The sequence below is a fragment of the Dreissena polymorpha genome, chromosome 1, assembly GCF_020536995.1.
Source record: "Dreissena polymorpha isolate Duluth1 chromosome 1, UMN_Dpol_1.0, whole genome shotgun sequence".
Taxonomy (NCBI): domain Eukaryota; kingdom Metazoa; phylum Mollusca; class Bivalvia; order Myida; family Dreissenidae; genus Dreissena; species Dreissena polymorpha.
Window position 1 is genome coordinate 29,847,197 of NC_068355.1, and position 60,948 is coordinate 29,908,144.

The 60,948-nt window shown below is 35.7% G+C and overlaps 6 protein-coding genes and 1 long non-coding RNA gene across 10 annotated transcripts; 3 read left to right on the plus strand and 4 right to left on the minus strand.

Annotated features, from left to right (window-relative positions):
• Window positions 1-1,726: 1,726 nt before the first annotated feature.
• LOC127874934 (uncharacterized) lies at window positions 1,727-5,556 on the minus strand. Its single transcript, XR_008047189.1, has 4 exons — window positions 5,013-5,556; window positions 4,336-4,476; window positions 3,714-3,887; window positions 1,727-2,719 (listed from the first exon to the last, which is right to left on the minus strand). It is a non-coding gene; the product is annotated as an uncharacterized LOC127874934 (long non-coding RNA).
• A 29,305-nt stretch (window positions 5,557-34,861) lies between these two features.
• Window positions 34,862-36,895, plus strand: LOC127874833 (uncharacterized). Of its 2 annotated transcripts, none has more exons than XM_052419479.1 (4): window positions 34,862-34,942; window positions 35,394-35,585; window positions 35,960-36,116; window positions 36,444-36,891. In XM_052419479.1, the coding sequence occupies exons 1-4, from the start codon at window positions 34,910-34,912 to the stop codon at window positions 36,635-36,637; spliced, it is 576 nt and encodes a 191-aa protein (XP_052275439.1). In that variant the 5' UTR covers window positions 34,862-34,909; the 3' UTR covers window positions 36,638-36,891. The 2 variants fall into 2 exon arrangements, with proteins under 2 accessions (XP_052275439.1, XP_052275431.1); XM_052419471.1 differs by lacking the exon at window positions 34,862-34,942 and adding an exon at window positions 34,947-35,064 and having other exon boundaries at window positions 36,444-36,895.
• A 102-nt stretch (window positions 36,896-36,997) lies between these two features.
• LOC127864386 (uncharacterized) lies at window positions 36,998-38,890 on the plus strand. The gene has a single exon (XM_052404057.1). The coding sequence runs from the start codon at window positions 36,998-37,000 to the stop codon at window positions 38,351-38,353; it is 1,356 nt and encodes a 451-aa protein (XP_052260017.1). The 3' UTR covers window positions 38,354-38,890.
• Window positions 38,891-38,911: 21 nt separating this feature from the next.
• Window positions 38,912-42,865, minus strand: LOC127874814 (putative ATP-dependent DNA helicase Q1). The gene is made up of 4 exons (XM_052419451.1): window positions 42,798-42,865; window positions 41,525-42,415; window positions 41,116-41,257; window positions 38,912-40,236 (listed from the first exon to the last, which is right to left on the minus strand). The coding sequence occupies exons 1-4, from the start codon at window positions 42,816-42,818 to the stop codon at window positions 39,971-39,973; spliced, it is 1,320 nt and encodes a 439-aa protein (XP_052275411.1). The 5' UTR covers window positions 42,819-42,865; the 3' UTR covers window positions 38,912-39,970.
• A 1,566-nt stretch (window positions 42,866-44,431) lies between these two features.
• LOC127874843 (uncharacterized) lies at window positions 44,432-51,624 on the plus strand. Of its 3 annotated transcripts, none has more exons than XR_008047131.1 (4): window positions 44,432-44,479; window positions 47,346-47,548; window positions 48,508-48,802; window positions 50,705-51,623. XR_008047131.1 is itself a non-coding variant. In XM_052419491.1 (4 exons), exons 3-4 carry the CDS (start codon window positions 48,554-48,556, stop codon window positions 51,074-51,076), a joined length of 603 nt encoding a protein of 200 aa, XP_052275451.1. In that variant the 5' UTR covers window positions 44,432-44,479; window positions 47,346-47,548; window positions 48,508-48,553; the 3' UTR covers window positions 51,077-51,624. The 3 variants fall into 3 exon arrangements, 1 of the variants encoding a protein (XP_052275451.1); XM_052419491.1 differs by having other exon boundaries at window positions 50,723-51,624; XR_008047132.1 differs by lacking the exon at window positions 44,432-44,479 and adding an exon at window positions 45,190-45,309.
• Window positions 51,625-52,333: 709 nt separating this feature from the next.
• LOC127864456 (uncharacterized) lies at window positions 52,334-52,972 on the minus strand. Its single transcript, XM_052404098.1, has one exon. It carries the CDS (start codon window positions 52,970-52,972, stop codon window positions 52,334-52,336), a length of 639 nt encoding a protein of 212 aa, XP_052260058.1.
• A 303-nt stretch (window positions 52,973-53,275) lies between these two features.
• On the minus strand, window positions 53,276-57,593 carry LOC127864522 (uncharacterized). The gene is made up of 3 exons (XM_052404221.1): window positions 57,158-57,593; window positions 53,776-56,363; window positions 53,276-53,464 (listed from the first exon to the last, which is right to left on the minus strand). Exons 1-3 carry the CDS (start codon window positions 57,591-57,593, stop codon window positions 53,276-53,278), a joined length of 3,213 nt encoding a protein of 1,070 aa, XP_052260181.1.
• Window positions 57,594-60,948: the final 3,355 nt, after the last annotated feature.

The window sequence follows — 60,948 nt, forward strand, 5'->3', positions numbered from 1 at the left end:
TTAAAACCAAAAATTATGGAAATCGTAAAAAATAATGAGAAATAAGTATGACTAGTTTTTTGTTTGTTTTGAATTTTTTATTGCACAGTTCAAAATAGATAACATGCAACACAGATACATATTTCTGTTGATGTAATATTCATATTCATTTGAAGTTCTCAATAATTAAAGTCAACTAGCTAAGCATTAAAATGAAGTAAAGAAATTGATAGGTCACCGTGGATTTTTTTTTGCTATAGACATTTTAATATGGACGTAATTTCAAAAATACAATGACTAACATTGTAATAGTAATTAAAACATATCTATATAATAACTGCTCCATAACAATCAAATTATCAACTGAAGTGTGATACACGTAGAAATATTTATAATGTATATTGTTATGAAAATATTTCAGATGTAACAACTGTAAAAACAATGTTGATGTTCAAATAAACATCTTAAATTACCCCACCCACCTGTTACCCATGTTGTTGGTTGTAAATTGAGCATATGTATTAGGTATTTTAAAATTATTTTTAAAACTGTGTGATGTGTATTTAAAGACAAGAGGCCATGATGGCCCTGTATCGCTCCACTGCTGAAAAAAAGACTGAAACAAATATTCTCCGCATGTGCAGATACTTAAATATAGGCCCTATTTAAGCACATGTACAATTTTGTGACCACCTGGGCTGGGTCAAATTTAACCCCAGGGGCATAATTTTAGCAAACTTTGTAGAGGGCTACTATATCTCACTCCATACAAAATGTGGTGGCCCTAAGTCTTAGATGTAGAGTTAAGGACAAGAATATTTTTAAAGTTTTCATAAAATAAGCAAGATACAAGCGTATATAATGTTCAATTTTGTGACCTGCGGGTCAGGGTCAAATTTGACCCAAAGTAACAAACTTGGTAGATGACTATAAGATGTTCCTGAATACCAAATTTGGTAGCCATAGTCAGAATGGTTTTCGACAAGATTTTTAAAGATTTCACAAAATAGGCGCTTTATAAGCGTTTATTAAATTTTGTGACCCCCCGCGGCAGGGTCAAAGTTGACCCCAGAGGCATTATTTGAACAAATTTGGTAGAGGTTTATAAGATGTCACTACATACCAAATTTGGTAGCCCTAGGCCCAATAGATATGGACAATTTTTTTTCACCAATAAAGCACTTTATAAGCATATGTTCAGTTTTGTGACCCCCGGGGCAGTTTCAAATTTAACCCAAGGGGCATAATTTGAACAAACTTGGTAGAGAACTATTACATGTCATTACATACCAAATTTGGTAGCCCTATGCCATACTAATATGAACAAGAAGATTTTTAAAGTTTTCACAAAAAATGCCTAATATAAGCATATGTTCAATTTTGTGACCCTCAGGGCAGGGTCAAACTTGACCCTAGGGGCATAATTTGAACAAACTTGGTAGAGGACTATAAGATGCCACTACATACCAAATTTGGAAGCCCAAGGCCCAATGGTTATGGACGAAAAAATATGTGAAGTTTTCACAAAATAGACCCTATATAAGCATACGTTAAATTTTGTGACCCCGGGGCAGGGTCAAATTTGACCCCAGGGGCATAATTTGAACAACGTTGAAAGAGGAACATTCCTGAGAAATTTCATCACAATTGGACCAGTAGTTTAGGAGAAGAAGATGTTTAAAGGAAACGTTCAGGCACGCACGCACAACGGACACAGAATCATAACATAAGCCCCGCTGGCCTTTGGCCAGTGAAGCATAAAACAACAAAGAATACAATAAGCTGGGCAATTATGTTTCACACACCATCTGTGGTTTAATGCACTGCCAAAAATATCTTACAACTTAGGTGAAACATGAGAAATACAACTGACATAAGAATCACAACTATGTTCGTCATCGAGAAGGAAAAACAATGATGTAACAGCTTTTAGATTTCATAGCTTATCTATATACAAGATGCAAATTACAATTGGTTAGATGTCAGGCAACAAATAACTCGCTATTGTACATATTATTTTCTCTGATTTTGTTACTCTGATTTGTCCGTTTGTAACCTCTGAAAGGGGGCTCCTCAAACCACTCAGTCCGTTTCTTTTTGATACAGGACTCAAATGTTTAAGTTGAAATCCACTTCCTGCAACTTTCCTTGCAACACCTTGACTTATAACTTTTGTATCAATTATGGTTTGTAAAGATTTGATGTTGGAAGCAACATTTAGTTACACATTGTATGTTAACACTGCTCGGTAAAAGCTGAATGAATATTTGTTAACAATTTTTGGTCAAAAGGAACAGAGTTCACTAACTTTTGTAAAGCTAAAATATCCTGTATAGAGCCATGTGCCATGTATAATTCACCAATGACGTCTTTAACTAAATGTTCCCGCTAATATGATTTCATATTTGGTAATATTTCCTTTAACATTTTTAAGTATCTAAAAAGCCACAAATATTTTGCTGAAACTCAAACATTTTTCAACAAGTATGGATAGCACGGAGCAACACTTTACAATCAAAAGACTCTATATTATGCCCAACTAAAATAATTGGTGAACATTTCTGTAAGAATGTTATAAAACTTGTCAATGCAGATTTGATGGGGACAGCTGTTACTGTTTGTCTCTTGACAAGCATAGAGTCGCTAACAACTGTCACTCCAGTTATTTCTGACGCTTGCAAGGAAATCTTCTGACCAGTTGAATGCACTGCAGCTATCTGAATTATGTGAGAAGTGTGCTCTGAAAAAACAAAACAAAAATTTTGAATAGAAATTGCACAAAATCCATTTTAGCCCCGTTAATCACAGAGCCCTGGGTCGCTCCCCCAAGTACAATGTAAACTTCTTAAAATACATTTGAAGTGTTTACAATAAATATAAAAGGGAAAAACATTGCCCCCCACCAGGACAGGACTTTTTTTGAAGCTTAATGTGAACAATCGTAGAAGAGGTTCCTTCACATTCATTCTCTATGCATTGTGGTTTAAGAGAATTTTCAGTTGAAGGGTTATTGATCGGAAACAATTTTCACACTTATTGTGACCTTTGACTAAGTGACCATAATTTAAATGGGGGTTATATACTGTCCAATCCCTATGCACATGGAGAGTAAAAAGCCAATCAGTGAAAAAGTTGACAAATTATTGATCGGAAACTTAATGATCTACCCACAGACAAACATCCAGCAAAACAATATTATCTCTCTCTTCCAAGGGGGGCATAATAACTGTTATTATGAAAATTGAAACGCTCTTTTCTTCCATTCATGGATATATCAAAGTAAGTTGTAGGCATCTAATGATCTTATGTATTCATAAATCTGAAGAAGCGAAGAGAATAGTGTTTAAATTCTTAAACGATGCACAATAATATACTAAAGCCAGTTGTGGGTAATGTAACATTGCATCATCTAAGTGGTATTTACTATCATTTTATCAATAAAGATTAAGAATGATGTATTATATGAAAGCAAAATGAGAAATTAGTCTGAACATAACTCTTGTTGCAATTCAATCATATGCTAGGTTGACCAACAATTCACACGATATCTCTGACACATTGAGTTACTCAGCAGTAGCAGGTTGAATTATGTTATACATGTAAGTAAATATGTATATTTTTTAATAGAAGTTCAACTTTGGAGATTTATAGTACCTAAATACCTGAATTTGACCAAGATAAACTTCTGTATGTGCAACACTGTGAATAAGGAATATGTTAAAAATAAACTTTACCTAACCCTCTTGTTTCCAAATCAAAGAAAACAAATTCCTTCCCAGTAGTGTCTAGCCCTGCTGGACCAGGCTTGGGTATAGGTGGGGGTATAGTTGTAACTTCAACGTCTTGGTCCTCTATGTTTGAACTGTATGTTGGTCCCGCTTGTACTTCTTGCACTGTCCTTTGAATGCCTGAACAGAAAAACAGAATTTCAAATTGGAAAATTTGCTTGCACCTTCATGGGTTATCTCCGATTTTTATTTAAAGAAATGATTACACAGCACATTAATGCTTTTACAATAATCAATTTACAAACATTAGCATATGCTTTTAAATGATACTACTACTTTGCATATATAATTGATGGATCTATTGATACAATCTACAACAAGAAATGTGTCCACACGACACGGATGCCCCAAACTCCAACTTTGTAACTATATAAAAAAATAATCCATACAATTGTAAGAAACCCAGTTTGGTGAAGATCGGATGAAAACTACTTGAATTAGAGAGCAGGCACGAAAAGTGTGAGGGACTGACCGACCCACGGACAGTGCGAAAACTATGTCGCCAATTGGGGGCATACAAATGAAGAATACTGTGTTTTAAATATAAAATGCCCATAATTAAAAATACCGTTCGAGTTTTAAGTCTTATGCGTCACTGTTTTGCTGCACGAGTAACAGTTATAGCCTTTCTTTTTTTGTGCTGAAGGTCATGGAGAAGGGCCAGTTTCGATGTGAAAGTCCCAGGTGAAACACCCAGTTTTTGATTTACCTGAAACAGATTGCAGTAAATGACAGAACAGTTGACAATGCACAATGCTAGAATATGCTTATGCGGAATAAAATAATATGAAATAATGTCACTAATTTACAAAAGTTACAACATTTTATAAGACCTAGTGATCTACATACACACAAATAATAATTAATTCAAGCCCTTTATTTTCAAAACCAATACGTATTTGACAAATTGAGAATATTTATGTTTTGTAAACTTGTAAAATTTCATATTTATTACCGGTATTAATAACTAGGACTGCAGGAAGAAAATAAACTTATGTCACTTTAAAATATACATGTTTAACTAAGGACAACCATTCACATTCTACTGTAATTGTGTTTACTGGCAGTAAATCAGACAAAATATGAAGGAAAAATATAGCAAGTACAATATAAAAAATGTATGCATGTAGACTACACGCGAATTACTTAGAGATAACTATCTGAATGTATTCAAAAGTATCAGTAATTTAGACAATAAATCATGATATAATGCACCAATGTACCAAAAAGACAAAGAAGTCTTACCCAAATGCAAGCTTTGTGATCATGTCATAAACTCTGCCATGTTTCCGTCCAGTAGCCACATTATTTACTGCACCACAATTGCTAAACTGTATGTCCAAAACACATGCCTGTCCGAAATCCCTGCTTTCTACAGTGTTAAGTAAATTCATGGGCACTTGACAAGCACTGCATGCTAAAAGCGATTCGGTCAATGTGTCGAGTTCAACGACACGTCTACCAATTTTATATCCAACTAGCATCGCTGTTGTCACATGTGGTCACGCTTACCGACGAACCGATAGAAAAATCGTCAAAATAACAGTGGTCATTCCGGAAATCCTGATTGTCGGTGGAAATAGTCTTTCTATTGAAATCCACATTGTTCTTTTGAACGTTGTTGTTTTCAATACCTTTTAAGTTTCGTTTTGTATTCCGAATTATATCCAAATTAGACATTTTAAATGAAAATTATTAAGCCAAGTATCTGATTCTCATTGTTGACAAATTATCGTTTCGTTATCAATAGACGCTTGTATTTGCACAGAAAATAACATCTACAGCGTAAGCAAGCGTTTCATCGATGTCGATCACCAAGTGACGTCAAGCAATCGAACGCTTGGTTTCAATGCAGTAAATCTCGAAAATATGTAAATGCCGAAAATTTAAAGGCGCATAATCAAAACAGTAAAACTAGAATTTACACTCGTTTATTCCAACCTAATATTTTGAAACCGTGAAAATATATAAAGGTTTTTAATTTTTACGATATAGTGAATCAATTACCGTAAAGTGGAAACGATCGAACATCCTTAAGCATATGTTCATTTTTGCGACCCCTGGGGCAAGGTCAAATTTGTTCCCAGGGGCATAATTTGAACAAACTAAGTAGAGAACTATTATATGTCACTGCCTTCCGAATTTGGTAGAAATAGGCCCAATGGTTATGGACAAGAGAATTTTTTTAGTTTGCACAAAATGGGCCCAATATAAGCACATGTTCAATTTTGTGACCCCTGGGGAACGGTCAAATTTGATCCCAGGGGCTTAATTTGAACAAACTTTGTAGAGGACTATAAGATGTCATTACATATCGAATTTGGTAGCCCTATGCCATAGGGTTATGGACAAGAAGATTTTTAAAGTTTGCACAAAAAAGGCCTTATATAAGCAAATTTTCGATTTTTTGACCCCCCAGGGCAGGGTCAAATTTGACCCCAGGGGCATAATTTGAACAAACTTGGTAGAGGACTATTAGATGTCACTACATACCAAATTTGGTAGCCCTAAGCCCAATGGTTATGGACGTAAAGATTTTTAAAGTTTTCACAAAATAGGCCTTATATAAGCAAATTTTCAATTTTTTGACCCCCCGAGGCAGGGTCAAATTTGACCCCAGGGGCATAATTTGAACAAACTTGGTAGAGGACTATAAGATGTCACTACATACCAAATTTGGTAGCCCTTGGCCCAATGGTTATGGACAGTTAGATTTTTTAAGTTTTCACAAAATAGGCCTTATATAAGCAAATTTTCAATTTCTTGACCCCCCGGGGCAGGGTCAAATTTGACCCCAGGAGCATAATTTGAACAAACTTGGTAGAGGACTATAAGAAGTCACTACATAGCAAATTTGGTAGCCCTAGGCCCAATGGTTATGGAAAAGAAGATTTTTAAAGTTTGCACAAAATAGGCCTTATATAAGCAAATTTTCTATTTTTTGACCCCCCGGGCCAGGGTCAAATTTGACCCCAGGGGCATAATTTGAACTAATTTGAAAGAGGTTCACCACATGAACATTCCTGAGAAATTTCATCAGAAATGGACCAGTAGTTTAGGAGAAGAAGATGTTTAAAGAAAAAGTTAACGCACGCACGCACGCAGGGACGCACACACGACGGACACAGGACCATGACATAAGCCCCGCTGGCCTGTGGCCAGTGGAGCTAAAAATCATCCGTTAACCGCCATTTTGAACACAGTTACTTTTTTAATCACTTACGTCACGCCAGTTACTTGCGTACGATCCACCCCCTGATACTGTTCAAGGCAGGCTAGCTACCTTGGTAGGTCATGAAATTAATTCTACTGCTACCCCAACCCTCAAATGCATACTTCTGCTTGAAGTGATGATGACTGGAGTACTGTTTGAAAACAGCAAATAAGATAAAAGGAAAAAAAATTGAATCAAACAAGCATTAAGTGCAGATTTGTTTATATAGCAAGGGCCACATTGGCCCTGAATCGCTCACCTGAACAAATTTAATAGCCTAAGGCCCAATGGTAATTGACAAGAAACAAATTTTCTTAAACAAATTTTTAGGGGAGCCTTTAAGGATCATCCTTGTAAAAAAAATTGAAAATCTGACGAGCCGTTTCTGACGAGAAGATTTTTTAAGGTTTTGACCATATATGGGCATGGCGGCCAGCTGGGTTATGTGACCAAATTTTTTTAACAATATTTTTTTCCCGTGACGTAAGGATGCTCCACATGAAATTTGGTTGAAATTGGCTCAATGGTTTAGGAGGAAAATATGATCTGCTCAGGTACGCTAAAAAGTGGACTTAAACATTGAGATAAAAGGAATTTTTGCTTGTTTTGAAGAGATTCCTCTTTTTTCTCAAAATTGACAAGATATCATCCACTAAACAGGCAACCCATGTTCGCATAAGGAAAAGGGTAACTTGGAAAAAAATGGTATCCATTTAACCCTTTACCAATCAACATATTTTGGACTGAACAATTTCTCAATTTCCCAAAATGATCCAACCCTACCAGAGCAATTTCCTAAGCAATAATCACCTCCCATTTTAAAAATGGTATCCATTTAACCCTTTACCAATCAACATATTTTGGACTGAACAATTTCTCAATTTCCCACAATGATTCAACCCTACCAGAGCAATTTCCTAAGCAATAATCACCTCCCATTTTAAAGAAAAAATAACTTCTCATCAACAAAACTACAGCATTAATTGATTTCTGGTAGTTAACCCTTTTCCAAATTGAAAGAGGTTGCAGACAACAAATTAAATTATAATGGAATAAGAAGAAAATGATTTAATAGGGTAGGAAGCATTGTGATGAAAGGAGAAAATGCTAATTTCAGCAATTTCTCCTTTTATTTCAATGATTTCCACAGTCACAAACATTTGCAGAAAGAATTAACTGTTCTGGGTTAAGGGTTTATGTGGTCTGCAGCAAAGCCATCAGAAGAGAATCTTGTCAGAGAAACCTGGCCTGTAGCCAGCAAATCCTTTATTCTAATAGCACTCTTAATTGGAAAAAAGAGTACACTATAATTATTTCTAAATCTGCCATCTCAAGGAGATAATTCTGGACTTAATGGTCCGATGTTGCTCATTTTCGACAGGGCTCGAGTTTTCATTGATATGAAGACACTGTGCAAGTTTGGAAAGAATTGGATGAGAAATTTGGACTTTATTGCATAAACACCATTTTCTCAATTCAAGGGGAGGTAATTCTGTACTTCATGGACCAATAATGCTCATTTTTTGTAGGGTTCGTGTCCTCATTGATATAAAGACACTGTGCAAATTTGGAAAGGATCGGACAAAAAATGTGGAAGATTTTCGAAAGTTTTCACAAAATAGGCAAAAACGAATAAACATGCAAAGTTCAACGAGCTCCTGCGGCCATGTTTTTTGACGAATCAAATTTCTTTGAACAACTTTTTCAGGGGAGCCTTCAAAGGTCATCCCTGTGAAATTTTTTGAAAATCTGATGAGCGGTTTCTGACAAGAAGATTTTTTAAGGTTTTTACCATATATGGTCATGGCGGCCATCTTGGTTATGTGATCAAATTTTTTTTAACAATTCTTTTGTCCCATGACCTAGGGATGCTCCACATGAAATTTAGTTGAAAATGGTTTAGTAGAAGAAGATGTTTACAAATTGTTTACAGACAGACAGACAGACGGACGGTGAGTCCGGACGGTGAGTGATCACAATAGCTCACCCCGAGCTATCGCTCAGGTAAGATAAAAACAGCCAAGGTTAAAATTACATCAAACATTTGTGTAAATAATTATCACAGCATGATTTAATTTGTTCAGTTAATATTTTTCTAAATAACCTAAGTGGAGTACAACTAATTGATTGTGTCCAAAATTCCGTCAGAAGCAATAATTCTTTGATCCACCTGGGAGCTTTACAAAATTCCCAAGATTTAACTGTAACCCAAACATTAACATCATGTATTACCCTAAGAAAGGTACTGACTGTATTATCATTTAACTTCAATAATTTTTTTCATGGGAATTTTTTTTCTGCAGAAAGCAGTTGCTTTGTAGACAGCATTATTGTATGATGGATACAATGTTTTTGATTTAAATCTGCCCATCCACTGGAGTGGGTACATGTATATTGGAGTCACCATGTAAGTCAGTCTGTTCATTGCTGCTCAGTCTATCTACCAATGTTTATGGAATACAATTCTTAAACATCCAATAATTGATTATGTTGAAAAGTAAAGATGTCATTTCCATGAAGTATATTAAATGTATGCAAGACACTTGTTCATGCCCACACATTCCAAGTTCCTAACGGACAGAGCAGTTATAATTGAGTCTTTGACAATCTCAAGTACCGTATTTATATTACTTCTCATTCATATATAGTTAGGCATTTCCCGTAACAATAAATTTGGTATAAACCTGGCACAATTTGTGAAGGTAAATTGCTGCAATTTCAAAATTGAACATAGTCCTGATTAATGTAAATCAAAGGAAAGTTGGAACATCAGCCAAGATCAGTCTGTTTCTATTACCTACAGACATATCTTACATTAATATCAAGAATCAGTTGCAGAACCAGTAGAAACAAAACCAGATAAGACAGCTTACGTAATATTCCACATCTTGATAGATTTTATACTGGTGAAGTATTTTTTTGAAGACACATTTCATCCCAGAGGCAGTAAGCGTGGGATTGGTAAGTCTTCGGCTGTTTCCTAAACAATCCCTTTAATCCTGACCTGTTTCTTCGTAGTGAGAAAAAGCATATGTTTGTTGCTGTAATATAAATAAGAAAATGATGGAAAGTTCTTTAATAACAAATCTCCGAAAGCTGTGGTTTTAATGCACCATAATTAGGTGCATAACAGTTATTGACAACCTATCCTGAAGTGAATTAGTGCACTGTAGCCCATACACGGATGTGAATTAGTTCCATGCAGCAGTAAGGATTCTTGGTCTGTGTGTAACTGGTGACAAATTAAAACTGTTGTGTTCAAAGTTCTTATGAAAATAATATTTTTTTATCTCACTAATATTTTAAACTTCACTTCTAACCTTGGGGTACCTGAGGTTCAATCCCTGCTCCAGGCGCATGTGACTGAAGTTGGTGGTCACAATACCAGACAGGGGGAGTTTCTTCTGTAACCAAGTTTCCCAATGCAGCAAAATACCACATGAACGTGGAATATATTTTACTTAGTAAAAAATAGCTGGAAATTGCAGCTTTGATTCAAATTTTGCCCATGAACTTTCTTGGGTTTAGTTAGTAAATTAGGAAGGAGTGCTGGCAGTCACCCTTGATGTCCTCACATAATGCACCATGAGGCACTAATGGATCTCATACACTTTGAAATACACACAAACACACCCACTTAAGGGTAAATCTACAAGCTGTATTGAAAATAGATCATACAAATGTCAATACAGTGGGTGCAACTGTGTTATAATAGACTTAAAGAGTAATAAATGATATGCCATTAATGAAGCATTTCTTGTTTACTTTCCATTTTTTCCTTCATTTCTATTTATTGCATTATAGTTATAGGAAGTAAAAGCACAATACTTTTATTTTTTAATGCTAATACTTCATTCATGATTGCAAAAATACTCATGTCAAATGATACATTACATAGAAAGCATCACAAAATGATACATTTATTTCAATGCGTAAAAAATATGGAAAATGGTGGATAATGTTTCTTAACTAGTGTTAGAGAAAAAAATAAACGATTTGTTACTTGGCATTTTGACGCTCTCTCTTTGATTTCCCAGAAATCTTTGTATCCATGAAAACTTCATGAAATAATGGATCCTTGCTTACGTTTTATCTATAGTTGTATACATAGAAGGATTACTATTATTAAATTTTAGATTCTGTAAAGTGATCCACACATTCCTCAGTTGTTTGCCCTTGAACATAGCCAACAAAACGGTGCTTGGGTGTAATGGTCACTTATGTGGCAAAGCTTTAGTTATTAAAGCGACAGTTGTCTTTAATGTCAAGGTCAAAAAATTAAAGTAAATATCATGCTTTTAAGTGGAAGGTATAATTTATGGTCAAGGGCACATGTAAGGTCAAGTGCATTCTTCTAAGGTTAACTACATGTATCACAATAAAGCCCTACATGTATTCCAAATCCTATGGGGGGGTCATTCATCACTTCAAGTGTTAACTCTCAATGCAGGAACCGAATTTTGAAGGCCTTTGCAAACAGTTTGGATCCAGATGAGACACCACAGAATGTGGCGTCTCATCAGGATCCAAACTGTTTGCTATTATGATAGTATTCTTTGAAAAAAATCGAAGAAAATGCTAATTTTAGAAATTCAGCAGACGACATTTTAGCAGACGACAAATTTCCCAGCATGCAAAGGGTTAAAGCTCTTGTGTGTTTCATTACGTATTAAGATATCCAATTTGTCAATAAACAGCTAGATTCAAAAATAACCTTTGAATTTTGTTTGATTGATAAAGAATAATTTTTTTTTTTTGCTAAACAAGATCTGTTGAAAAGATTTATGTGATGTGAAATGTCCAATGATTACGAAAATTACCGATTGTCGTTTTTCCGAAAAACAGCATGTCGCGGTTTACAAAAAACAAATGACCGCACCCAAATATTTTAATGTTACTGACTATAACGGGTTGATACATGTATGATTTTGCTTCTCATTTAATAAAGTGACAATATCAAGGCCGACACACTTGAAATATGAAGGATATTCTGTCCTTTGACCTATGTCTATCAATACAGTGTATATAAATACGATCGGCAACTTCCGAAACCAATCGGAAAATGTTGACAGGTACAAAATGTTTTTAAAATTCTTATTTCTGCAAATATTCTACCACATAATGACATTTCTTGTGTATACCAATAAATAAATGATTTTCAAGCAATAGCACGTTGATTTCAATCAGGAACACTGTCTATAACCGTGAAAACAAATATTCCAATCTTTTTAGTTTACAATTTTTGTGATGTAAATAGGGTTAGCATGAAATTGAATGTTCTGTCAGATAAGTGTTTCGACTTTCCAGGCATGGCGAAATTAGAAAAAATCTGCCGGTCATCCGGACAGGCATTTCAGAAAATGTGCCGGTCCGGAGAAAAATTAGCCGGACCGTAAAGCAACAACAACTTAACTAGAAAATTCAAAAATGGCAGCGATCACATCTTGATCTCTTTATTCAACCGGCCGTTAAATTGATTTTAATCGCTTAGAGGTTACACTGGCAGCTAATTGGTGTTAATCGGTTGTGTAATGTCAATCATGTTGTGAAAAATTCGCGTGTCAGTTTTTATTACATGTATTCCCTATTAGAACGGTTCGGTGCGATAATTTCAATAACGTATGTGCAAGCCGAATAATTATCAAATTAAAGTTATTCGAAACGATTTAAACATTCTTACTTTAATATGATTGCAGTTTGGAGCGGCTGTTAAAATATACTGCGCACAGTACAAAACACGTTACCTGACATTTAATGATTAAGGCATTTCATTTTTCAGAACGTTTACTAGTAATTAATTAAATAAAAAAGACGATTTATTTACATGCTAACGCAGTGTAATTGTTAACAGAGATTCATTTTCATTTTTGACCAGTATCAGAAAGTCCCCGGGAAGCACGTTTTTTTACATGGCACTGCATATGATGCAATAAAAACATTTCTTTGTACATGTATCGTATTGCATTCAATCTAAATTTAAATTCGCTCGTCCAATGAAAGCTCTGCCCCATAATGCCCTGTACTCTTTACACTTATGAAAAATGGCGTATGCATATGGTTGTGTTTATCACGATACCATATTTTATTGTCCTTATCCTACTCGAAAAATATGTCAAAGCTATCAAGATCTTTTTTGTTAGAACGCAGTTGGCGATTTTGCAAACGAGTTTAAAGTAGGTGTTGTGTAACAAGTTGGATTTGCTAATTGTACGTAACAAACCTACAGCAAACATCAAAACAACGAGCGATTTCATTTTCATGACGTAGTAAGCGATTTGCTCTTCGAATTTTCAACTTGAAAAAAAAAAGATTTGTTTGCAATCATTTCACATTTTGCCGGTCACCAGGACCGACATTCTTGTTAAACCTGCCGGACCAAATTGAAATCTGCCGGTCAGGACCGGCGGACCGGCAATTTCGCCAAGCCTGCTTTCTGGAGTGGGTGATTTCAGACTGTTTAATCCAACTAGAAAAGAGCTCTTAAAAGTTAGTTAGACTCATGTAAAGTGAAGTAATAAAGAACCACTTTTGGTAAACAACCCAAATGTGACCTCCCTTGTTGGATCATGCTACATTTGGTAATGGACATATATGAGTAATGTCGGTCCAAGGGAGATAACTCAAAATTAAATTTTTTACCAAACTTTTCTGTTTGTCCAGGAATTATTACTTAATTTCACTTCATAGAATTGTAGAAGTTCTTAATGTCTTTATTAAACTGAAATACATACTGAATATACTTTTAGACATGAACTAAAGTCATAAACATGATGTTTGAGGTAAATATATGGAATTTATGAAATACTCATTCAAAATAATTTGACCACATTAATACTGGTGATAAATAACAGGCTTGATAATGAATTGCTTAGAACAACTTGCTTTTATCTGGAATTAATAAATAATTGTCTTAAACTTCAATGTTCAACACAAATTTCCAACACACAGAATCAAATATGGATTTCTTCTCTATTGGGAAAAGACTGCAAAGACATGTACATATTTTCCTATGGTTTAAAGGCTCTATAAAGGTGACGAATCCAATTATTATGCGTATCAACTGGTCTGATTTTTACCGGATTTCAGTTACTCTTGCATAAAAACTGCTAATAACACAGCTTAGGTACAACGTTGTCAAGAATTATGGAAGATAAACCTGTTTCATAATTGGAAGAAATGTTTACATTTTTACAACTAACTTGATGTGTAGCCTCAGAGCGGTGACATATGCTAAAAATAGCCGAAAAAAAATTCAATTTTAATTCTATTTTAAACAACTTTTAACCAGCAATAAGTAACTAATTAGATCACTACAAACATTTTAACCATTTAGAAGAGACCTACTTTGTGGGTGATACCGGAAAACGTTAAAAATCATCGTTATATTTTTGGTGACCTGAGTCACTTTCACTTTCTCTTTTCCGAGTAAACAGCGATGTAAATAAACTGATTGTTTGTAAACACAATTGACTTGGAGGACACTTTATTTTGAGCTCAAAACAAGATGTATTGCTCATTTTTTATTGTAATGTCCAATAGCATATATATATTGTTTTTTGATAACCTTTATAAATAAACATGAGCTGTTTGTAAAACATGCATGCCCCCCATATGGGCTCTCAGTCGTAGTGACAGCCATTGTGTGAATATGTTTTTTGTCACAGTGACCTTGACCTTTGACCTAGTGACCTGAAAATCAATAGGATTCATCTTCAAGTTATGATCAATGTACCTATGAAGTTTCATGATCCTAGCCATAAGCGTTCTTGAGTTATCATCGGGAAACCATTTTACTATTTCGGATCACCGTGACCTTGAATTTTGACCTAGTGACCTGAAAATCAATAGGGGTCATCTGCCAGTCATGATCAATGTACCTATGAAGTTTCATGATCCTAGCCATAAGCGTTCTTGAGTTATCATCCGGAAACCATTTTACTATTTTGGGTCACCGTGACCTTGACCTTTGAACTAGTGACCTGAAAATCAATAGGGGTCATTTGCGAGTCATGATCAATGTACCCATTAAGTTTCATGATCCTAGGCATAAGCGTTCTTGAGTTATCATCCGAAAACCATTTTACTATTTCGGATCACCGTGACCTTGACCTTTGACCTAGTGACCTGAAAATCAATAGGGGTCATCTGCAAGTCATGATCAATCTACCTATCAAGTTTCATGATCCTAGGCCCAAGCGTTCTTGAGTTATCATCTGACATCCACATGGTGGACGGACCGACAGACCGACAGACCGACCGACAGACCGACAGACCGAACGACATGAGCAAAGCAATATAACCCCTCTTCTTCAAAGGGGGGTATAAATATGAAAAAAATATTTAAAAATTGGTAAATAATTACGGATCTTCACCTTTATAGAGCCTTAAAAGGAAGCTGTCAAGAGCCAAAAGTGGTACTTGAAATGACAGGCAACACACATTTGACAGCAGACAATGACTTATCACAATATCCTATACCTTAGAACTTAAACCACAGTTCAGCACGCAATCTGTGATTCGCAATCTGTGATTCGGCTGCATGCCACTGAGGCTGTGGCCGTTATTGAAATATAGTTTATCTTACCTGACAAGACTTGGCTTGTAATTCTTGACTTGACAACTATCCCAGCCGCAGTCAATTCCACCTCAACAAGTTGGAGGTCAGTACAGGTCCAGTGGCTGACTTGAGTTCAATTCCTGCTGCTCACAAAACAACTATTCCAACTTAAGTCACTTCCACAAAGACATGATGGAGGTCCATACATGTCTAGTGTCTTGCTTAAGTTCTGTTACCATTACTCTCTAGACAACTATTACAACCAGTCAGTGTCACCTTGACAATTTGGACCTTGTCAGTAGATTTCCAGGATCTGATTTCAGTTCAATTATTAATTCTGCTGCTCAATAGAAACTATAACAACTACAATCACTTCCACATGGACAGGAATCGAGGTAACTAGATGTCCTGTGTCTTGCTAGAATTCCATTTATTCTCAATACCCACAGAATATCTTTCACTGGCTGACCAATCTGTCTTCGATACATCAACTGTGAATATACAAAACAAAAATAAATGAAATAATGCATCTGATTTTTGTAAGTAAAATTATTTGTAAAGAAATCCATTTTGTTCTGTACGTACTAAGTAGACCTACTGTTAGGGCAAAAAAGTGCACCTAAAAGATTAGCAGGTTTTTGCAAAAATTCATACCTGTATCTTTTTATATTCTTTATTACTGTGAAACCATTATTATTCGTCAGACATTAATTTTCGTCATTTTCGTCCTTCGACCGATGGACGAATTCAAGATCCTAACGAACAATCATGTCACATATTTGAAACAAATAAGACTGAATTACCTTAGGCATGAGGTATTTAAATCCAGCGTAATCCACGCATATACACAGGGCTCGAAATTAACACTCTCACACTCGCAAAATGCGAGTAAAAAAAGATTGCAAGGTAACGTATAAGTCACTAGTATTTTTTGCAAGTAAAGAAATAGTGAAAAAAAAACGAGTTATATTGCTAAATACGTTCGACGGCGTGAACGCTTAACCGTAGGTCAATTTTTTTAACGTCCGCATACCCATATGCGGAAGCGCGCACCTTGTTTGTAGACTGGTATACTTATAGTACAGATACCCGGATGGTATTGATACAAAGAACATGAAACAGTCGACTATTCACACTCAAGTTGAATCTGGTTTTGACACAAAGGGGTGTACGTTATACAGTGTACTGACAACTGACATTTCCTGTAAAACGAGAATGCAATAAGGCTGTATCGAATGCATCGACTTCGTTTAGGTAGAATAGTGTTGATTAGCGCTAATTGTTAACAACTTTATTACCCATTGTGTGTATTGTGTTTTTCAGGGGTGTTGCAGATTATACAGCCAACAAGCGGCGAATCTGGATTAAAGACAATACTATTAAACGCAATTAAAATATGACGATGTGTGATCAACACCTGACTGAAATATATTCTGCGCTTTTATTACAAATTAATAAAGAACATATTGATTTGTGTTTGGTTGTTTGGTTTTAACTGCATCTACAATTTTTGTACATATACATAAAAACCCATACCTTTGTTTTTTTATTACTCGTAAACGGTTATTCAGTGCCACTTATCTGCTAATCATAACAAAGAACGTGTCAATGACATAAAATAATAAGGGACAGTTACTATCACCTGAAATAACAGACTTGTTAATTGGCATATGCCAAACAAGGCCCACCTCCTGCAAGTGACTACCAAGTGTCACCCCTCTTTCCCCAGCACGATTTTTTCGCAACCGCGTATTACATGTATTACAAACATTACAAACAAATCGGACACTTTTTTTTTTCAAAACCAGAAATGGACGAATTTAAGTGCGAACGAAATAGTCATTTTTTTTTAAAGAACAAAATTTCGTGCTGACGAAAATAAATGGTTTCACAGTAAATACCAAACACTACTTTGAAATCATGAATCATAGAATAAAACAAGAGCTGTCAGAGGACAGCGCGCTCGACTATTCGAGTGCTTGACAGTATAACGTAAGCCATCATGGGGAAATAGTTCACATTCAATAATTTATTAGACAATATTTCAAAAATAAAAAAAGGAAAAAAAAATTTTTTTGGGGGGGTAGAGCGGTTGAGAGGGGGGTATAATGTGGGGTGTGGTCATTCATTTATTAGACAATCTTTCAAAAATAAAAAAGGAAAAAAAAAATGGGGAGGGGGGTAGGGGGTGGTGAGAAGGGGGGGGTATAATGTGGGGTGGGGTCATTTATTAGATGATCTTTCAAAAATAAAAAAAGGAAAAAAAAAATGTTTGGGGGTGGTGGTGTGGGGGGGCAGGGATTCTGGGTTGGGGCGTGGGGTATTGTTTGGGTAGAATCCATTGTGGTATTCAGGTAAGTGTTGTTTTGTCAAAGTATTAATAAAATCTGATTATAAATAAAGAAGTTATGGCAATTTAAGCAAAATGTTCAATTATCTAAGTATAAAATCGACCATAATTCTGTCAAAATGCTTGATACAGTTGTCTGCTCTTGTTTATAGGTTGGGGTCATGTTGGTAAACAAGTATGCAAAATATAAAAGCAATATGTCAAAGGACATAGGAAATATTTGGGGTAGTACGCAAACTTAAACATAGATTTATCAATAATATGCATATTCTAAGTATAAAAGGGGAAATAATTCTGTCAAAATGCTTGATACAGTTGTCTGCTCTTGTTTATAGGTTGCGGTCATGTTGGTAAACAAGTATGCAAAATATGAAAGCAATATGTCAAAGGACAATGAAAATATTTGGGGTAGAACACAAACTTTAACATTTGCTGCACATTCTAAGTGGAAAATGGGCCATAATCATTACAAAATGCTTGATAGAGTTGTCTGCTCTTGTTTATAGGTTGGGGCAATATGTCAAGGGACATTGAAAATATTTGGGTAATACGCAAACTTTAACATTTGTACGCCCACGCAAACGCCAATGCAAACGCCAACGGCAACGCCGATGCCGGGGTGAGTAGGATAGCTCCACTATATATATTTCATATATAATAGTCGAGCTGAAAAATGTTCCAAATCGTATTGTGTTGAGTGTTTTTTTTCAAATGTTTGAATAGCTCAATTAAATAAGATTTAAATTAATGGACACCAATTGTTGAAGACATTACTAGGTGAACTAGTTTTTGACCACAATTGACTCTAATTCAGACATAGCCTTTATAATGACAAGATGAACATTCTGACCAAGTTTCAATAAGATTGAACATTTAACAAGCAAATTTGTTGAATTTATATCCCCCGCCAATATGCTTCTGGACACAAAAGTGTTATATTTGACACTAAAAAAGCATTTTTTCAAAATACAAAGGGCCTTAACTCCCTTATTATTAGATGATTTACAATGCCATTTGGCGTGCATCATCCTCTTATTGATATACATACCCATACCAAGTTTCAATGAAATCCGTCAAAGCACTTCCAAGATATGGCTCTGGACACACAAAAATAGCATTTTTTCAAGATATAAAGGGCCATAACTCCGTTATTAACAGATGGTTTACAATGCCATTTGGCGTGCATCATGATGTTCGTCAAATGCTGTTGCAATCTATTTGCACATAACAGAGTAATGGCATTTTTTTACTTGAAAATAAGCACAATTTTGTGTTTGGAGCGAAATCTTGGAACTGCTTGTGCAGATTTCATTCAAACTGTACATATTGATAAGAGAATGGTAAAGGTCAAATTGTCACTCAAACAATTGGTCAATAATGGAGTTATGACCACTTTTCACATAAAAATACATGTTTATATTGGTATTTTAACTGCTTTTTGGATTTCATTGAACCTTTATTTAAGTGTATCAATGAATGAATCTAAAGCAAAATAGTTGTTTACAGAATTTGGTGTTGCAAGCATTTGGCGGGTGATATCAATTTAACAAATGTGCTTGTTTATTTATATTTTTATCCAAGAATAACAACAAAATCAATAACATAATGAACACAAATTATACTACTCTATATTCATGAAACAAAAATATGATTGATTCAAGTTAGAATCAAAGTTGACTTTTTTCAACAATTTGCCACATTAAAATTCAATTATTTTCTAATACCATCTATTACATGTATTTATCTATGAATAAGCAACATTTTATTATCAGTATTCAAGACTATTAATCACTAAAACTAAAATCCTCACTTTTAAATCATATGATGTGTGTCTATAATAATATGCTGTGTGCTTGCCATAGTATGCTGTTTGTTTGTGATGGTATGCTGTGTGTTTGTGATGGACTATGCTGTGTGTTTGTTTTGGTATGCTGTGTGTTTGTGATGATATGCTGTGTGTTTGTTTTGGTATGCTGTGAGTTTGTGATGGTATGCTGTGTGTTTGTGATGGCATGCTGTGTGTTTATGAAGGTATGCTTTGTGTTTGAGATTTTCATCTTGAAACAAGCGAAACAACAGTCCTTGCTTGCTAAAAGAAGTGTAAACAATATTGGTCCTGACTAAAAGAAATGTAAACAATATTGGTTCTGACTAAAGGAAATGTAAACTAGAAATGGCGCGGCAGAGGCCGACGCGTATCCCCACGCCGCATGTTTGACCCAGGGGTGCCCCAGGGATGGTAATGGGGGCCATGCATAGTTGAGATTGACTGTATTGTCATAAGAGATGTTCAGTATCAATTTGAAGTAAATCGGTGTAAACATGAAGAAGTAAATGTAAAATAACCTAAAACAAGAGATGTTTTTGTCAGAAACACAATGCCTCCTAATACGCTGCTTTTAATTTTTTTATTTAATTATTTTTTTGACCTTTGACCTTGAAGGATGACCTTGACCTTTCACCACTCAAAATGTAAAGCTCCATGAGATGCACATGCATGCCAAATATCAAGTTGCTATCTTCAATATTGCAAAATTTATGACCAAGGTTAAAGACAGACAGACAGACAGACAGGCAGGGCAGGCAGGCAGGCAGGCAGGCAGGCAGGCAGGCAGGCAGGCAGGCAGGCAGGCAGGCAGGCAGGCAGGCAGGCAGGCAGGCAGGCAGGCAGGCAGGCAGGCAGGCAGGCAGGCAGGCAGGCAGGCAGGCAGGCAGGCAGGCAGGCAGGCAGGCAGGCAGGCAGGCAGGCAGGCAGGCAGGCGGGCGGGCAGGCAGGCAGGCAGGCAGGCAGGCAGGCAGGCAGGCAGGCAGGCAGGCAGGCAGGCAGGCAGGCAGACCAAAAACAATAACCCCCCGATCATTTGATACGGGGGCATACAAATGAGTGAAAATCTCTGACCCAGCCCCACCCCAACCCCATAACTTTTTACCAGGGGTCAGATCAAAATTCCAAATGGTGCACTGTGGCACATATGCTCATAGCTACCATGTGTGTAAGTTTCATGGTTCTAGTGCTCATAGTGTAGGAGGAGATAGTGGCCAGGACTGACGGACGGACGGCGGAGATAACCACATAATAGATTTCAAAATCTTAACGCGGACCCTAGGTTTAAGGTCAAGGTCAAAGGGTTCAAACATTTTATGTGCATGGAAAGGTCCAGATACACATGCGTACCAAATATGAAAGCAATATCTGAAGGGACACAGACGTTATGAGCTTTTTTTTAATCCCGGTCGTAGATTTCGAAACCTGAACGCGTAACCCAAGTTAAAAAATTTCATGCGCATGTAAAGGTGTTGTCCAGATAACATGCGTACCAAATATGAAAGCAATATCTGAAGGAACACAGTAGGTATAAGCCTTTTTCGAATCGTGGTCGCAGATTTCGGAACCTGAACGCTGACCTCAAGTTCAAGGTCAAGGTCACAGGGGTCAAAAATTGTATGTGCATGGAAAGGTGTTTTCCAGATACACATGCATACCAAATATGAAAGCAATATCTAAATAGACACAGTAGTTATGAGCCTTTTATCGAATCGCGGTTGCAGATTTCGAAACCTGAACGCTGACCTCAAGTTCAAAGTCAAGGTCACAGGGGTAACAAATTATATGCGCATGGAAAGGTGTTGTCTAGATGCATATGCATACCAAATGTCGAATTTTTCGAATCGCGGTCCCAGGAAAACCTCTGACCTGGCCCCACCAGGGTCAGATCAAAATGCCAAATAGCTCACCGTCGCACATATGCTCATAGCTACCATGTGCGTAAGTTTCAAGGTTCTAAGGCTAATAGTGTAGGAGGAGATAGTGGCCAGGATGGACAGACAGACGGTGGAGATAATAATCCCCACTTTTTCTCCAAAAAAGTGGGGATAACAATATTGGATAACCATATGATATTGATAAAATAATTAAGCATTTGTTACCAAAATTTGTAATTTTTTTCCTCAACAATCTGGAAAATACGTTGAGCAGCGTTTATATTTTGCTTTTAAATACTAAAGTCTGCATGGCTCCGTGGTAGCGCATAAGCTTTGGCTTCAAGAGGTCCCTGCTTCAAATTCACGGTATTTTTAGTCAACTGTATTTTCTTGCTATAATAATTAGTTAAGAATATTTAAAACATTATTATAGATTTGTTGATCAACTATGACATGTTTCAAAAATACAAAACCTGAAATTCAATGTGAACTGTGAACAATTCCCTTTAAGTAATGAAAATAGGACATAAAATCGTCCATTAAAAAATTGTGGGCGCAATAATAGGGGCTTGTGTCTTCCATGGCGAAGTATTATTAACGTCAATATGTTTACCCAATTTTGAGGGTTTTTTCAACTTTTGACATGATTGCAAAAAACCTTGGTTAAATTGATGTTCATTAAATGTTTTTAGCTTTGATTCTTACTGAACCATGAATTGAAGCAACAATATTTGAGTAAGCCTTCTACCTGTCAAAAGTTCTTAAGTAAAGCTCAAGGTTCCAATATATTAAATTATAATGTATCCCTTCATGGTAGACAGAAGTGCTTATTTCTAACCAGTTACTATTCTGCTATGTTTAAAATGCCATTTAGCATCTGCAACCAAGCCTTTTTGTGATTATTTCCTTTAAGTCTTTCCTATCTGTGTCTTATATGTGTTGCGGCAGTTTATTTAACCGAGAATAGCAACACCGATGATACTATTATCACAACTCAATAATTTTGTTATCAGTATCGTCAGAAATGACCGAGTTGGTTCATAATTCAATTGTCAGTGGTTCGATCCCAGGTGGGGTTAATTTTTTTTTTTTTTTCTTTAATTTCATTCTTGTTTTGTACTGGAGCTTTTAGTCATGTCGTTTAAATTTATCAATTTAAAGCATTTAATCACAAACTTCATAACAAGCCGAAATATGTGAACAAGTCCATGTTAGTTGTTAATGATTAAGGTCGAGTTTGATACTGTATGGTATTATGTTTGTGATTAAATATTGTTTTTTTATTGTTTTTGGTAAGCTGTTGTGATCCCAGTTAAGATTGTAAACAATTTCTAATGTTTATGCATATTTCTTACAATCTATGTACCGGAACTTGGGTTTTGCCTAATTGATGTATTTTTATAAAATTTGACATAGACGGTAGGGATAGTTAAAACAAAAAATCTCGGTTAAAAGTGTGGTGACCCCCTTTTTTTATTTGTGTTTTATGATGACAACATGTAGATGAACATATTTGAGCAGTTTTGCAGAATTCTATTTGACAGAATTTTTTAAAATAACATTTTGGTGTTAAAAATAGTAAAAAAATGTTGTTTTTTTGGGGACAACATAAAAATTAACAAAATTATATTTTTTTTAATGTACCTTGTGTTCTCCATTTTTTTGGCATTGCGTTGTTTAATTAAATGGTATTTTATGTATCTCAGCTTATATAACATCTATATGTTGTCTATTTCATAGGTTATTAATTGGTTTGAGGCAATTAGAGATTTTCCAGTTTAAATGAAAAAGTACATGTTATAAAATGGTGAATAAAATCAAAACAAGGCCGGTGACCCTATATTTTTATTTCATTTTTATGCCCCCCCTTCGAAGAAAAGGGGGTATATTGCTATGCTCATGTCGGTCTGTCGTTTGGTCGGTCGGTCTATCGGTGACCGTCCACCAGGTGGTTGTCAGATGATAACTCAAGAATGCTTCGGCCTAGGATCATGAAACTTCAAAGGTGCATTAATCATGACTCGTAGATGACCCCTATTGATTTTGAGGTCACTAGGTCAAAGGTCAAGGTCACGGTGACCCGAAATAGTAAAATGGTTTTTGAATGATAACTCAAGAATGCATACGCCTAGGATCATGAAACTTCATGGGTAGATTGATCATGACTCGCAGATGACCCCTATTGATTTTGAGGTCACTAGGTCAAAGGTCAAGGTCACGGTGACCCGAAATAGTAAAATGGTTTCCGGATGATAACTCAAGAAAGCATACGCCTAGGATCATGAAACTTCATGGGTAGATTGATCATGACTCCCAGATGAACCCTATTGATTTTGAGGTCACTAGGTCAAAGGTCAAGGTCACGGTGACCTGAAATAGTAAAATGGTTTTCGGATGATAACTCAAGAACGCATATGCCTAGGATCATGAAACTTCATAGGTAGATTAATCATGACTCGCAGGTGACCCCTATTGATTTTGAAGTCACAAGGTCAAAGGTCAAGGTCACGGTGACCTGAAATAGTAAAATGATTTTTGGATGATAACTCAATAACGCTTTTGCCTAGGATCATGACACTTCATAGGTACATTGATTGTGACTCGCAGATGACCCCTATTGATTTTCAGGTCACTAGGTCAAAGGTCAAGGTCACAGTGACATACCGTAGGTTTCCACGTATAGCGCGCAGTGTTTTACCTCCAAAATTCAAATTAAAAAGCTGGTGCGCGCTATTCATTGATACAACGCTATCCTGGTTGCTAAATTGGTAAAAAATATGTTGTGTAATCGTAAATAATAAAAATGGCCGCCATGTTTTTTTCCAGAAAACTACCACCCTATAATCAGGGCTCGCGCTGTCGTTCGCCACTTAAGCCATTTGCGAAAATATTGACAATTTGGCTCAAGAAAAATCCGATTTGCGAAAATGCTAAAATCTCGTAAAATTTCATTGAAAACAGCCACCATTTTAACCCGAAACTGGTTTTCTATATTTTTGTCTTTGTTTCAATGAAAGTATTCGCAATTTGAACAGTGAACGAAAACCGGTCTGCACCTGTATCGAGACATCGCTTGACCTTATTGTTATTGAAGTGCACATGGTAGCTAGCCAATCAAAACTGAGCTCGCTTACACATGAAATGACGTTGTTGAATGAAACGTAAAAATGGGTGGAGCTATGAATACACAGTTAAAATTGTCGTCTGCAAACAAAATAGCGGCCAGTCGCAAATGTCGTATTATAAGATTAAAAATGAAAATAAGCGTGACAATAAATTTATTACATCCAAGCTGACTATCGATAAACTGTGATAATTAAATAATTAGTTGTATGTCTTCGATGTTACAACTTTCTGCAGATTTTCGATTGAAATGAAAAGGTGATAATAATTTAATTTGATCGTTTTACTTACAAACTATGCTAACTAACAGCGGCGTATTTAAATCAAAGGAAAACGTGAAAAACACGCGCGGTTTAATTTAAGTATAGTATAATCGTTCAGACTGAGGGGCCATTGTCGAAACAACAAGAAGTCGCTACTGGTAGATATGAATGCGGTAGAAGAAGTTTTGGTCGAAAATAAATTTGTTTGAATAAACTTGCGGACATTTCTTTGTTTGTGTTTTTACACTTCTTTATTGATGAATTCCGATAGGGATTGTTGTCGACAGTCCGGAGAGCAGGCAAGGGTAGGTGTGAACGAGGTCTTTTTTGCGGGTAACGGTAGGTGTGATAGCGGGTCATTTTGCACTTCGTAATTGGCAGATGTTATTGAGTAATATGTGCCACGACTTGTTAAGACGCTAATTGACATTTGAGACACTAATTGACACTTGAGAACGTGAAGATATGCAATTGCATTTTGTGTGTATAATATTGAATGTTCAACAGTGGTGTACCTCAACAACTGTATCTCTGTCTCCCATGCGACATTCAAATTTAATGGTAATGCCCATGCTTTCCCCGAGGAAAAAATCACACGATGTACACTAATTCTTATTTTCTCACGTTTTTCACGAAATGCACGTTGACAATCTTTTGCTAGAAACTTACAAAATTGTCAGAAAAGTATAGTGCTATGCAACCCATGCTCCTAGTCATAATGACGCTTCTATTTTGAATGCTTAATTAAGCTTTCCAATGCCCCAGATTGTTGGATTGTGCAATAGTAAAATGGCGGCCATTTTCGGTCCGATTTGGTGGTTTAATTGTCTTTAAATATTTTTTTTCTCAATTTTTGCATTTAAAAAACAGCCTGCGCGCTATACACGGGAGCGCGCTATACGTGGAAACCTACGGTAAAACGTATTCACACAATGGCTGCCACTACAACGGACAGCCCATATGGGGGGCATGCATGTTTTACAAACAGCCCTTGTTCATATAGTATTTGTATATAGTACTTGAATATAAATTTTGAACAAAATCTATTTGGTTGAAAAAAATCAGCAAAACTGCAGCAACACCCCTTAAGTACCAGGGACCTATACAAACAAAGGGATGTGACACTTCAATGAACCGATGAACAAGCTAACGCGTTGTTACGCAAAACGGAAACGAGATTTGCGACCCAACGAGACTTCGCGCGACGAGGCAAATTTTCACAGCCGCCATTTTGTTTGACCGAGACCGTGACAAAGCGATCAAGTCAGACTAAGATTACAAATTAATCATGTGTTGCCAACAAAGAAGTATTAATTGCAAAGGTTTGTTGAATTTGAGACATCTTATTGTTTTATTTGTTTTCGACTATGCTTTGTATTTACTAATAAAACCAACGTGGGTAGTTTCACCAAATCATGTGTATCATTATTTACACTTCCATAATCAGATAAACATGTTGTGGCTTTTTTCAAAAGGCTTGGTCAAATAAAGCTCTATACTATTCATGCTGGTATTTTTACAAACTTTACATTTCAATGCGTGTGGTGCACATTTTATTTGTATTATTTGCAAATTCATGATTTTGAATGAGCACAAAGACAATACAATTTTAGTGATTTTTTTTATTTGTTACCACTATCAGTTTGATCAACATATGTCGTGGCTCTTTTCGAAAGGCTCAGTCAATACTAGCCCTATATTTATCATTTTGGTATCTTTACAAACATTACATATCAATGCATTGTGTGGTGCAAATTTAATTTGCATTATTTGAAAAGGCATAATTTTGTATTAGCTCAAAGATTATACAATTTAAGTCATTTTTTAATTTTGTAATCACTATCAATTTGATCAAATATGTCACAGCTTTTTTCGAAAGGCTCAGTCAATACTAGCCCTATATTAATCTTATAGGTATCTTTACAAACATTACATTTCAATCCATTGTGTGGTGCAAATTTCATTTGCATTATTTGCAAAATCATAATTTTGTATAAGCTCAAAAACAAAACAATTTTAGTCATTGTTTTATTTTATAACCACTATAAATTTGATCAACATATGTCGCAGCATTTTTGTAAAGGCTCAGTCAATACTAGCCCTATATTAATTATGTTGGTATCTTTACAAACGTTACATTTCAATCCATTGTGTGAGTCAAATTTAATTTGCATTTTTTTGTCGTTTTTTTTACTTTGTAACCACTATCAATTTGATCAACATATGTCGCAGCTTTTTTCGAAAGGATCAGTCAATTCTAGCCCTACATTATTCATAATGTTAATTTTTCCTGTGTATAATTGTGTACGGTTCAATGAGCATATTTATCTTTTGTGTAAAGAGCTGTCATATTGCTTACATTTATATACTTATATTGCCATACTTATTTTTTTAATTAATATTTTTTTCTTAGGTGCGCTGAAAAGAAGCAAAAGAGGGTCTCTTGCTCTTTAGACGTAAAGTTTGAACCCGTGAAGGAAAATGTAATGATGCCAGCGAAACTTAGGCCTCAAAACCCAGGTCATTTCCACATTAAGAACTTTTAATGGTTGAAAAACATTGTGGACTTTAAATAGTGCTGACATACATGGGTGATAACAGCTATGCCAAGGACACTGATACTGATTCAACACGGAAATTTGATTCCTTTCTTTTCCTGAGACGAACCTTGACCATCCCAGCACTAAGATGATGCTACTATATTCATGTCTACTTTATTCATGTCTACTAGATAAAGCAGTGGCGACAACAAACTTCACAAGCATTCAGACTTGCCTTAGAAAAAAGAAAATTCAATCTGAATTAGTTTCAAATATTCAATGGATAAAATTAAACTGTTGCATTTTTTCATAAATGAACACATTCCAACAGTGAATATCTCTGCTAAACTCAAACGTGACTGTTAGATCTTTGATCATATTAATCAAAATTCTGTTCCCAGAACTCATTATAAATATAAATTGTTCAAACTTGTTAAAACAAGATAATTTGGTATTTAATTTTAAAATGCTTTTTGTGTATTCCTGTATGCTTTGAATAAATCTTCTGCATCACCATGTCAGGAGGAACTTCAGTCTTGTGTTGTTGAAATAATAAATAGAAAATTGTTGGTCTTATTATTTAGTTCTATTTCAGATTGCAAATAGTTACTTGTGCAAAATCTTTTCAAACGTGTTTTTTTTCACATGCTCAGTTCATGCTATTGAGTTTTTAAAATATTTTCTTTAACTGAATGTCCATTACATTTAGTAACATGAATGTATTGTTACACATACTCTTAAAATTAAATAATACCAAGATTACCAATCATGCATGAACTAATGTGTCTGTTTCAGTGATTTACTGATTTATACTGAGAAATAAAACATTAACGACTTTTATGAATTGCCTTGCCTTCAAATTCTGCTGATTTTTGTTCAATACTTGAACACGAAATCACGAAAAGACTTTCAGTACTACTATGGGTATCATGTAAAAAAAAATTGAGTCCAACAGAATAATATAATCGCATGCGAACCTTCATTGTCTCGGATGATAAAGAACAATTATACATTTTAAACTGTAAGCAATTGATAATGTTGATATTTTTCACACAGCAGAGTAACATTTTTAATTAATTAAAAGACCGGTCTTTGCTACATGCACATTTCTCCTTCATAGCCCAATACTCTTTAAGTTTCATACAGACAGGGTCTTATGTTGGAGCATTACAGCTATATTCCCTGTCTGCAAGTGTTCAACATTGTGCCACATATACTAATACACACTAGTTACAATACAAAATGTATATAAACTAAACCTAAATTACAATTACCAATTACAATTTTTTTTTCTGTTATATTTATATATAATTGCATGTTTACATGCAAATCCGCCTTCTCTTATCAGAGCTATTAAATCAGGCTCTTCTATCTCTATTATTTAATGTTCCTAAATTCTTATATCTTCCCATCACTAAGAGTTCTTTGTATAGCATATAACTTCAACAACAACTTCCCATCCATCCATAGATTTACTACATAGTGTTAAACCACTTTGTGATCTGTAAAATTTCAATTATTAATAATTATTTCCTATTTTATACATATTACATATCCTTATAATCCTTTTCTTTCAAAGAAACATAAAATTAAAGAATAATTATGTAAATTTCAACAATTAAATCACAGATCACAAAGTTTAAAAGACTCCAACAACCCTATTGCAGTATATATAATGGGTCTAGTAAAGATTAAAATTGGGCTATTCTCTCACTTTCTCTTTAATTTTAAAGCATAAAACAGCAAAATCATAATAATAATATTAATAATAATAACAATAAATCAACATCAACATAGTAGTATTAATGGATGTAATTATTCCTTCTTGTTTCATACATTTCCTAATGAAAATCTGCTTTAATTGTTTATAGTTTAAAAGTGCAAAAGAGCAGACGCAAACATTATGATTGGTTATCTCTGTCACGTCCGTGCAAGAGCAGACGCCATGTCAAGGTCGTTCTTTGTGTGAAATTTTCACCCGAAAACGGAATGACCTACTTGCATTTGCGCGAACGTGATAGAGATAGCCAATAAGAGCCATGCTTTTAAATACTGTCAACCAATGAAAACACCGCTTTCTAACAGCTTTAGGCAAGACATTGCTTATTAATTTTATTGAGTACTGCGTTTTAAACACTTTTTGAATAAGTAAAGTACAGATATTTTTAAACCAATAGATTTTTATTGAAGCACCGCATCAACACTGCAATGTATTGTTGTATTATAAATGGTACAGCCCAGTAAAATCGGGCTGACCATATTATAGCCGTTTTCGGCTTCTTAAACGTAGAGTTTTATGTTAAGCAGTGTGCTTGGGCAATGGTTTCTTACCGAAGTCCCGAGGGTAAACAACCCCATAATGTATGTACAAGCACATATGTGGGATATACAATGGCAATTGAAACCCTGAGAAACAAATGGTATTGTTACTCATCAACGCATCCGGTAATTGGGTTCCGTGTAGCATAATGCATGTTAATATTACTAATTCTTTATTTACAAGACAAACAAGGCAAAATTGAACGAATATGTATTTGTTTATTAAACAACAAAAGTCGAATATTGCGAAACAACTATCATCATAAATGAGCGAAATCGCTCGCAATCGAATGAATCGATCTGCTTTCCTTCAACTACATGAAGGTCAGTCTGGCTGCACAGGTTCTGAGCGACTCTGTTGGTAAATATTAAAATGACATGCGAAACTTTGCTGCGTCGGAGGTTAAAAGAACAATTATACATTTATACGGGCAAAAGCCCGCGAAGCGGGCGTTGACCGTTCAAACATATGGGAATTTAGACATAAAATTACATAAGAATACCACATATGGATACGTCTCAAAAAAATTTGCCACGCGACATATATTTTCGCGATGCTATTTATGAACTTGAACAAATCAAAAACACTTTGACATATGCTAAATCACATGTAAATACAAACTTCAGAAAAAGTTATATCAATGACATAATAATTCTGTAGCGAATCGCACTAAATATTCTCGCATTATTTGTTTTTCTTCGCAACCGTTCCAGAATTAGGTCATTACATAATTATCTCCCCTGAATGCTCTTGTTCAGTGGGTATAAGCCGAAGACTGGTTCACTACATATAGTAACAGTCTTCACCGAACACAATTTAGGGGAACATAACCCGTCTTTAATATATTGCCGAATCTCCGATTTCTGTCGAATTTATTTGCTTTGATCTTTTCGATATCTTATTGTTATTATTATCCTGACAAATCACAAACGCTTGTTAAAAAATTATTTGTTTTAAACACTATAGTTGGCATCTCTATTCTTCAAGTATTCTCGCGGTATTTCAATAACGACACCCTACTGTTTATGTATCAGAATTTGTGACGCATTTTCCATTCGCTCTCAGAAAGAAGTTTTACGTTTGATCATGAGCAATATTCTGGTAAGTTGTCGTTGTTACCCACCAGAAACACATTTATTCACAAATTTTTAAGATATTCAGATCTAACTTTTTAGTCTTTTAGCTTTAATTTTTAAAGTATTTTCACCTCGTCTGCTCGCACTTTACTGATATCCCAAAAGGTTACATATCACTATAAATAGTTTAGGCCTAAAACCACAAAATCCGATACCGTTGGAATTTTCGTACCACAATCTTACGTAAAAAATCTTCCAGATTCGAAATCAACAAAAAACAAGACTGTGCATTTATAAATTGTCTGCATTATTGATCAAATTTTAAGATATTTGTTGGTTTTCCGTTTTTAGAAGCAGTTCTGCCAAGGCAAGAGCTGGGCATTATACAAGCCATTATATCCAGCAAAACTGACAGTTTTGATTTACAGAAATCAACAAAGGAGGGATTCCCGAACTATCAAAATTTCCAAGCTATACACACAGTTATTATCTGTGGTGATCTTTATTGGTTCTGTTTGTTTACTTGGATGGAACATGTGTGAACTTTTATAGAACTTTGAAAAGTCTATATATGTCTATCTATAAACAAAAATCAGCTATGGTATAATAAGATCAGATGTGCAAACAATGTCAAAGGGTTGTTAAATTAACAATTTGAAGGCAATTATGCTGAAAAAATATGAAAAGTTTCCATGCAAATTTTGTCTGTATATCGACAAGTGCCTGCCGATTATTGTCAAACTAGTAATACAAAACTTACCACAAGTATGTAAAAGCACTAAGTACCAGTGATCATTTTTAGTAAGATAGTGTAATTCTAAACAGTAGCAAATAGCTTGTTTAGTAAATGCATAATGCAATTAATATGATTTCCGTTCTATTGTGTAATTAATAAATTGGTTGTTACTTGCTAATCCATGATAAATGTTTTATGGCTAGTGCTAAACCAGCAATGTTAATTTTGTAAAAGGTAATACAATAACACCACTTTGTAATTTCATATACGTAAATATTTTTGAAATGTAGGTTGATGAGTTTTACTTATTTTGTAACTATTATTTTATGTGCAAATAAATGATGTGAAGTGTTTTGTATATCCACACAATACCACATATCTTTTTATATATGTACTGTATTATGTGTTATTTGAATGTTTAAATAAAAAAATATGGATGATATAACATGATGCATTCTAATATTTGCATTCTAATTGTAACTGTAGAGCTAAGTGTATGCAGTTTAGACTGTGATTTTAGAATTGCTACAAAATGGCTAGTTTTTTAGTGGCGACACAATTTAAACTATTAAACAATAGTTTGCGAAAGAAAATTAGAAACCTGCAAGATACCTGTATTTATTAAATATTTTAATTGCGAAACAAGTATGTTGTTATGCTGTTACACATAATTATACATTGATAATAAATAAGAAGACAATTAGTGGTGTTAACGTTTCCCAACAGTAGAAATCATTCTTCTGATGAAGTCAGTGGTATGCAGACGAAAGCTCCAGGTATGGCTTTCAATACGTAGTGTGTGTTATTTGGCAGTCTAAAACTTATTGGATTAAAAAAAATCCTGTCAAATTAGTCAATCAAAATTGATTTGACACATCACATGTACTGTATGCTAAATGCAACTGCTTTAGCAAGCTGTCAAGTTGAATTGAGACATTTGATGAAACAAACTGGTTCCTGGGTAGGACCAGTACTTAGTGTCTATATGAAGTACCATGACGTCGAAAGTCTACAAGACGTACTAGGTAGAACGAGAAATGTACTTCGACGTACAGTTTTCACCGACCCTTGAGTGTTAGCCAATCAGAAGACACCTTACATCTGTTGCTTTTAGAGATATTTGACAGTGAACATAAGTATTATTATTATTTATACCAAATTATGCGACTATCGACCGCTTACTCATAGATATTGTGCGTATTTATTAAACATTATTATTATTATAATTTATACCAAATTATGCGACTATCGACCGCTTACTCATAGATATTGTGCGTATTTATTGACCTGGCGTGGCGGAATTAACCTCTGACTTATGCAAGTTATTGTTATCACAAAATACGACCAACGGAGAGGTTATAATAGATTATTTATCCCGTTAATGCTTGGTAACTGTTTGGTTACCGTTGGGAATTTCCTACACAGTAATGCACTAGATGGTCGTGATACTCCGCCCCGCATGATCAATAAATACTCACAATATGCTGAATAATTTTAATTTTAAAAAGGTAACAATTGAATCTTCTTCAAATTTGTATATAATCTATTTCAATGCATTAAATACTTGAAACTTCTATGTGTTGTTTTTTTGCCATTCTGATATTTTTATTCATTTTGTCCTCAATTAAAAAAGAGATTTTAAACATTTATTATGAATAAATCTGAAGGAAAAGCGGCTCAAGAGACTAGTGTTTTGATTGGCTGTTCAAAAAATGTGTACGTCAAAGTACAAACATGTATGTCGAAGTACAAATTGTACTTTGACGTACAAATATATACTTCGAAGTGTATTTTATATTTATGTTGACGTACAATTATTGTACTTTGACGTACATTTCTCTTTTTAACTTGTAGGTCTTCTTGACTTTCAACCCAAATGGTACGCCATAGTATGTCTTTAGGGTTATCTAAAGAATGCTCCCACTTAAGAGATCAATACAGAGACCTCCCAGTGACTAAGCCAATTAGCAGACACCCCATCCACTATACCACAGACACCGAACCAGCTATAAATTCCTGTGGCTAGAAAACAAAAAAATATAAGATGCTAGATCTTTAAGCTTGGAACATGTAACTTGTTTTAAGATTGATTTTTTTTGGATGCATTACTTAATTATTGCAACAATTATAATATTTTGAACACAATCATGTCAATATATTTATTAAAAATACATAGTTATCAAAAAAACTTAAAAAGCTTTTGCCCGTAAATTAGGTAGCACCTATAATCATATTAGTTGTTTGAACTTAACATGTCTTGATTATGTTGCTATTTAAAACAAAACATGGTAACATTTTAATTATATTAAAAGACCGGTCTTTTGTACATGCACATACTTGCGATAAACAATGGCAATTTAACCCTGGTGAAACAACGGGTAATTAATATTCAGCAAAGGGTCCGATAACTGGGTCACCGTTCGACATACTGCGTAATAATTAGACTAATTAATGATTGAGATTTAGATCAACAACGCAACAATTGAACTAATAGGTACTTGTTTATTTAAGATAATATAATTTGAATCCGAAAAAACGTAACCCGCTTAATAAGCAAAATCCCTCGCAATCGATATTGTGTAGCCGCATTATCGCTACACAGGGACCAATCGATCGAGATTATCAAATCCCGCGCAACGGTTTATTTTGCGTGCTGTAACGGGATATCGCGAGGTTGCTAATCCCTTTGTTTGTATAGTTCCCTGTTAGTACTGTGCTTTTGTTGAAATCTCACTGCAAAAACCTGGGGGTGCTTGCGTTCGGGTAAATGAGATTTTCTTAGAAGTTGCAAGACATATATTTTTTATTCCAATGTCCAAAAGAAGCCATGTTCATATTTAAATTAAAACTAGGCTTGCACAATCTAAAATAAAGCAAAGAAGGGAAAAATGCTATAACATTTGGCGGTTTCATTATGGGTCTCTATGGCAGCATTGGCATTTGATTTAGTGTAAAATAACCTCAAACATAAATTAAACGTATACGAAGCCGTCAGTCAATTGAACGCGTATTTGTGTACCGAATCAACCCACTAGTAGTTTTATCAATTAGAAAAGTAAGAGAATGTTACCTTTTCATCTGGAAACTGTTTATTTGATTGTTAGATTGGTAGACGATTTCCCGCAAAATGTTATAAATTAACCTCCTTTTGAAGAACGTTGCTTACATCTTTAACAAGTAATAATATTTAAGTCGAGACGGCAAGTTGAGTCGATCTTGGTCTGGTGCCCAGCTTCTATTGTAAACAAATAGAAGTCTGGCATGAGCGGAATAATGGCCGACGCGATGATAATAGTAAGTTAACCAAATATTTTTAAAAAGTGGTTCGTCGGGCTCTCATTCATTTTTCAATCGAGATGCATATATTTCATTCTGTAAACGTTCTTCCTTTTTTTCGAGTTCTTCCGCATATAAGAGTTAATTAATGTTCCATAACCTGAGTATGTTTCGGACAAGTACACAGATAGTGTTATTTCGGATGTCTGAGTAAGTTTGTAACATACTGTATTTCTGACGTATGTTTGAGTAGTGTGACAAATATGAATGCATTGCGGTGTGGTTATCTTTGATTAACATTGCATCTTTATGTATTCAGGCCTTTTTCCAGTTTAACCACAGTCGAATTTCAGACCTGCTTTTCCCAGATTAACAAAAATGCTTCTAAAAATCTTTTCTAAACTCCATTAAAAATGGTTCATGGTTTTCAAGACTAAGTTATTTTATTAATTCATAAATCATATTTCAGATGGATCATACTTATATAAAAGGGGAGAGAGTGTCTGGGTTTCAAGTGATCGGGAGTAGGTCTGGCCCAGATCACATATACAGTTCCTGTGCCCCCAAAGACTCAAGTACCCCTCCGAAACGAGGAAGCAAGAGGGCAGTGTCAACTCCCACAGGACAAACACCTACACATGAACCTAAAAGGATTGAACTGGTGATTATTTTTCACTTTCTAGTACTACTTTCTTTTCTATAATAATTCAATTGTATTTTTATAATTGTGAAATCTCTTCAACCAATTGTAAAATTTGTTAAACACACAAAATATAACTTATTAAGTACCATCATTTGGTAAATATACTATCTTTTAACATAGGCTTGCTTATTAGAACACTGTCTTGTTGTTTATTTATTTTATTTATGCCATTAATATTAAGTTCTTTGCATTAGGACATGGGCTAAAATTTTAATTCAAAGATCAAATAAACCACTCTTCATTCATATAAACTATTTAAGCAAAAGCCCATCAATCATTTTTTCATCTTTGCCATTACACACTCAACTTTTCATGTTTCATCGCTGATCTAGGATGAAAAAACCAGACACAACAAATGGTCCCTTGATGAGACATCCTTTCTGAGAGAATACAGTCAGACATTACGAAAAGATGGCGAGTCAGAAAACAGTTTCTGGAACAACTGCGCAATTGCAATGAACAACATGTTTGGTGGAAAAAACAGAACAGGTAAATAATGATTCTTAAACAGTGATAACATTAGTATATTTTCCTTATTTTGCTGGCATGGCACTCAATTTTTAATTTATGTATGATATAATGTCATATGAATCATGCTTATTAAATTGAATTTAGAAAACTGTCATTACTATATGTCATAAGCTGTACATATGTCTTTAATGACTAGGCCAGGCCCCAGTATCTGTTGACTGTGGTTCATTTGTGCAGTAAAGCAGTTATTGTTAAAGGTTATTATTTGATGTAGTTATAGTAGGTATGGTCTTTGTTTCATTGCAGACTTAATTACTGTGTACTCATCTCATTTGCTTTATATAGGGAAGTCCTGCAAGATGGCAGCCTGGCGGTTAAATCTTTCTGGTACATGTAACAGCACCATGTGTACTTCTGTTAATGAAGACTTTGTGGATTTTACGCCGCTGTCAGAGACAAAAGGAAACAATGTGGGAACCCAGACTGATTTGTCTTTTAATAATAAGCAAAGGCAAGTAAAATTTAATTCTGAAAGTTAATTTGATGATATTGTCTAAAACAATATACAGCTAGGAAATCAGTTACCCACCCAAGTGGTGAAGTCATTGTTCACCCAATTATTTTCTCAAAAATGCATTGTTTAAAGGCTGTTTTTGAACCCGTTAAATTTTTATTTCTGTTTTAACTGAAAGCTGCTTATATTATAACTTTATACTGCCTTGTTTGATTAATAGTCTTTAATTACCATTACCATATTTTATCAGAAGCTCATTCTCATAATTGTGAAAATTGCACTATTAAAAATAATTGTCCCAGACTTTGAAATTTGTATCCAATATCTTTATAAATTTGATATTCAAATACTGAAGAAGAATATCTCCCAGCTGATTTCACGAGTCATGACAGAGTTCTTCCCCTGGATGAAGTTCGCAAAAGAAACGGCAAACAAACCAATTCTAGGCGAGTTTGCTAACTTTCCAGAGTTTAGAAGAAAAAATCAAGTCATTCCTCTCCCAGTGATGTCGAAAAATGAACAGAAATATTCAGATGTGGTAGAAATACTAGACTCCTATGAAAATCTTGTAATATCTGTTTGCAACCAGGCAAATGTTGAAGCAATGGAGGTGCACATTGGTGGAGACCAACTCACTCGAGAAAGATTTTCAGGAGCTAAGCGCTTAAGAGCAGCAGCACTTACTGAAATGGAGAGATTTCACCATTTGACACCAATTACATTTGAGCTTTTCCATTTACAGATGTCTGTTCTCACTTTGTTTTATCAACAACTCTATAATACAACAAACACAGAGCCCTTCACACTCCATGCACAAAAGATTCGTCTGCTTCGAACAGATGCTGATGGTAATGACGTTAAAAACCATTATAATCATTGCAAAGAGCTGGCAGTATCTTTTATCAAATCGTACATAATTGAGGCAGCATGTGAGCAATTTGGCATTAATGACTACAATACTGTTCCTGATATTCATCTGCCGAATGATGATGACTCAGTCTCCTCTTGGCTATTGGAAGTAGTTCAACCAGTTACAGAAAAAATTCTCGATGCTTGTAAACTTGATAGTGACTTGGACCATGGATACTGTGACAAAGCATCTGACTATGCGAACCTTGTTCTACAACTAGGTGTTCTGTTCATGGAATTGAATGATGTGGTAAAATACCCAGACAGAGATAGATTACTGGCAGTCCTGAAAATACTTATGGTCATCTTAAAAGGACATAACACCAGATCGAAGTATGCTCTTGAAATTCTTCGTTTATTGTGTCAGCAATTTGCTTTGTTAAGTGAGAGTCAGGCATATTCTAGTTTGTATGGAATGTTTGTTAATACTGGGGGGAAACTTGATACAAACAGTCCAGCTGATTTAGAAATGGAACACCTGGTTAGATTGACAAAAGGTCATCTGAAAGCGATGTGTTCTAACAAGTCCGAGTCTTCAGTGCGGAAACGAAGTTGTGCATTTTATGGTATGAAGAAAATCTGTGACAACTTTGATGAACAAACAAAAGTTGTTCATCGTGCTCAAAAGCACAAAGTGTTGTCATCTGTTGAAGATGAAAAGGCAATTATTAAAGACCTGAGAAAAGTGAGGCCATTTCAGCATGTGTGTGGAAGACAAATTGCTTCAATGAAGCACTGTCCCAAAAATCCGGTAAAGAAGATTAACACGGAAGAACTGCACAAATGGATTTCTCAGAACCAAATTAAGTTTTATTATGAAATTGGACGTTAAGCAATATGGTAACATTGTTATGCTTAATAGTTCTGAACTCTTTATTCAAATTACATAGAATGTTTAAATTTTACAAACATTTTTATAGACAAGGATTTTTTATTACAGAAACTGTTTCCCATAAGGCCGAAAAAAACAATCTTGTTTCTGGTCACCAGATTGACCCTCTTTTTTCTATTCCCACCCAATCTTTTTGATTGACACTTTCTTTAAATATGTCAAAAGTCAATTATTTATAAATAAGTTCTTTTTAAGGTATATTTGATTTTTTTTTAAGTAAAATAAGCATAGAAGCACAATTAAGAACAGAACAGACCTTTATTAGGTAACTTATACTACATGGTATATCGTTATAATCAAATGTTAATTTATAATCATAAATCACGAAACTCCCGTACCATTCTCACACATTTTCACCCATACGCACTTTCATTACTAACATTTGCATTAAGTCAACATAGAATATATAAATTTTCATCAAACATAAATGATAAAAAAATCAACCTAATCAAATATATTTAAGATATCTAAAATATTCGAGGACAGACTTTCCTAAAAAGATGTGAAAATTCAATTAATCAACAAATCTTATTTTTAATAAAACTATTATTTTTTGCAGAACAGATTAAGCCAAATTTAAGACTTCAATCTTTACAGTGAAGAAAAAAAAGTAAATGATGCAGATAGTGTATATCACGAATCAATACTTAACAATAAATACACACAAAGTGTATATAAAATAATAAATGTACTTAAATGTTTCAAGAAGGTCCTATTCATATAGAACCGGTAAATTACTTTAAAAAATTCATTTACAAGATTTAAGCTTATGCTTTAACAATGAAAAAGTTAAAACAAATATACTATACTCGCTGCTATTTAAACAAAAATTCAAAGACATATTATGCATAAATAACAAGATTTAACTATGTGTTAGCAATGAAATCAATAAAAAAATAACAATCTTATGATTTATAGTTTAAAAAATAAAATGTCACGCTACATGTTAAACAGATAATACTTTGCAATATGAAACAAATAAAAAACATGGTTTAAATTTGATACAAATACTATACTTTTTTGTAACAAAGTCTAAATAAGAATATAACTTTATATGTTGTTAAAAATGGCAATATGAATGTTAAGAATGAGTTGCAGATACACTATTGAACCAAGATTGATTAAAAACATCTACTACTTGTTGCCTAAAAATATGCCCGTACATATTTTGGAAAACTCAACTATCTGCCGAAGAAGTTTAGTGAGCTATTCAAAACTATCCCTCAGTAATTATTTACATTATTAACATTTTTTTTTGTGGAGAGGAAAAACCTTACCTTCCATCCAACAGTTAGGAAAAACACCAGATTTCAAAAGGGCATTAAATAAATTAGGTGAGAGGATAAGATATCAAATGATTCTACAAAATATCTTGTTAAGCAGTACAATCATAAAATACAATTTTATCATCCAAAAATAAAAATAAAAACAGTTGCCAACTAACCAACCCTATTTTAAGGGGATGGTGTAACCAGCAACAGTAATTGTAATAAAAATTATAAAAAATAGTGCTTACGAGTCATGGTGAAGTTTAAGAAAACTAAGCTATGTATGCTTTTAGTTAGCTGACAGTTTACTAAAATCATATTCTATCCCCAGTTCATTATTGCACAAATCACAACAAATTGAAAACTGTTTGACTTCCTGAGTTTCAAAACCAAAATACTGGTTAACTAAACTTCTTCGGCAGATAGTTGAGTTTACACAATAGTCCTTCATTTCTCTGGTCATATGTTCAGATGCAATGTCTGATTTGTTAAAGAAGAGAATGGCCAGGGCATCATCATGGCTTCTTCCTGCTCTGCCGATCTCTTGTATATAAGCTGCAAATATAATGTGTGTATATATTAGTGTTTTTCCCAGGCCCTCTTAGCGTGGCGATGTGCCATGCCGCCCTCCCGGAACGCCACCCTATTCAAAGGCAGAACTCGCCACGCGCCCTTATCGATAAGATCTTTATTGCCTTATGACCTTATTTGTCTTCAACTTAATGATAAATGTTGTAATCACATTATAATTGATAAGTAAAAATAACCTATACAAGTATACCCATAGCCGTTATCATTGATAAGTAATTATATATAACAGTATTTTCATAGCTTAAAAGGAACCACGCGTATCTTTGCCTTTTTTTGCATAAACGGCGCGTTAAAATACCCTTTTTGAATTTACTGCAACATGGCCCTTCGCCCTCCTGGGAAAAACACTATATATGAAGATTTTCAAGATATTCATTGGTTTACAATTGTACATTTTGGTAAAAATATTAGGAAAATTGTTTCTAGTTTTAGGAAAACTTTGTTAAAAGGTAATAAACAGCTCCAGAAAAAATTAGGATTATATGTGACATTATGTGTTATGTTTGAGCTGAGAGCACAGAATAGAACTTAAAACACAAAATAAAATCATTTAAGCTTGGGTCAGTACTGAGGTCAGTTTGTTTGCATCAGCAGATCAAAACTTTATTAACTTGTTTGTGCTCAATGCTCAATTCTGTGCTCATTGCTCAAACTTCAAATTGTTTTGTTGACTTTTATATCTAATATTGGAGCTTAATTATGCTAACATTATGACCAATGTTGTTGAATGCTGTGTTCGTTACACTACTTTTGGTATAATACTCAAAGCATTTCAATGTTGATAAATATCTATGAAATAAACTTTTTTGAAATTGTTTACTATCTTTAAATACCTAAACTTACTTTCTAAGGAAGTAGGAGGTCCAGCATGAATCACCCTCTTAACATGCCTCAAATCTGCACCCATGCCTAGAGCCACAGATGCAATTATCAGTCGGATCGTAGACCTTTCAGTCTGTAACGTCTCAACAATATGTTTCTTCAACTGAAAATTATTGAAAAGAAACAACATATAAATACTTTGCATGTTGATGGCTCAAAGATAAAACTAGATCCATTCATAATAAAACATCAACCTTACTAAATAGTTTCTGACAAGTAACAATTAAACTAGTGTCATATTTACTGAAACTACATATTTAAAATATGTAAATTGGGCAATTTAGAAAAACAAAATAATGCAATTTTATACTATGATTGATTTTCATATTACTGACTGTATTTTTGTAAACCTAATAATACAACATCGTACCTTCCCATCAGAGCCTTCCATAGATGAATGGTACATCATGACTCTTGCAGTTTTCTCCGATGGTTTTCCTGAGTAGAATTCATCACCAAGTATTTGCTTTGCAAGTTCATATCCATAACCAATCCAATTAATTGTCTTACAATATACAATAGTTATTTCAAAATTATCAATCTCACTCTTCAGTTGTTGCAAAACCGGTACAAATATATAGTCATATGGTGTAAATGAGGTATTCCCTTTGGAGTTTGGACTAGGACGATTCATAACGACCATCTTAATGTTGTCTTTTGCAGGGCTAGCACTTACAACTTCATAGTTAGTCAAATGCAGACATTTTGCAATTTCAGTTTGACCTGCTTTTGTTATTGTTGCTGACAAAGCAAGAATTGGGCAACTTACAAGAGACTTCAGTTGGTATATTCTTTTAAAGTCCTTCCTAAATTCTCCGCCCCATTCAATAACACAATGAGCCTCGTCGATTACAAGAAACTTGTTATAATCTTGAAATTTAACAGAGCGAAATAGTTTGTTCACTTCAAGAGAGTTTAAAACAGTCTCTGGATGAAAGAAAAAATATTTGGTAATTGATAAGTCAACAGTGTCTATACTCATAGACATAGAAAAAGATTGTCCATAGAGTTTCAGTATTTGCTGTTCTATTATGGCATTTAAAGGCACAATAACAATCACAATACATTTTGGAACAATAAAAGGTAAAATTTCGTAAATTAATGATTTGCCATAACCAGTGGGTAGAGCACAGATGCAGTCTTTTTTTGATAATAATGTTTGTACTGCTTTAAACTGTAGTGGTTTGAGCTCTGATATATTAGTTTGGAATTCTGAACAATATTTCTGCAAAGCATCTGTAATTGACTGGCTGTTTATAACCTGAAAAAAAGAAGAAAGAAGTGTAGTGTCAGGGCTAGTCTAAATAGTAAAATATTAGACCTTTGTTACACAGGATTATTATCCCACCATGGAAAATTACAAGCATCTCGATTTAAGCTCAGTCGGTAGTCATAATAGAATAATGATGATCACAGGTTTTAGTCCCGCACATGTCATTTTCTTCCTCTTGTGTATTATCCGAAATTACATTTTCCATTAATTTATCCGAAAACTATTCAACTTATGAAGAATGAAATATCTCATACAAAATCAATCGTTCCGTGAAAATGATTCATACCATTGAAATAATTAATTATAATACTGATCGGGAAATAAATACTTTCAAAACGAACCACCTTTTAATATTTGCTATTTAACTTACTATTTCCATCGCGTCCGCCATTACTTCGTCTGTGCCTGACTCTTTGTATACAAAGGGGCAGGTAATCCAGACTAAGTCGATCTCAACTGAAATGAAATTTAAAGGGACCTTTTCACAGATTTTGGCATGTATTTAAGTTCATCATTAAATGCTTTATATTTATCAATTTAAACATTGGATCTAAAAAGCTGCAATAAAAAACAAGAATAAAATTTAAAAAAGAAAAAGAAAAAAGTAACCCTCAACAAGGCTCGAACCACTGACACAATGAGTAAAAGTCTAAGGCTTAGACCACTCGGCAATCCGTGCTGATAAAATGAATAATGTATTTTATACTTCATATAGCAATCCTCGTAGTGCCACACAATATAACGACAACAACAGAACTATCCAAAATAGTAAATCGTTTCGCGTTGCAACGCTTTATTATTTTCAGGTTTGTAAACCGTCAAAAGATTCAAATATTGGATTTTTAGAGCCTGTTAAATGTTCAGTATTACCGTTTCCTCACAAATATCATAACTACAACGAACATTTGCGTATCTGAAACCATTTTTTTGTATTTGTCACATTACCAAAACGTGAAAAGGCCCCTTTAATATTATAATACATGTATAGGTATGTTTAATTAAATGGTGACTGCAAAATTGCGAACCGTCCGTTCTTTTTTCTGGGTAGGTTTTTATTACGCCACATTTGTCGTGTATTTACATCGTCGATACTCGCGTTCCGTGATACCTGCTATTCATATTGAAATCGGTGTATGTTGAAATTTGCCTCGCTCTGGAAAAACTGGTCTTGATTCAAGTGCGTAAAGCGACGTCCCAGATTAGCCTGTGCAGTCGGTCTGTGATTAGCCTTTCGGGATTGTCTAGAACGAAACTTTACGCACATGCATTAAGCCCCGTTTTCCTACAGCGCGGCGCAATTTTAATGGCCGTTTTCAAAAAAAGTTTGGGACGTGCGGAACATGCAACATACCGATTTAATGCAACGGCATTATGAAGAAAGTACTAGAAAGGATATATGCTACAAATACAGAACTATACCAAATCGTCATTTATTTTCCGATTTCCTATGCGAATTGTTCGCATTTTGTTCCATTAACAATTTCCATTAACAATTTCTTTTTCAACGCTTATGTTTATTGTGTTTACGAGCTGACGCTGTATGTAAACCAATTCTTAACACACACACAAATGAAACATACAAAACTGGGACAACTGGACACAATGCACGTGCTTCCAGTATCGCCCCGTGTTAGTACGTGCGGGCTTCCGTTTCAATGGTATTTTTCTTTTAAATGAAGTCTCTTTTGAGCAAAAATCCAATTAAGGAGGAAAGTTAGCCTCCAAACGAGGCTCAAATATACCCCCAATAGACTCTGTCTTATAAAAAACTTAACGGCTAATTTGAGGTGCAATTTAATATTTAGCCCACAAAAAACGTCACTTATGATGAATACTTACCTAAAATAACGTACTCGTGAGATATTGTTTTAATTCGTATTGAATTCCTGAAATAACATATAATCATATAGGTGGATTTGTAATTATTATGTCTTTTCAAAACAATGTAACGTAATTGGGTTCAATAACGTTGTTGTTATATACGTCAATGACGTAGAACGTCCTGGAAACAAAGTTGGGCATGTTTTATCAAAGAGGGCCGCTTTCGCATGGGTTAGTAATTATTCAGTTATGTATTCATTGTAAGGAAAACAATGTTTCAAAGCATATATGTGGACGAAAAGAAATCATCACGAACATAAATATATACCGAAAATGACGTAATAAATGCAGATTTGTCAAGAGATTTATCAGTCTCAGGTATACTTGGGGACTTTTCTAACGCATCACTTTTCAAACTTGAATATCTCAGTTATGAGTAAAGACATTTATTTAAATTTTACATAAGATCATTTGACTACACTCCATGCAAGCTCACGATAAAATCATTCATTCGTGACGAGCTTTAGCACGTGGACTAGGTGTAATTCCATATTTTTGCACGTGGAAATGTTGAAACGCGATCTAATTCTATTTTTAGTTCAATTTAATTATTTCAGGTGGGTTCTCACATAAGGGAAACATACAATTAATTTACAAAACAATATAGCTCGTATGAATATTCAGGAGCGCAATCGCGCACTTTGTATTTTACACGCTACCTTTCCCACTTGCATAAGCGTCTGATCGTCACGGATGAATGAGTTTATCGTTAGCTAGCACATATTGTAGTTAAATGATCACATGCGCAATCTTAAATAAAAAATATTAACTCATTACTGAGAAATGTTAGTTTTAAAAAGTCTTGCGTTAGAAAAATCATCAATTGTAGTAAAAGACGATACACATGTTATTCCAATTTAATTTCAATTTCATAATTCTAGGCAAGTTTTTACACAAGGGAAACATAACAGTAATGAAAGAAAAACAATATGGCTCGTATGGATATTCAGAAGCGAAACTGTTCAATCGGCATGTTGCAAGCCGGTCAGTTATTAAGACGTGTAAGTTTATGCGTTTCACTTTTTACATTGGTATTATTTAATGTTGTACGAGTTTGCGAATTTGACTTTTGAAGTGGCGTTTTTAATTTGTAAAGTTTTATATTTTGTTGTTTTATCAATTTCAATCTAATGTTCAGGAATTATCAGATATGTGTAGAATTATTCTTGGTCCAAATTTCAACACAAGCTGTTCAAAAATAAGGGAGCTATATTGATATGATTAAGTGATGCGTTAGAAAAGTCTAAATGTGTAGTCGAAGGTTGTTGATAGAAACATGTTGCCTTTATTGTGTTTTTTTTCCACTGAATATAAATATCTGACCATCGCTCTAGGAAAACGGCGCTTAATGCATGTGCGTAAAGTTTTGTCCCAGATAAGACTGTCAGCACTGGCTTATCAGACACAACACCTGCCGCTTAAACTGGATTTTCTTTTTTAAACAAAAACTTGCACAACAGCGGAAAGAGTCGTCCCTGATTAGCCTGTGAAGTCCACATCTGAGATTACACTATACGCAGCATATTCATTAGTCCCCATTTTCAAAAAGTGCGCCTCATTTTTTTTCACTTAGCTCGATTTTGCTCACGTAAAATTTGTTATACTTCATTGTAAATCAAATAATAACATATGAATGTCAGAATAGATCGCCATCGCAAAGTATTGTTACGTTACACAATAATATAATGTAAACACGGAACCATTTATGAAATTTTGAATGTTTACAACTAATCATTAATAAAATAAATGACTAGTAAATATATTTAGTCCAAAAGTCTTACGATCATAGTTTTTGCTTGTAAATGTAATTGTATTATTCGAAAATATCTAAACAGTTTGCTATGAAATGCAAGAATGCAAGTTAATATATAGCCACGAACTGCTTGAATACAGGTTACATTATTTGAATGAAGGATTATCGTATTTATGTTAACTGTTATTAAACGTGTCTACTACCAAAACTTATTATTTTAATCATTTTTATATGCTAAAATTTTAACAATTATATTGGAAATATTTAAAAATGCATTAATCAGGAATCAAACTTTTTTCTAGGGAGGTAAATCAAGCGTACTGGGCGATTCAGAGCCCTGTCCGTCACTACAAATAGTTCACATTCTACACGCTGTCATTTAAACACCGATAAGTCACTTGTTCGCTTACAAAATTTGATAAGAAATTACCAAGGCAACTTTTGAAACCTAAGGAAATTTCTTAATTTTAATAAATATGCCCTCAATCATTTTGCTGGTTCGTTTAGATGGGACACATTTTACAAGTCTGTTATGACGAATCTTTGGATTACACAAAGCTTTTGAATTATAACACTGAATTTAGTCGTATGCCAGCTTCTCCGTTCCCCTTAAGACATCGGTGCATGCCTTGTAATTTAGACAGACTCGACATGTTTCTGTTCAGACATGTTACTGGTTTCGAGCATCAAATATTTCACTGGTTACGATCATGTCTCCGATCAACACATTGTCCTTCTAATAAAAACAACAGCATGCGATGACGTCATTTTGATCCATAATTATTTTCGTTCACTTATTTGTTTTCTTTCAACAAGTACAAAACGTACGGTTGTAGTCAACATTTTTGCGATTCGTTATAGGTGATTGTCTGCAACTAATATATATCAACACGCTCACAATTATTAAATTTACGACAAGCTCGAAGCAGTTTTCGATCAGCAAAAAGTATATAACTGATGCGATTACTTTAATATGTCAGTATGTAGGATTTGTCCCATTTGCTTGAGCGAACTATGCAAACACTAAACTGAATTACGAATAAAGGTATTATAATTTTCAGCGCAAAAATGCAATTAATGGAGACAATAGTGACATGTTTATTATAACAAATTTCACATTGCTATACAAATATATTTCCTAAAGAAGTGCAATAAAAAGTTTTTCACAATCACTTCTCAGACATTTTCTTCTTTATCGCGATTTTCTTAATTAAACAAAAAAACTTTGTTTTGGTGAACTATCCGCTTCGACCATGCGCAATTAGCTGACTTATCATATTTTAGCAGCCAGTCAGTCCTTTCCAATACCAGAAGTTACTCGCCCTTGGTTTCCGGCCCAGTACCCTCTTGTTGGACCCGGACTGCGTGTATGATGCCACCTGCCACCGCGCCTGTAGTACGCATGCACCGCGATCCCGGAAGGAGAGCCCACAGAAACCGGACGCACCTAGCGGAATAGCGGCATGGGGCGCTTTTGATCCTTAGATGTAAGTATCACGTGTCATAAGTAAATGATTGATGTTCGCTATAAATCTTTCACACGGTATTCTTTAGGGTGTTTGTTTATCGTTTGTTCGCTCTCAGGTGCCAGCCTGCATGTTTAGATTACTTTTCTATCCATCGGGCGCTATATTGGAAATAGCACTGCACAAAAACAATCTTCCCCTTTTCCCATCCCCGATGAAATTTTAAAATGCTCGTTCTGGGAATTCTAGGCTTAATGCATTCGCCTTAAGTGTCATTCCAGATTTACCTGTACAGTTCGCACAGGCTAAGCAGGGAAAGCGCTTTCCGCCTTAACTGGATTTTCGTTAAGATGACGCTTCCTATTACACAAATTTCCATTAAAGCGGATTGGATTTGCTAAACACAAAAAAAAACAGCCGAAAAATTCTAAACCGTTATACAGGCCAATTAACATATATTCTATAAAATTTATATTTAATTAATTTTTTTTAAATAAAATTAACAATTTTATGTATATTCGTCAAACAAAATAGATGCAATGCTTAAATTAAATCAGTTCTAAATGAATAGCAAATGTAGCAGATAGTAATTACCTTAAACAAGCGTTATTATATGAAAAATGGCGACCCCTGTTAACGACGACGCCTTGTTAGTTCAATAATAATAAATGATAAACTCATGTTAATAGTCGTTTTTTGAACACTTCGTTTTATCTGCATCGATTTTGTACTCAAAACACGAGTTTCACGTGCATGATAATGTTTTGAAAGCTGAGGGCACGAGCTAGTTGTGACAATTGTTTTAAGTAACTTTACCTATTAAAGGAAATGCATAACATTATTTTTCACTTACAACGCAAGTATTTGAAATTAACGCAGTGTTTTCGTCACGCTTTTCCATGTAATATGTTTGCCTCATTTTGACAAATGTCCGCCCCTGTTTTCTGCCGCTTAAGCCGGTCCAGCCGTCTTGGTTTCAGTGACGCGGCAACGCCGGACGATCTAGCTTGCCCGGACGCCAATGTCATGCGCAGTGACAACATCGACCGGATCGCCCCAAGTTTGCACAGGCGCAGTGACAACATTGACCGGATCGCCCCAAGTCTGCACATGCACAGTGACAACATCGACCGGACCGCCCCAAGTCTGCACATGCGCAGTGACAACATCGACCAGATCGCCCCGAGTCTGCACATGCGCAGTGACACACCACCCAGTCGTCCGAACACCGCAGTTTTCAGTTTCCGGAACAACGCAAACGTGCCCCACTCGAAGGTAATAAATGGTTAAAGGGGCCTTTTCACAGATTTTGGCATTTTTTAACTTATTCATTAAATGCTTTATATTGATAAATGTAAACATTGGATCGTAAAAGCTCCAGTAAAAAATCAAGAAAAAAAATTAAAAAAAGGAAAAGAACATTGCCCGGAGCAGGTTTCGAAACAGTGACCACTGAAGTCCTGCCAGAGTCCTGAAGTAAAAACGCTTTAGCCTACTGAGCTATTCCGCCGAGTACACATCGTCGACGTATTTTATACGTCATATAAGCAATATTCGTAGTTTCACAAAATTTAACGACAAAAACAGAACTCTCCAAATTATTCAATCGTTTCGCGTTGCAACGCTTTATAATTTTTAGGTTTTAAAATCGTCATAAGATGCATATAATGGCTATATTAGAGCATGGTTAATGTTCAGTATTACTGTTTCCTCACAAATATCATAACTAAAACGAAAACTTACGAATCTGAAACAACTTTTTTCAATTTTGTCAATTTACCAAAGCGTGAAAAGATCCCTTTAAATCCGACGTCGTAAAACGCGCTACGGAATACTAAACAAAATTAACTTTGAAGAAAAACTTAACATGTCTTTAAGGCAGGAGTATCGATAATATAGTGGCTATTTTTCAGAATATTGACATAAATATGAACATTATTAATATTAAAAATATAGCCGACAACGATCAATTTAGCGTTGGAATTCCCGTATCCGGGGTACATTTAAGTATACTTAAGCGTACCCGGCGTACAGTTAAGTAGTACCCGAGTCGACAATGACCAATCGAGCATAAGTGACACAAATCATAAAATGTATTTAAATTGCAAAGACGCACCTTTATTAAATTATATCCTTCATAACGAGTAAAATAATAATTGTATAATTATAAATTACATATGTACTAACCACGGATCGTATATTGACAGGAGTTGAATCGAGTATTTGACCCTTACTGTAGTAAATTAAATTGTATGCAAAAACTAACCATCCGATTTTATTGGTTTAAACGTTATCTCGTTGTTTATTAATTCCTCTTTCAAAAAATATAACTTTTATTATATGTACGTTGTTATTAATGGATTTATAGCGCGTTAAACACAAAAAAATAAACATTTTATGTTTTACCCCCGCGCGTTTAACCGTGTCGTAACTTAGTCACTTGAGTGGTAGCTATCGATTAGCGCACATCGAAGCGCCAAGGTTATACATTTGGATGTACCCATATATCATTAGAGAGCCTACGTTTCGTAGCTTTCAGATATATAAATATATATATAAAGTTTTTTTCTGATTTGGGCAGCGAGTTATAACTTAAACTTTTGCAAATATCATACCGTTTTAGAATCTAGATTTACGGTTTACATGTTAGTACTTTATACCGATTTGTAGCGTTTATTAATGGAGTTCGGTTTTTAAAACTACATCTTGATTAGAAGAAAAGAATTCTGTATACGATAGAAAAAAGGGTTTAAAAATGAAAGTAAATAAGGAATGAAGGCGTACGAAAGTAGCGCGCGATCCTAACGCTCCGAACGTTTGGAGTTTTATAATCTAGGTTGACATGTTCTTACTTTATACCGATTTGTAGCGTTTATATGTGGAGTTCAGTTTTAAAAATTTCATCTTGCGTAAGAGAATATAATTCTGTCTACGATAGAAATAACTGCAATAACCACTGTTGCTGCTGCTAGTATTACTTCTAATAATAATTATGAGGAAAATTAAATAAAAAAATGCATCTACTACAACACTCAGTATATCCAGAGACGTAGATAACATTATCTACGTCTCTGGTATATCCAGTAATACTACTATTACTGCGTCTACCGCTATTGCTGCTGTTGCTGCTATGACTACTACCCCTACTACAACCACTACTAATAAAATCACGAACAGGTGCATTACCTATTACAGACTCAACTCAACGTTCCGGTGCGAAGTATCCAGTTCGATCCCCTCGATATCCGGTCATCGCGACCAGGTGTCGAATCCCGCTGGGTCGTCGAATTTCGTACTACAGCGGATGTGTCAAAAGCTACACAGTCGGGACTTCTGGTGGACACGTACCGGCTGGTGTTTTACCAGCACGATGACGTCACTAGCTGCGAAACCGCGGCCTATAGAAACTACATAGAGGTTGTTAACGCACAGGCCGTGATAGCGGCGTCTGCTGATAACGCAGTGCGCGGGAAACTTAAACTATGTGACTATGTCGTTATGTTAATTAAGGTTCCTTGGGATATGTACACTAGCATGTACCAACAGTGACTCGATTAGTACACATTCAAGTGGAATACTTACATAAACGCCATTTAAATTCAAACATCCACATTCATTTATGACAAAAAAACGCTTCCCTTTTGTTGTCGAAGTTTTTGTTTGTTTTGAATACTTAGGAATAGAATACATGTATTGATAATACTAACTTTTAACATATTGAATCATTTCCCACTTCAAACACAAAGTTAAATCATGTATGCATTAAACATATTAAGAACAAATATTTATCAGCTTTGTTGTCAAGCCATTTTAGTTTAAAGCCCTCCCCGTCAGACAAATTGTGTGGATAAATTTGTGGACGGACCTACGAACTGACAGACAGACATGATGATGGACAGAGGGTTAGCCTACGGCCACCTATATCAGAACACATCTCTGAACACACAGTCGTGTGTTGTTTTTTTGGATCCCTACAAACAAAACAATTTATTTGATTTTGTAACAATATATACAATGAACAAATATGACATGACACACATATAATATTTATACTATAAAAACAGCATATTAAGTATATCTGCAAAACGAGATTTTGGTACCAAATATATATTTATAACTTATTATGTACCATAATATCTTTCCCTATACCAATTTTGTTTACACCCTATACAAAAAAACAATATGTGATTTAAGAGTCCAGCTCTATACCATAAGCCATACATACCAATGTTTTTACACCCTATACAAAAAACAATATGTGATTTAAGAGCCCAGCTCTATACCATAAGCCATACATACCAATGTTTTAACACCCTATACAAATAACAATATATGATTTAAGAGCCCAGCTCTATACCATAAGCCATACATACCAATGTTTTTACACCCTATGCAAATAACAATATATGATTTAAGAGCCCAGCTCTATACCATAAGCCATACATACCAATGTTGTTACACCCTATACAAATAACAATATATGATTAAATTAAATTTCACGAAGGTATAATGGTGTACTTTGAGTTGATATGCAAAACACGACTGTTCAGGTTCGATCCTTTAATTCAACTGCCCGTCAACAACAATACAAATCTATATGACGTCAAAATAATAATAATAATAACGTGCTCATTCGCGGCAACCGCCAATCAACGTTACGTCTAAAATCTCATATAATATTCACGACATACTGGGGGCCGCAAAATGATAAAACAGAGTTTTCACATAAGTATACGAATATAATAATCATAACAAAATGCTTAAATATTTAAAAACAGTCCATCACAACAATATCATGATTGTCCATCAGTTTCCATTGGCACTTTTCACTTCCAGTGGATAAAGTTTTGCTATTGGCCTTAGGGTATACAGTCCATTACTGGTTCGCACTTTGGCCGCGCGAACATGTCCGTCCCTTCCGGTTACAACATCGACGACCACGGCAAGTTTCCATCGACATCTAGGGCCATCATCATGGATCTGCACCACGTCCCCGGTGTTGATCGTCTGCGTGTTGGAACCAGACATTCGGTGGTGCTCGCGGAGTGACGTCAGGTACTCAGTCTTCCAGCGTCTGTAGAACTGTTGTATGAGCAGCTCACGTCGCCTTGCCATGCGGTTAAATGCAGCATGGTCGGCTGCAGCGACAGTACTCCCGGCATCGACTGTGACTTCATCGTGAGGCAGCGTTGTAACTCGGCGACCGTATAACAGCTGTGACGGCGTTATGGGCGCGGGGTCGTTAAGATCTGTTGATGCATATGTCAATGGCCGATCGTTAAGTACAGCCTCGATTTCTGTGACGATTGTCTGTAGAGACTCAAGTGTGACGTATGCTCGGCCAAGTACTTTTTTCAGAGCGACTTTCGTTAAACCAATAAGTCGCTCCCACCATCCCCCGTACCATGGGGCGCGTTGTGGAATGAAACGCCACTCTATTCCCATACCGCTCAATGTTTCTTGGACTGATGTAGACTCCATTAGCGTCTTCAAATGGTTAGACGCTGCTACAAACGTGGTAGCATTGTCGGAGATTATTAATTTCGGCAGTGACTTCCGGTTAACAAATCTTCTAAATGCGCATAAAACGATTCCTTTGTTAGATCGGTGACAACTTCGAGATGGACGGCTCGAGTAATAGCACAAGTGAAAAGACAAAGGAATGCTTTTGTTTCACTTCCGTTTGTCTGCTTTACGTAAAGAGCGCCCGTGAAATCTACCCCCGTTACTGTAAAGGGCGGCGTGTCTTCAACTCTCATCTTCGGTAATGGCGGCGGCTCGGGGACTCTGAAGGCTCCTCCAACTACTCTGCGGCAAGTGACGCACTTCCGGACGACTGTCTGCACACACTGTCTTATCGCTGGAATCCAATACTTCTGTCGTATATGTGTCACAGTTGCGTTGACACCCGAATGCAGATGTGTGATGTGCGCATCTCTGACAATCAACCGTGTGATGTGGTGTTTTTTCGGTAACAATATCGGGAACTTCGTCATCTCCGATAGTGGAGCGTTATTAATTCTTCCACCACATCGAATAATGTCGTCACTGTCGATAAACAGACGAAGTTGTTTCACAAGCGGGATGCGACACATTCGTGATTTCAAACTTATTTTTTCATCATTGTATTCTGTGGCTTGACAATGCCGAAGTAACAGTTTTTCAGCACATCGGAGTTCATTTGCATTTACTGTTCCGTAAATTCGTTCTTTGTGTGGAAGTTTGCAATTTTTGACAAATCTTTGTACAAGAGCTGTCACGCGCAGGAGTCTTCGGTAGGAACTGTAGTCAGAAATGTTGATAACGCTCTGAAGGTTAAGTAGAGACCCGGTAGATATATCTGTATGTATCACGTGACTCGGCACCATCTCTGTTCCGGCGTGTTCATCTAAAATAGTGTTGACAAGTAGCGGTTCCGTCTCCCATATAGGCCACCTCCTCGTGTCTGTGATCCACTCGGGCCCCGTTTGCCAAATGCTGCTCTTCATGAAGACGTTTGCTGATACCCCACGTGTCAGCAGGTCTGCGGGGTTGTCGTGTGTTGGACAATATTTCCAAGTGTTTGTATTGGTCAACGTGTTTATTTCGGACACTCTGTTGGCTACAAATTTCTTCAATTTATTCGTTGTGGAGAGCCAATGAAGGACTATCTGGCTGTCAGACCAAAACGTGATATGCGTCGTGTGCAGGGAAAATTGAATGTTGGTAGCTAGTCTCGCTCCGATCAAAGCAGCCATCAATTCTAACTGTGGAAGCGATAGTGATTTAACAGGAGTGACTCTGCTTTTCGCTATCACCAATCTTGACTCATTTCTGTTGCAGATATATACCGCTGCGCCATACGCCTTGTTACTTGCATCTACGAAGACGTGCATTTCCGGTTTCACATCACTTCCAGTTCCTTCAACAGATTGTATGAGCTGTCGGCGCAGTGACGTCTCTCGAACAACAGTGTTGAGATCTGTGGCGATTTCTGACCATGTTGCATGTAAACTGGACGGAAGAGGCGTGTCCCAGTCATATTTCTGTTTCCACATTTCTTGTAAGAGAATTTTCGCTCGGACTGTAACTGGACTCAAAAGTCCAAGCGGGTCATATATTTGTGATGAAAATTTTAAAACCGTTCTCTTTGTAACTTTTTCTAAAATTGGTATCTGTTTGTCTACGAAGTTTATTGTGTCTAACTTGGGATCCCATCTCAGCCCGAGCACCTTGGTGACGTCACAAGTATCCGGAACGTTTTCGTTTTCCGCGGCTGTTCTCAGACATGCGCTGTTTGATATCCATGACCTTAAATTCATCCCAGCTGTGGACATCAATTGTCTTGCCTCTGTGAAGTATTCAAGTAAATCCTTTTCGCACTTAAAGCTGGAAATTACGTTGTCTACGTACAAGTCCCGTTCAATGACGTGTGCAGCGTTTACATTCATATTCTTTCTGAGATGTTTCAGTAAGGTTGCATTCAAAATAAATGGCGAACAGGTTGCACCAAACAACACTACTTTGAATCTGTATGTCACTAGTCGACTATCTGGATCTAACGGATTTTCAAGCCAGAAAAACCTCGTCATGTCACGATCCTTTTCGTGTAGCCCGACGTGTAGAAAAGCCTTTTCTATATCTGTGGAGACAGCGTACGGATTCAACCGAAAACGAACAAGAATCGACGTAAGCTCGTTCAATTCCGGTGGCATTGATTCCAGGCAGTCGTTCAAGCTTGGTGAATCACGTGACTGACGGCAGCTACAATCGTAGACGATGCGTATGGGTGTCGTTGATGATTCTTTTTCCACTGGGTGATGAGGGATGTAGTGCACTTGTTCAGCTGACTCTTGACCAAGTGGTACCCGCTCGATAAAGCCACGTCTTTCCTGTTCTGCTATGATGTCACCATATGCCCGAAGCACTTCCGGTTCGTTGCGCAACCTCTGAATAGTCCCAACAGTTCTCTTCAAAGTTATACTGTGGTTTGTTGGTAGAGCAGGGTGATCTTGCTTCCATGGTAGTTTGGCATGGTACCTTCCGTTGTCGTACTCAATAGATGTCTCTTGGTATTGCTTTAGGTACTCGACAGACTTCCGGTCAGGTTCACAAGGTGAGATACCCATGCTCTCAAGACTCCAGAAACGTTCTAATATGCTGTCTTCTGGGGCGCGCGATGCAAGTACATTCAAGATGTGCTTATCAGCTGGCACATAATACGTGGAGGGCATCGGACCGGACAGTAAATAACCAATCTTAGACTTAACGGCGGTCGGCCCGTTCCCTCGAACAACATGATCTTCGACCATATCCCAATAGTGGTCAGCTCCAACGAGTAATGAAATGTGAAATAACGTGTCACCTGTAACGGGATGAGCCAACTTCAATCCCCGAAGTTCCGCAGTCGATCTAAGATACCCACAGTTGATGGGAGCCGCAATAGTGGGGACAATGAGCACACTAACAGGTATTTTCTTTTTCTTCGATACTATGTACACTGTCGTGCGTTCTAGTTGCTGTAATCTTCTGTTATTACTTCCTCCGAATCCCGTCAGGCTCAGTGTCTCTATTCCATCACTCTCTAGTTGAAGATCGTCAGCAAGCTTTCTGGTGATAAAGGATCGCTGTGCGCCCTCGTCGAATAATATGGCGGCATCCGTTGTAGTGTTAGACGACGATACAGTGGCAATTGCGGTCTTTAATACAACGTCTGCGTTCGACCTCTTTGAAGACGAGAAGAATACGGCGGCTTCCGATTGCGGCAATTCAACTTCCGGTTTTCTTTGTAGCTCCTTACAGATAGAAGTGTGATGCTTCCGGTGGCAGTTTTGACAGCGTCCGTTTAACTTGCATTCTGTAATTCGGTGTTTACCCAAGCAGTTAAAACAAAGCTGTTTCTGTTTCACAACATTCATTCGGGCAGCAGTGTCAGGAAAGTTTTTACATTCGCAACTTAAATGTTCTTGATCACAAAATGCACATGTTCTAGAATAATTTTGTGTATTCCTTTTGCCAAACTTGTTGCTAATAGTGAATGAAGTCTTCTTACCATTCGCACTTGCATGAAACAATGCTGTTGAGTTGTAGTCGCTAACTTCCGGCAACGCATAGGAACTTCCGGTGCCGATCTCAAGAATGTTGATTTCCTAGTTAATCGCTCGTCGCAGATCTTGCAAAAACCAGTCATTATTCTCGTTTACGCGGGCGAGATTTTTACGTATATCCATCGGCATGGCACCAATAGGCTACCGTACATATCTTGATGTTGTCCTAGCGACTCAAGACCCCGGATATACGTTTCCATGCGGTCGTAAAACCCTCTCAAACTCGCGACTGTGGAAGTTGGTGATGGCAATTTCAATAACGCTTGCATGTTTGCATGAACAATTTTGCAATGTTGACCATACCTTTCACGTAACAATTCGACTGCGCGCGTGTAATTTGCATTCGTGAGTGCAAATCCTTCAATAGTCATGGCGGCTGTACCCTCCAACTGTGCTTTCAAATAATTGAATTTCTGCACATCAGTCAAGTTGACATTGCAATGGATTGACGATTCGAATGAATCCCAGAACGATTGCCATTGCAATATATCACCGTCAAATCGTGGAAGTATTAATTTTGGCAATTTATGAGTACTAGATGTACTTATCTCGGGCTCTGACTGGCCGCTGTTGTTTGACGAATTGGTGTTCACCCTGCGTTGGTTGTTGGGTGGTAGTGGAGCGGATGCCTGCTGACTACCGGAACCGGATGCATGCGATAATAAATCGGCGGCGTCTGTGATGCCAATGTTAGGCCGCTGTAGACGCTGCTTGTATCTTCGTAGTTTGACCTCTACGTCGAAGGTATACTCTTCTGCCTCGACCATCTCGTCTGGCGCAGCGTCGGCGTCGGTGAGCGAGAGAATTTTATCATTGTGGACTAGCAGACATGCCACTTTTTCTTCTAATTTCTCGATAAGCGCTTGAAACTGAATGTCATCGTCTTCATCGCTCGTTTCTTCTATTTTACTGACGAAACGGTCAATAATATTTTTCAAACCTAGCCGCTGGCCTTGTAACTTCTCTATTGTCGTCGGCATTTTACTGTTTGTTCACGGCACCAATTTCACGAAGGTATAATGGTGTACTTTGAGTTGATATGCAAAACACGACTGTTCAGGTTCGATCCTTTAATTCAACTGCCCGTCAACAACAATACAAATCTATATGACGTCAAAATAATAATAATAATAACGTGCTCATTCGCGGCAACCGCCAATCAACGTTACGTCTAAAATCTCATATAATATTCACGACAACACCCTATACAAATAACAATATATGATTTAAGAGCCCAGCTCTATACCATAAGCCATACATACCAATGTTGTTACACCCTATACAAATAACAATATATGATTAAAGAGCCCAGCTCTATACCATAAGCCATATATACCAATGTGTGTACACCCTATACAAATAACAATATATGATTTAAGAGCCCAGCTCTATACCATAAGCCATACATACCAATGTTTTTACACCCTATACAAATAACAATATATGATTTAAGAGTCCAGCTCTGGGATAACGGGTCTAAATGCATGTGTGAAAAGTGTCGTCCCAGATGAGCCTGGGCAATATGCATGTGTGAAAAGTGTCGTCCCAGATGAGCCTGGGCAGTCTGCACTTTCCACTTCAATTGTATCAAAAATTAGCCCGGAAAGTATCACCCCTGATAAGCCAGTGCAGACTGCCCAGGCTAATCTGGCACTAAACTTTACGCACATACACAAATCCCAGTTGTTCTCAGAAGAGCTAGGCTCAAATAAACAATTCAAACTTATCCCTCAACATTGTTTCATTCATAAAATCTTACATTTAAACAAACACAAATAATAACAGACATACTGATAAGGAAAGAACACTAGCCGTGGTTATTTGATACAAGTAAAACTCTTTGGTTGCTCACTTGTAAAGATTTCCACATAAAAAGCAAAAGATACAAAACACTTGTAGATGGCGAGTTATGCAATTCGTCATGAAAATAAGTTACAGTGGTAAAGAATCCCCCGAGAAAGGCAATAGATACAAAACACTTGTTGAAAATTGTGACTTATGCAATTCATGATGAAAGTAAGTTACCACATATACTTGAACGGAATGAAGATAGTGGGCATTATACACATATTGATACAGGAAAGTTGCTTTTTTTACCTAATTTAAAAAAGAGCTAAATTGCTAAATATGTGATTTATCAATTGACTTAAAATAACACACCAAGCAATAATCCGTAGCAAAATACATGGATGAAAATAATCCTTATACATGTATCACACAGGGCTAGAATAAGTTGTATTTTGCAAAAAAACTACTGAATAGTGGCAATGTTTAGCATTTGATAATATCTACTGTTATCACTCCTAACAAAATCGTTGTTTAAGCACAAACAATGTATATGTGTGTTAAAATTACTCAAAATGCTTTATAAAATATTCATTTTTTGGCATTTTTTGTTGTTTTATGACGTAATGAGAAATAACAACAAAGCCAAACAAACTATTTTCTATACATATCTCACCAGCTTGATTAGTAAATAGCAGAACCTATAAAATGTAATCAACTGTTAACGAATATATATTTGCCTTGCTTTGGAAGAAAAGGCGTAATCATGTGTATGTAAAGCGTCGTCCCAGATTAGCCTAAGCAGCACAGGCTTATGAGGGACGACACTTTCCCCAAAACCAACCAATCTTCATTTTATTTAACTTTTTAACACAGTGTGATTGCCTTTTAATATTTAACTCTTTTGTCATTATAACGCCATTACGTCCAAAAAATGACGTCATTTCAGTTTAAAAAAGGTTACAAGTATGGAACCTGTTCACTGTTATTTTTCAGTATCAGTTGTAATTCATCGATGTTTCCATAGTTTCTTTTTTTTCTTCAAACATTAGGATGAACGACAATTAATCTGGTTACATTTAATTTATGTGTAGCATATTCTGATTATCATATGGTAGTATATAACAGTTAAAGTACATACAAAAAGTGTGGTAAATTTTTCGCAAAATAACGCAGCGTTTTAAGCATAACTACATTTTAGTAAATCTCAAATGCCAAAAGTGTCGTCATAAATTATAACCACACAGTTATAATCACTTTGCTTTGACATAATAAACCCGAATAACTTCATGTTTTATTTGAATGGTACAAGCCGGACGTTGACATTTCCGGTTGAAACGCGCAATAGAAAAATGCGCGCAGCAGACTAGTATTATTATTCCGCATAAAATGGATTTGGGCTAGCAAGAGACTAACATTAAAATGTAAAATACCATTAATGCGGAAATCTTCGTCCCTTTTTTCGGATAACACAGGCTTATGTGGGACGACACTTTACGCACATTCGTTAATTCCAGATTTTCACTGAGGAAAGCTCATTAATTATTTATTTATTATACAGTGCAAAAATACTCAAAAACGAAGTGAAAGTTTAATTTTGTTCAATATTTGTATATTTAAATTTCTGTTTTACTTATATAACTAATATATTCGCTTCATCGCGATTGAACTTCAACGAAATATTAAGTTCATGCAGTAAGCTCCGTTTTTCCAGAACGAGGCTTAATTGAATCGTGATTGAATACAATCGCCGGGCTTAAGTCTCTGCGAAAGTGCTTAACGAAATCCGTCCCAAGAATAAATTAGTGTCTAATGGATATAAGATATATGTCAGCTGTCCATTCGACCTGAAGACAGCGATATTAATGCAGAGAATTATTCGGTACTACGTATGGAACGAGTCTAGAATAATTGATGTAGCAGAGAGTAGCTTGCGAATTCCGTTGAGGGATTCGACGTCGACACATGTGAGGAGGACCGCCAGAGAAATATCTTCTAATTAAATAAATAATTATTTGTCATGTTCATTTGGTAAAATGTTTTGAGTTACACAATACAACTTTTAGAAAAATGGCATTTAATATGTTTACAATAACTGAACATGTACTTACACAACCATACTGTATTGAATAGTAATAACTAATTACAACAGAAAGTACACAGATTAAATAAGATACTGATTTCCCTGGGATTCGAATCCGAGCCCAATGTAAGCAAAAGATAATGCGCTGCCACTGAGCCAGGCGGGCTTTTATATTCATTACCGAAATATAAACCGAATTTTAGGACTACACGCATTATTCAAACAATTTTATTATTTTGCCTATTTCGTTTCGTTTTCTCGAATAATGAACAATTCGCTTCCGCTCACTTGGCGGGAGCCCTTATTAACTTGTCGGGAGCCCTAATTAACGTGTCTGGAGTCCTAATTAACGTGACGGGTTTCCGGTCCGCTGATTTGGCTGCAGCCATGAGTTTCCGGCAAGTAGATCCGCCGCCAATTTAATTTCTGGAGAATCGATCTTAACTTTCTCAATACGGTCGGGTTTA

Coding starts and splice junctions, on each gene's coding strand:
- LOC127874833 (XM_052419471.1), top strand. CDS start 35,005: ATGCATATATTTCATTCTGTAAACGTTCTTCCTTTTTTTCGAGTTCTT. Junction 35,586..35,959: donor AACCTAAAAGGATTGAACTG/GTGATTATTTTT, acceptor TCGCTGATCTAG/GATGAAAAAACCAGACACAA. Junction 36,117..36,443: donor TGGTGGAAAAAACAGAACAG/GTAAATAATGAT, acceptor TGCTTTATATAG/GGAAGTCCTGCAAGATGGCA.
- LOC127864522 (XM_052404221.1), bottom strand. CDS start 57,593: ATGCCGACGACAATAGAGAAGTTACAAGGCCAGCGGCTAGGTTTGAAA. Junction 56,364..57,157: donor CCAGTCAGAGCCCGAGATAA/GTACATCTAGTA, acceptor ACCGAATTACAG/AATGCAAGTTAAACGGACGC. Junction 53,465..53,775: donor TCCTGCGCGTGACAGCTCTT/GTACAAAGATTT, acceptor GTTGATTGTCAG/AGATGCGCACATCACACATC.
- LOC127874814 (XM_052419451.1), bottom strand. CDS start 42,818: ATGGCGGACGCGATGGAAATA. Junction 41,258..41,524: donor TGGAAGGCTCTGATGGGAAG/GTACGATGTTGT, acceptor AATAATTTTCAG/TTGAAGAAACATATTGTTGA. Junction 40,237..41,115: donor ACCTCCTACTTCCTTAGAAA/GTAAGTTTAGGT, acceptor TTATATTTGCAG/CTTATATACAAGAGATCGGC.
- LOC127874843 (XM_052419491.1), top strand. CDS start 48,554: ATGCGCAGTGACAACATCGACCGGATCGCCCCAAGTTTGCACAGGCGC. Junction 48,803..50,722: donor CAAACGTGCCCCACTCGAAG/GTAATAAATGGT, acceptor TACCTATTACAG/ACTCAACTCAACGTTCCGGT.
- LOC127864456 (XM_052404098.1), bottom strand. CDS start 52,972: ATGGGAATAGAGTGGCGTTTCATTCCACAACGCGCCCCATGGTACGGG.
- LOC127864386 (XM_052404057.1), top strand. CDS start 36,998: ATGACAGAGTTCTTCCCCTGGATGAAGTTCGCAAAAGAAACGGCAAAC.